This window comes from Rhinatrema bivittatum, chromosome 2 (assembly GCF_901001135.1).
Source record: "Rhinatrema bivittatum chromosome 2, aRhiBiv1.1, whole genome shotgun sequence".
NCBI lineage: Eukaryota > Metazoa > Chordata > Amphibia > Gymnophiona > Rhinatrematidae > Rhinatrema > Rhinatrema bivittatum.
In genome coordinates, this window is record NC_042616.1 from 525,476,624 (window position 1) to 525,548,464 (window position 71,841).

General features: G+C 46.7%; 1 protein-coding gene across 4 annotated transcripts; it reads left to right on the plus strand.

Annotated features, from left to right (window-relative positions):
- The first annotated feature begins 200 nt into the window (after positions 1-200).
- Positions 201-49,048, plus strand: ACOT13 (acyl-CoA thioesterase 13). Of its 4 annotated transcripts, XM_029590776.1 has the most exons (5): positions 201-515; positions 16,005-16,073; positions 18,159-18,266; positions 27,557-27,741; positions 48,677-49,048. In XM_029590776.1, exons 3-5 carry the CDS (start codon positions 18,183-18,185, stop codon positions 48,831-48,833), a joined length of 426 nt encoding a protein of 141 aa, XP_029446636.1. In that variant the 5' UTR covers positions 201-515; positions 16,005-16,073; positions 18,159-18,182; the 3' UTR covers positions 48,834-49,048. The 4 variants fall into 4 exon arrangements, with proteins under 4 accessions (XP_029446636.1, XP_029446634.1, XP_029446635.1 ...); XM_029590774.1 differs by lacking the exon at positions 16,005-16,073 and having other exon boundaries at positions 203-515; XM_029590775.1 differs by lacking the exons at positions 201-515; positions 16,005-16,073 and adding an exon at positions 1,139-1,171.
- The last annotated feature ends 22,793 nt before the right edge of the window (positions 49,049-71,841 follow it).

A 71,841-nucleotide genomic window follows, 5' to 3' on the forward strand; every position in this document is an offset into this window, starting at 1 on the left:
CCAGACCACAGGGAACAGCTGCTTCCACCCTCCCCTCGCAGTAATCCCGCGGGCGCAGGCGCAGAACGCCACCAGTCTCCTGCAGCAACATCGCATGGTATCCAAGGGATGTCTCCAGCGCACGCGCCAGCCCACCCCTAGAAACGCGCGCCGCTAGTGATTGGACGGCGGGATCCGCCTCCCGGCTTTTCCAATCAAACAGTCCTTCTCCACGAGCACGCGCTTCCTGCCCTTGGGACTGTTTTTGGCGTACAGGAGAGAATCTGAGAAGTAACTTAAGTGCGGTGGGAGGGGGAAAGCATTCAAAGGTGCTAGCGCGCAGCACTGGATGCAGAAGAAGATCGGTCCGAATTTAGCTTTAGGTGTCTGCAGGGTCCATAACAACAGGACCTGCTTTTGTTCTTCAAACAACCAAATCTTCTTTTAGGCTCTATTACATGCTGTGTTTGGTTTAACTCTTGGCTTTTTGGGCGTTGATATATGCTGGATGTTTTAGCACCACTGGAGAATAAAAGGTGGGTGCACCTGTTTTAATAATAACTCCAGTTTTTAAGAAACTCTTGTGGGATGCCTGCGATTTATATTAGATATGTCAGTTCATACGTTTATCTACCTGAAATGGTAGAGGTCTAGAAAGAGAAAACGATAGCGTCGATTTGCATAGAGCAGTGGTAGGGCTTCATCAAGTTTCCAAAGAGATGAGATAAGATCAGTGTATATACAGTAGGATTTTGGAACCTTCACAGGTATAATACGGCAGAGGTGCTCACCCAGTCTTGAATTCAGGATGTAAATATGCATGGGGCAGATTTGAATGTACTTGATCTCTACTGTATGTAGGTTCCAACTTAAGACTGTAAGTGATAGGGCAGGGACCTAAGTACTGTACATGAATTGCAAGAATTGTAGAGAGGGAGGCGTGGAGAAAGAGGGGATCTGGGAGAGAAGGAATATAAAAATAAAAATGAGAAAAATAATGTAACCATTAGCAGGGTTGTTAGTTCCAAGGGCACACAAGCTAATGTATTTCTTTTCAGGGCTAACAATTCTATTCCACGCTTGATTGTCACTCCCTGGGAGGGGCAGGTTTCTTTTTATGGGCTCGCTTGTGCCCCAGATGATGTTAAAAGGTTCTCCGTCTGCATAATACTGTATTGGTGCTTCCCATGAGGTGAGTGGCTGTAATGAATAGACAGGACTAGATCTGGGTGTTAATAACAGTTTACTGATTAATACTCATAGATTAAAGGCCATCCATTCGTAATATTGAAGTTACATCTGAATGTTGGTACATATGTAGTTCTGGATAGGTAGGTGTCCTCTTGTCAGGCATCTGGGTAGCACCATGGCGATTTTTAATATGTGCAGTGTATCCAGCGGCTGTGAGGGAAACCTAGTGAAGGGGCCCTAACTTTACTGCCAGAATCCTATCTTTGATCGTCATCTCTTTGGACACCCAGCCCGTCCTAGTCCCTTGTTATGTGGAGATCCGATTGGGTCTCCTGCTCTTGTTCTTCCTTTCTTAGTGGTTCTTTCATCCTTTATCACTGCTATTTTTGGGGAACTTCCCTTGGGGGGGAAGTCAACAGGATCAGGCCACATCTCAGCTCTGCAGTCCCACTGGGGAAGGGGGATCTATAACCAAGATCCTCTACCCACTCTGCTAATAATAAGAACAAATATACAACAATGAAAATGAGTAAAATTAGACAAAGTAAAAGCAAAAACCTTTTACCCTGGCTTCCAAAAGAATTTTGTCTGGTTCCCAAATTGTCAGAAAGGTTTTTTACACCTGATGATAACAATATTCTCAATACAATCACGAATCTCAAGATCTTCAGCAATGACCCAAGGAGCCTAAGAAATGTCTCCGGCGCACATACCAGTCCACCCCCTAGAAGCGCGTGCCATTTGTGATTGGCTGGTGGAATCTGCCTCTCGGCTTTTCCAACCAAAAGATAATCCACAGATAACCCAGTTAATAATAGGCTTTATATTACAATTTAGATTGCCTATCCCTAAAAGTGGATAACATTCACATAGAATATTGATTGCATCAAGGGCCGTCTTCAGGGATTGAACAGTTTGTCTACAACTCACTTGCCAAGGCCCTCCACCTCATTCCCCCCCCCCAAAAAAATGTATTTTCCCATTGCCATAAATCTTTCCATGTTCCTTGACCTCTTCTTCCAATAATTGACATCACAGAGATTTGGTGGAAGGAGGATAACCAATGGGGCAGTGCTATATCAGGGTACAAATTATATTGCAATGATAGGGAGGATCAACTTGGTGTGGGTGTGGCACTTTATGTCCGGGGGGTATAGAGTCCAACAGGATAAAGATCATACAAGAGACTAAATGCTCAGTGGAATCTATATGGATAGAAATCCCATGTGTGTTGGGTAAGAGTATAGTGATAGGAGTATACTACCATCCACCTGGACAAAATGGTCAGGCAGATGATGAAATGGTAAGAGAAATCAGGGAAGCTAACCAATTTGGCAGTGCAATAATAATGGGAGTTTCCAAGCGTATAGCAGATGGACTCAGGACCAATGGGTATAGTGTACTCCTGATAGCAGTTGGAGACGGATCAGATTTCAATCTGACGTCAGCCCCTAGTACATATACCCCTGCAGGAAGTGCAGCTCTTCAGTATTTTCTGTCTCCATAGCAGTTAGGGACTATCTGCACGCTCTCGCAGCGTTAGAACCAAATTCAACGAAGAAAACCCAAATTTGAAGAAAAACCTACCTCTGAAGACGAGCCCCGCTCTCCTGCAGTGATACCCTTGGGTCCCTCCCCCAGTTGAGATTTCCCAAGGTGATTTCCGTGGTCCCTCGGAGGTGAGCCTCGGTCCGGCGGCCGATTCGCGGCGAGGACCTAGCCTCCGATCCTGGGCGTGGCTGAGAGGCAGCGGGTGCACCCTCGAGCGCGGCGGTGAAGGTATTTGCCCTCTCCCCCCGCAAGCGGAGACCGCCCAGAACGAAACCAGGAAGCGCCGAAGACAAGGTAAGGTAGAAACCTTCAGCGTTGACTCCGGTCTCCGAGGTTCGAGGAGTCGCACAGGTCGCCGGCCGGGACCAGTGCCGCCGGGTTGATCCGCCCTAGCAGGGCCAGGCCCCAGTTAGATCCAAGGGTCTACCCATGTGGAGACCCTCTGAGGTGGTCGCCATATTGCTCGCGTGGTCGCCGTCGCCATCTTGGCCCTATTCGCCGCTCCGCTCGTAGTCTCGGTCCGGGCGCACAAGTTTCATTAGATGCACAAATTATATATGTGCATAAAGTTACACACACATAATCCTTGTGTGCATAAATTACACGCACAAGGGCTGCGAGCACAAGATATACGCGCGCCGCACGCCTACCGGGCTAAGCGCATAATCACGACTTGGGCGCACAACTGCACGCACAACCCACACGCACACCTTAGACGCACTGGAGCGCATAAGGGTTTACGCGCCGACAACCATGGCACCACCAGAAACGGAGATAAAGGCTCAAGGTCTCTGCCCAGCATGCCATATCAGAGCCGCACAAAGCGAGGAGGCCAACACCCTGTGCGTTCAGTGCGAGGACGCCCTGGAAGATCCAGCCCAGGGCCAGTCCCACCCAGAGCCAAGTAATAGCTCCTCAGTGGGTACCCCGGACCTAGCAAATCCCAGCGGGACACCCCCGCAGACAGGGACCCCCAGGGAACCAAAGCCCCTCAGCTTGGATCCAGCGTCTATCTCATGGGTGGAGTTCTTCAAAGGGCTACACACCTTTGTTCACATGCAAACGGAACCCCTGGCTGACCAGCCACACCCTCTGCCAGAGGACCTTTATGCCCCAGGCCCCTCGAGGCCTAGACAAAGGTTTCCACCGCCCAGGAGCCCCACCTATGGGGACATGGACAACTCTGAAGAGGAAGGAGATCCCCTAGAAGAAGGGGAACTCCCCCTGGGGACAGAGCCTCACCAAACTATGAGATGCTTCTTCACCAAGGACGAGCTCCCTGACCTGGTCGCCCACAGCCTGAAGGAGCTTGCTATCCCAGGCCCAGATACTTCGGGGGGGCCCAAGCTGAATCCCCTACTGAAGGGCCTCCGCCAGACCTCCCGCCATTTCCCGCTGTTACAAGCCGTCCAGCAGCTAATCGACCTGGAATGGAGCACCCCAGAGTCCACACGAGCTATGGCAGCCATGTACCCACTGGACCCAGCGGCCAAAGACCTCACATGCCCAAGAGTTGATGCCATGGTCTGCGCGGTCTCGAAGCGCACTACTGTCCCAGTGGAGGGAGGAGCAGCGCTCAAAGATGCACATGACCGGCGTCTGGAAACCATCCTTAAACAGTCTTTTAATGTAGCCGCTATGTCCCTACAAATAACGGCCTGCTGCACTGTAGTGACTCGTGCCTGCTTATCTCAGACCAGGAGCAACACCCCTGGAGAAGTCATGGAACCAGTAGTATCATTCCTTGCGGACGCTGCTTCCGATCTGGTGCGCACAGCGGTCAGAGGAGTGTCATCTGCAATGGCTGCCAGGAGGCAACTCTGGCTCCGAAGCTGGTCGGCCAACGCATCTTCCAAAACTCGCCTCACAAGGATGCCCTTCAAAGGATCCCTCCTGTTTGGCAGCGAGTTAGAGAAACTGGCCAACAAATGGGGCGAGTCCCCATTGCCGTGCCTACCGGAGGACAGGATGAAGAGAAACCAGCAACCCTTCCCCTGGTCCTCCAGGGGCAGAAGTTCTCAGCGCTTCAACCCATACAGAAACAAATATCAAGCACCCTGCCCTACGGGCAGGAACCAGTCCTTTCGGAACAAGCACAACAAGAGGGGAACCAGCTCGGGTACAGGCCCCAGCCGTACCCCACAATGAGATTCAGCCGACCCGTCCAAGGGAAGAAGCCATAGGGGGCAGACTAGCCCTATTCTACCACAGATGGGTCGAGATAACTTCGGACAAGTGGGTCCTAGCCATCATTCGGGAGGGATACTACCTGGATTTTCTACGAAACCCTCCGGACAAGTTCGTGGAGTCCCCCTGCCACAACATTGCCAAGAGGGTGGCAGTGGAAGTTACACTAACCAGACTACTGGCCCTCGAGGCCATAACCCCAGTGCCTCCACAAGAAATAAATACTGGGCATTATTCCATTTATTTTATCGTCCCAAAGAAAGAGGGGATGTTCAGGCCTATCCTGGACCTCACGTCGGTCAACCGCCACCTGAGGATTCCCCACTTCTGCATGGAAACCCTACGCTCCGTAATAAGGGTGATACAACCGGAAGAGTTTCTCACATCCCTGGATCTTTCAGAGGCCTACCTACACATTCCAATTCATCAGGAACACCAGCACTACCTACGCTTCAAAATCCTGGACCGTCTCTACCAGTTCCGGGCACTACCCTTCGGGTTAGCCATGGCAACCCGGACGTTCACCAAGATCATAGTGGTGGTGGCGGCAACACTGAGGAAGGAAGGAACCCTCGTACATCCTTACCTAGACGATTGGCTGATCAGGGCGAAATCCCCAGAGGAAAGCCGCCAAGCAACCAACAGAGTCAAAACTCTACTGGAGAGCCTAGGATGGGTGGTCAACACAAATAAAAGTTGTCTGCAGCCCTCATGGTCTCTAGATTTCTAGAGTACCTAGGAGTCCGATTCGACATCAAAGAAGACAAGGGCAGCCTGACTTAAAACTGTGGAACCGGTTACAAACCCTGTTGAGGGAACCTCACCCCACAGCATGGGATTACCTACAAGTCCTCGGTCTGATGGCATCCACACTGGAAGTAGTACCATGGGTGCGAGCTCACACGAGACCCCTGCAGCGCTCACTTCTATCACTTAGTGTAGACAGATAGACTCAGCATCCCACCCTTGGCTGCCGTTATGCATGGAATTTCGAATGATTCAAGGGTAAGCCATGTTTTCATTCACCTAGGGCATCCACCCTACCGGGTGTCAACGCTTTCCGGTTGAGTACACTGGCGGTCTCCAGCTATAGCCAATTCAACCAGCTCAAGTTAATCAAGTTATAAAGTTTAACCAAGTTATGAAGTTATTCAAGTTAATCAAATTAGTCAGTCACACATATATCCACAATGCTTTTCGAGGAGAATACTGAAGAGCTGCACTTCCTGCAGGGGTATATGTACTAGGGGCTGACGTCAGATTGAAATCTGATCCGTCTCCAATTACTATCAGGAGTACACTCTACCCATTGGTCCTGAGTCCATCTGTCTACACTAAGGAAAACGAAATTATCAGGTAAGTAATTTCTCCAATTTCAGTTACCCCAATATTGACTGGGTAAATGTAACATCAATGGACTTGCTAGAGACATAAAGTTCCTGGATGTAATAAATGACTGCTTCATGGAGCAATTGGTTCAGGAACCAACAAGAGAGGGAGCTATTTTAGATTTAATTCTTAGTGGAACGCAGGATTTGGTGAGAGAGGTAATGGTGGTGGGGCCACTTGGCAACAGTGATCATAACATGATCAAATTTAAACTAATAACTGGAAGGGGGACATTAAGTAAATCTGCAGCTCTAACACTAAACTTTCAAAAGGGAAACTTTGATAAAATGAGGAAAATAGAAAAAAACTGAAAGGTGCAGCTGCAAAGGTTAAAAGTGTTCAACAGACATGGACATTGTTTAAAAATACAATCCTAGAGGCGCAGGCCAGATGTATTTCCCGCATTAAGAAAGGTGGAAGGAAGGCAAAACGATTACAGTCACGGTTAAAAGTTGAGATGAAAGAGGCTATTTTAGCCAAAAAAAATCTTTCAAAATTGGAAGTAGGATCCATCTGAAGCAAATAGGATAAAACATAAGCATTGTCAAGTTAAGTGTAAAACATTGATAAGACAGGCGAAGAGAGAATTTGAATTGAAGTTGGCCATAGAGGCAAAAACTCATAAAAACTTTTTAAAATATATCCAAAGCAAGAAACCTGTGAGGGAGTCGGTTGGACCATTATATGACCGAGGAGTTAAAGGGGCTCTTAGGGAAGATAAGGCCGTTGCAGAAAGACTAAATGAATTTTTGCTTCCGTGTTTACTAATGAGGATGTTGGGGAGATACCAGTTCCAGAGATGGTTTTCAAGGGTGATGAGTCAGACGAATTAAACCAAATCACTGTGAACCGGGAAGATGTAGTAGGCCAGATTGACAAACTAAAGAGTAGCAAAATCACCTGGACCGGATGGTATGCATCCTAGGGTACTAAAGGAACTAAAAAATGAAATTTCTGATCTATTAGTTAAAATGTGTAACTTATCTGTTGTGCTGGAGGTGGACCCTTGGCCTGGTGCAGGATTGGTACGGCCTTCTGAGGAATCCCAGAGGGTACCTGCTGCCTGGAGGCAGAGCACACAAGGAGACAGAGGCTGACAGGAACTTCACCAACTTCGCGGGTTGAGTCCTTGGTTTCCCCGACCCCCTGGTCTTAGGTGGGCCTCTGGGGGTCTCCTGGAGAGATAACGGAGAGGTTTGCCCACCAAGAGGAGAGGTGTGCGGCTGTCAGCAAACAGGCGAGCTAGACCGGAGTCGAGGGTACCGGAGACCACTACAGCAAGACAGGAAATAAAGGTCTTCTGGGAAGGATAGGCAGTGCCTAGTGGTCCAGCTCAAAGGTGGCCACTGGTGGTGTCGAGGCAGGCAGGTCTGGTGATCACAGGAGAAGCAAAGAGAGTGTCCGAATGGAGCGCAAGGGTCAGAGCCAGGGTATCCGTCCAAGAATAGTCAGCCAAAGCAAGGGTCAGTTCCAGGTATCAGTCCGAGCGTGGTGAAAGGCAAGCAGAGGTCAGGTCCAATAATCAGTCTGGGCATGGTCACAGGCAAACAGAGGTCAGTTCCAAGGGTCAGTCCGAGTGTGGTCAAGACAAGCAGAGGTCAGTACCGGGTATCAGTCCGAGAAATACTACCTGGGTAGCAAGACAAGGAACAGGACTCAGGAACGCAGGAACAGACGCTGGAACACCAGAAGGACCACGGCAGGAACACTGGAACAAGCACACAAACGAGGAACGCAGGAACACTGAAACAAGCACAGGAACGAGGACGGCAAATTAGCTCACATAGAGGTGATGACCCGATTGCCAAGGCGAGGGACTGAGGAGCAGGACCTTGCTTAAATACTGAGACTAGGTAATGTCATCAGGATGTGCCGCGGAAGAGTTTCCTGCCCTTGGCCCTTTAAAGGGCCGGGCGATCAGCGCGCGAGCGCCTAGATGTGGAGTCGAGGCAGCGGAGGACACTGAGCCCCTTCATGGGGCGAGGAGCGAGGCCTAGGACGCCGAAGCGCTGGAGGCAGCCAGGGATACCGCTGCCCTGAGCTGGGGGCGCAGCCGACTGGCTGCGGCAGCAAGGGAGGAAGGCACAGGACCCTCGGAGCTGGGAACAAGGTGAGCAGGCCTGGGCGTGACCTTAGCACGACCGGGACGCGCAACAGTATCTCCCCCTCTAGGTCTCCCCCTCATCGGTCGGGGCTTCTTGGGGTGAGAGCGATGGAACACCCGTAGGAGATCCTTGTCCAGGATGTGTTGTGATGGTTCCTAAGAGTTCTCCTCTGGTTCGAATCCCTCCCATGCGAAGAGATACTCCCATCAGCCCTGGCGGCGGCGGACGTCTAGGACCTCTTTTACTGCTAGGACGTTGTCAGGTTCAGTGGCCACTTGTGCAGGCGGAGGCGGCCGACAGGACGGCCAGGAAAGAGCAAGTGGTTTGAGGAGGGATACGTGGAATGTGTTGTGAATTCCCATACTTGCTGGTAAGCGTAACTGGTAAGTGACAGCCCCGATGCGGCGTAGGATAGGGAATGGACCCCCATACCTGGGTGCAAACCGTTGTGGTGGGAGTCTGAGCCGAATATGCGAGAGCTGAGCCAAACCTTTTGACCAGGCAGGAATGTGGGCGATGCACACTGATGGGCATCGGTGGTCTTCTTAGCCTGCTTGGCGAATGCATTGAGTCACCTGATCCCATACACATCGGATCTCCTGGGCCGTGGCTTGAGCCGCAGGGGAAGGAATCTGAAGTGTACAGGATATGGTAGACGGGGCTGTTGTCCAAAAACCACAGCAAATGGAGAGGTTCCAGTAGCTGCTGTTATGGGAAAATTTGGCCCACGAGAGTAGAGCGGCCCAATTATCTTCTTGGTCATTTACATATGACCTAAGGAATGTCTTTAATGACTGGTTGGTCCGTTCAGCCTGCCCGTTGACCTGAGGGTGGTAGGCCGAAATGAGGTTAAGCGAGATGTTGAACTTTTTGCATAAGGCTTTCCAATAGCGGGTGGCGAATTGTGGACCCTGGTCAGAGACTATCTCCTGAGGCAGGCCGTGGAGGCGGAAGACGTTTAACAGGAAGAGTCAGGCCAGTTCTGGTGCAGAGGGTAGACCTGGGTAGCGGGACAAAATGAGCCATTTTTGAGAAATGGTGAATGAAGACCCATATGACGGTGTTCCCCTTGGAAGGGGGCAGGTCCACTATGAAATCCGTGGCCAAATGGGACCACGGTCAGGTAGGAGCTAGTAAGGGTTGTAGAAGACCCCACGGACGCCCTGTGGGCAGCTTCTGTTGTGCACAGGTGGGACAGGAGTCGACGTAATCACGTGAATCTTTAACCATGGAAGGCCACCAGTAATGGCGATGGAGCATCTCTAGGGTCTGTGTCCGATCCGGATGGCTGGCGAATCTGGAGTCATGGGCCCAACACAATACTCGCTCTCAGAGGTGATGGGGCACCACGGTTTTACCGGGTGGCAGTGTAGTAATGGCTGCGAGGGAGATGCAGGCCGGGTCAATGATGTGGGTCAGACCTTCGGGAATATCCTCCGGCTCGAGTGAGCATGAAAGTGCATCGGCATGGAGATTTTTTTGTAGCAGGATGATAGCGCAGTTCAAAATGGAACCTCGCGAAGAAAAGGGCCCATCATGCCTGCCGTGCATTGAGTAGCTGGGCTTCTTTGAGATGTTCGAGGTTTTTATGGTCTGTATATATGGTAAACTTGTGTTGAGCCCCCTTAAGCCAGGGGCGCCACTCTTGGAGGGCCAGCTTCACGGCCAAGAGCTCACGATCTCCAATAGTGTAGTTGCGCTCCACAGGTGAGAACTTATGGGAGAAAAAGGAGCAGGGAACTAGAGCTCCTTTTGTGGAGTACTGGCTGAGGACCGCCCCTGCGCCAATGGCGGACACGTCAACCTCTACAATGAAGTGGCGATTCGGGTCCGGGTTGCGGAGACAAGGGCCAGTACGGAAGACTTCTTTAAGACTTGAAATGCAGACTAGGCTTTGGGAGTCCACTCCCGAAGATTGCATCCTATCCTAGTCATGGCGGTGAGTGGAGCGGCTCGTGTGGAGTAGTCTGCGATAAAGTGCCGGTAATAGTTCGTAAATCCCAAGAATCTTTGTAGAGCCCGCAGACCAACAGGTTGGGGCCAGTCATGAATACCTTGGTGTTTGTCGGGATCCATGGTTGGAGATGATGTAGCCCAGGAATGGGAGACTAGACTGCTCGAAAAGGCATTTTTTCAGTTTGGCGTAAAGATGGTGGGCCCTAAGCCGCTGAAGGACAGTTCGGACATGAGAGCTATGGAATTCCAGGTCCTTAGAGAAAATCAAGATGTCATCTAAATAGACCACAACAAAGGAGTATAGAAGGTCTCGGAAGATCTCATTCATCATTCTCTGCAAGATGGCCGGAGCGTTACAAAGCCCAAAGGGCATCACCACGTACTTGTAGTGTCCGTCACGCGTATTAAATGCTGTCTTCCATATATCCTCCGGCTGAATGCAGACTAGATTATAAGCCCCACGCAGGTCTAACGTGGTAAAGATCCGGGCCCCCTGGAGTCGGTCGAATAGCTCACTGATGAGTGGAAGCAGATACCGGTCTTTGCAGGTGACGGCGTTCAGGCCGCGATAGTCAATACATGGTCTTAAGGTACCGTCCTTCTTCTTTACAAAGAAGAATCCAGCACCTGCTGGGTACATGGAAGGCCTGATGAATCCTTTGGCCAAATTTTCTTTAATATAGGTGGACATGGCCTGAGTCTCGAGAAGCGAGAGTGGGTATGTTCTTCCCTTGGGAGGCATGGTACCGGGCAGTAGCTCGATAGGGCAGTTGAACTTCTGGAGAGGAGGTACGATGTCGGCTTGTTGCTTGGAGAAGACATCTTGGTAGTCATCGCAGGGCGTAGGAAGCCCTGGAAGAGTTGCGGATTTCAGCATGGGAACAGATGGGGACACCCGCCGTAAACAATGTGTCTGGCATCGAGAACCCCACTCAATGAGCTGGAGCGACTCCCAGTCAAAGTGGGGGGAGTGTAGTTATAGCCAGTGTAGACCGAGGACAATGGGATGTACTGCCCGTTTCAGGACCAAGAGCGGAATCTCTTCATCATGGAGAGTCCCTACGGTCAGTCGGATAGCAATGGTGCAATGAGTGATGTGATCTGGTAAAGGTTCTCCATGGGTGGTGGCAATTTGCAGTGGAACTTCCAGAGGTTGAACAGGAATCTGGAGTAACGTGGCTAGTTCTTCAAGAATAAAGTTCCCACCAGCCCCAGTATCCACAAGGGCGGTGGTAGAGAAGGATCATGTTTCCCTGGAGAGGGAGACAGGAAGCAGTAGTTGGGGCCCTGTAACTGTAGTGCCCAAGCTCTGGACCCCTGCCAGGCTTAGGCTCTGGAGTTTCCCAGATGCACGGGACAAGCCTGAATCTGGTGACCTGGAGCCCTGCAGTAAAGGCAGAGACCAGACGTCCGTCTTCGGAGGCGTTCCTCGGGAGTAAGATAACCATGGTTGATCTGCATCAGTTCTTCTTGTGGAGGAATGACTGCCAGTGGTGCCCTCGATTTGGGGCTAGTGGACCGAGGTGGTTCCAGGGCCGCTCTTAGTCCGATGCCAGGAACGGCATCGGACTAAGAGCGATGCCGTTCCTGGAAGCGGTGGTCAATCCGTCCAACCAAGGAGATAAGGTCCTCCAAAGACGCAAGAATTTCTCGGACTGCCGGTTCGTCTTTTAGGGCTGAAGACAGGCCATCCAGATAGAGTGCCCACAGGCAGTCCTCCTGCCATCCCAATTCCGTTGCCAGAGTTCAGAATTCCATGGTGTACTCTGTGAGGGAGCCCTGGCGGAGGTGGAGGAGATGGTGTCCGGCGACCGCCTGTCGGCCTGGATCATCAAAGGTATGTCGGAACGTGGAGATGAACTGGGGCAGCTGCTGAAGTAAGGAATCAGAATGCTCCCAAAGCGGGGAGGCCCATGCTAGAGCCTTTCCCTCCAAACAAGAGAGAATAAACGTAATCTTGGTGAATTCGTCTGGAAACAAGGAAGGTTGTAGCGCAAATTGCATGTAACACTGGTTAATGAAGCCACGGCAGAGATGAGGGTCCCCATTGAAGCAGGGAGTAGCTGGGAGGGCCAGTAATGCCCGTGAGGGCGATGAACCAGAGGAAGTGCTGTTAGGAAGAGTCCCAGGGTTGGCCATACCGGACTCTGCAAGTTGGGCTCGTATTTCTTCAACCGAGGTGGCCAATGCCTCGAGGTATTGCTGCTGCTCCCAGATATGTGTAGCCAGGCCTGGAATAGCCTGCACGGCGGAGGACTCTGCCGAGTCCATGGCCTTGGCAACCTGTTGTGCTGGAGGTGGACCCTTGGCCTGGCGCAGGATTGGTACGGCCTTCTGAGGGATCCCAGAGGGCGCCTGCCGCCAGGAGATGGAGCACACAAGGAGACAGAGGCTGACAGGAACTTCACCAATAACAGTCCGGGAGTTCCGCGGGTTGAGCCCTTTGTTTCCCGGAGTCTCCCGGAGAGGTGTGCCCACCAAGAGGAGAGGTGCGTGACTGTCAGCGAACAGGCGAGCTAGAACGGAACCAAGGGTACCGGAAACCACTGGAACAAGACAGGAATTGAAGGCCCTCCGGGAAGGATAGGCAGTGCCTAGTGGTCCAGCTCGAAGAAGGCCGCGGGTGGTGTCAAGGCAGGCAGGCCAATAATCACAGGAGGAGCAAAGAGCGTGTCTGAATGGAGCGCAAGGGTCAGAGCCAGGGTATCCATCTGAGAATGGTCAGCCAAAGCAAAGATCAGTTCCAGGTATCAGTCTGAGCATGGTCAAAGGCGAGCAGAGGTCAGTTCCAGGTGTCAGTCCGAGCGTAATCAAAAGCAAACAGAGGTCAGTTCCAAGGGTCAGTCCGAGCATGGTCAAGACAAGTCGAGGTCAGTACCGGGTATCAATCCGAGAAGGTACTACCTTGGTAGCAAGATGAGGAACAGGACTCAGGAATGCAGGAACTCAGGAACAGATGCAGGAACACTGGAATAGAAACAAGGTACACAGGAACACTGGAACAAGCACAGGAACAAGGAACGCAGGAACACTGGAACAAGGTACACAGGAATGAGGATGGCAAACTAGCTCACACAGAGGTGATGACCCGAAAGCCAAGGGACTGAGGAGCAGGACCTTGCTTAAATACTGAGACTAGGTAATATCATCGGGACGCACTGCGGAGGAGTTTCCTGACCTTGGTCCTTTAAAGGGCTGGGCAATCCGTGCATGCCTAGGGGTGGAGTCGAGGCAGCGGAGGTCGCCAAGCCCCTGCCTGAGGCGAGGAGCAAGGCCTGGGACACCGAAGCGCTGGAGGCAGCCAGGGATGCCACTGTCCTGAGCCGGGGGCTCAGCCGACTGGCTGCGGCAGCAAGGGAGGAAGGCCCGGGACTTGCGGAGCTGGGAACAAGGTGAGCAGGACTGGGCGCAGCCTTAGCGCGACTTGGACACGCAAGACTATCATTAATATCATCCATTGTACCTGAAGAATGGAAGGTGGCCAATGTAACCCCAATATTTAAAAAGGGCTCCAGGGGTGATCCGGGTAACTATAGACCAGTGAGCCTGACTTCAGTGCCGGGGAAAAATAGTGGAAACTATTCTAAAGATCAAAATCGTAGAGCATATAGAAAGACATGGTTTAATGGAACACAGTCAACATTGATTTACCCAAGGGAAGTCTTGCCTAACAAATCTGCTTCATTTTTTTGAAGGGGTTAATAAACATGTGGATAAAGGTGAACCAATAGATGTAGTGTATTTGGATTTTCAGAAGGCGTTTGACAAAGTCCCTCATGAGAAGCTTGTAAGAAAACTAAAAAGTCATGGGAAATGAGGCGATGTCCTTTCGTGGATTACAAACTGGTTAAAAGATAGGAAACAGAGAGTAGGATTAAATGGTCAATTTTCTCAGTGGAAAAGGGTAAACAGTGGAGGGCCTTAGGGATCTGTACTTTGACCGGTGCTTTTCAATATATATATAAATGATCTGGAAAGGAATACGACGAGTGAGGTTATCAAATTTTCGGACGATACAAAATTATTAAGAGTAGTTAAATCACAAGCGGATTGTGATACATTACAGGAGGACCTTGCAAGACTGGAAGATTGGGCATCCAAATGGCAGATGAAATTTAATGTGGACAAATGCAAGGTGTTGCACATAGGGAAAAATAACCCTTGCTATAGTTACATGATGTTAGGTTCCATATTAGGAACTATCACCCAGGAAAAAGATCTAGGCATCATAGTGGATAATACTTTAAAATCATCGGCTCAGTGTGCTGCAGCAGTCAGAAAAGCAAACAGAATGTTAGGAATTATTAGGAAGGGAATGGTTAATAAAACGGAAAATGTCATAATGCCTCTGTATCGCTCCATGGTGAGACTGCACCTAACCTTGAATACTGTGTACAGTTCTGGTCGCCGCATCTCAAAAAGGATATAGTTGCGATGGAGAAGGTACAGAGAAGAGCAACCAAAATGATAAAGGGGATGGAACAGCTCCCCTATGAGGAAAGGCTGAAGAGGTTAGGGCGGTTCAGCTTGGAGAAGAGATGGCTGAGGGGGGATATGATAGAGGTCTTTAAGATCATGAGAGGTCTTGAACGAGTAGATGTGAATCGGTTATTTACACTTTTGGATAATAGAAGGACTAGGGGGCATTCCATGAAGTTAGCAAGTAGCACATTTAAGACTAATCAGAGAAAATTCTTTTTCACTCAACGCACAATAAAGCTCTGGAATTTGTTGCCAGAAGATGTGGTTAGTGCAGTTAGTGTAGCTGGGTTCAAAAAAGGTTTGGATAAGTTCTTGGAAGAGAAGTCCATTAACTGCTATTAATCAAGTTTACTTAGGGAATAGCCACTGCTATTAATTGCATCAGTAGCATGGAATCTTCTTGGTGTTTGGGTAATTGCCAAGTTCTTGTGGCCTGGTTTGGCTTCTGTTGGAAACAGGATGCTGGTCTTGATGGTCCCTTGGTCTGACCCAGCATGGCAATTTCTTATGTTCTTTATTTATTTATTTATTATTTTTCTTATACCGAATTTCATGACAAGAATCACATCAACCCGCTTTACAATTAATTAATTTATTTATTTAACACTTTTCTATACCGACCTTCATGGTAGAGACCATATCAGATCGGTTTACATCGAATTGGGGAACTGAACCAAGAACAGTAACCAAAAACAATAGGTTGAACATGAAAAACAAAGTTACATTTAACAGGGAAATTAAACTTGGAAGCATAGACTGCTGGAAGGAAGGAAAGGCTTGAGACAGAAGAAAAATTATTAGTATAAACAATTATAACAATTATAACAATGTGTGTAAAGCAGAGGGTAACATAGTAATCAATATTCCAACATCAAACACAGCAAACAATAGGATGGAAGTGAGAAAGTTACAATAAAACAGGGAGAATTAACTTGGATCTGGAAAAGGGGGAGATAACTGAACAGTATAGTCCTTACATTGCAGACAATTGCATAGTTGTATAGTAAGAATGAATCTATATGATACAGTTGTGTAACGTGATAAAAGGGTGCTGAGTATGAGTGTGGTTTCTTTTTTCTTATATGTTTTTCAATCACTATTGTCTAACAGTATTGGGTGAGGGAGATCTGAAAGCTTTTATATACCGACTAAATTCCCTTATAGTTTAGACACTTTAACGGAGACTCCAGACCCTGCTGCTGTCCCGCCTGAAGCCTGTTGGGGAGATACTGGGTAAGAAATTGGCAAATGATCAACATTGCCTGGACAGCAGAGAAGGGCAGCGCGGACCAAGGCACGGCCCTTGCTTTTCTCCTGCTGCCTGATTAGTGAGGGAGAGAGAGGGGAGGGATTGGGCTGGGGGTTTGCCATGTGAATGAAGAGGTGGAGGTTTGGGTGGAATTATGGAAGAGGAGCTGGGACCAGAAGATTGTTTGTGGAAGTGGGACTAGAGGATGGGAAAATGTGCATGTATATGTGAAGAAGGCCCTGGGTATGGCTGTGTGAAAGCAGCTGAGGGAATTGAGATAGTGTAAAAGAGGAGCTAGGAGGAGAATGGGGTTGTGCACGTATTTGGGGGGAGAGGGCACCTGGGATAGGGAGAGAATGGACTGGGGCAGGAGAGAGAGAGAGAACTGGAGTGGGGATATGAGGGGGAGCAGAGTGGGAGCTGAGAGAGGGATGCTTCTATCTCCCTCTTCTGGATACCTATCCCAGATCTCATAATATCCCTGTTCCCTTCTGGCTCCTCCCTCCTCAAGATCCCCAAACCCCCCTGCCCTCTCTTCCTCTCCCCATCCCTGATTTTCTTTCCTTCTGAATCCTCAAACCTTAATCCTCCCTCACTCTTCTCTCCCCATCCTTGAGATCTTTCTCTCTTCTTCCATATCTATAACCAAGATCCTCTACCCATAAAACTCCCAAAAGGACAAATAAATTACACGGATTCCAGTCAAGTTTGAAAAATTACTTTGTTTTTATTATGCAAATATAAATATCTAATATGCCAAATGATTCAAATTCATGCAAATATGCTGCAGAATTGCCACAGAATTTCCTAACACTTACGGGCCGATACAGTAAAAATCGCGGGAGAGCGGGCAAGCGCACAGGCCACTCTCCTGTGCGTGCAATTCAGTAAATTAATTTATTTAAAATAGAGCCCGCGGTAAAAAGAATGGCGGCTGGCAGTGAGTTTGACAGCCGACGCTCAGTTTTGCCGGCATCGGTTCTCAAACCCGCTGACAGCCACGGGTTCAGAAACCGGACACCGACAAAATTGAGCATCCGGTTTTCAATCCGCGAGCCGCGGGCCTGTTTTAATTTTTTTTTTTTTTTATTTTTAACTATTTTTAACTTTTTGGACCTCCGACTTGATAGTGCCATGATATTAAGTCGGAGGGTGTACAGAAAAGCAGTTTTTACTGCTTTTCTGTGCACTTTCCCAGTGCCGGCAGAAATTAATGCTTATCTTTGGGTCGGCGCTAATTTCTTAAAGTAAAATGTGCGGCTTGGCTGCACATTTTACTTTCTGAATCGCGCGGGAATAACTAATAGGGCCATCAACATGCATTTGTATATTGCGGGCACTATTAGTTTCGGGGGGGGGGGGGGGATTGGACGCGCGTTTTCGGCACGCTATTACCCCTTACTGAATAAGGGGTAAAGCTAGCGCGTCGAAAACGCGCGTCCAAATGTGGGTTAACTGTGCGCTCTGCTGGAGTGCACTTTACTGTATCGGCCTGTTAGTGCAGAATTTACTCCTGAATTGCTGCAGGAAAGAAGGGACTTTGCCTTTACTGTTACTCCTTTCTCCTCTCCTCTGTTTTGTGATTTTTTTTTTCCTTTCTCTTATTTTCTTGTTTTTCCCCCTCCATTCTCTTTTTTCCATATTCTCTTCAATTTTTTCTTCTTTTTCTCTCTATTCCCAATCTCGCTCTCTTTTTGCCATTCATCCTCTCTGTCCCACAATTCTCAAGTATTTCTCCCCTCCTGTTCCTCTTCCAGCTCAGACATTTTATGTGTCCAGCCTCCCCTCCACTGTGGCCCTGCTCCTCCACACAACTAATTCCTGTCAGGGTTAACGTGTTGGAGGGAGAAGGCATTGCTGCCCACATCCACCTCCTCCTCTATGCTATTTCCTGCTCTGCTGCTGCTGCTTGTGAGCCCCATGGTGGGGTGTTTACCAGGTTTCTGCTCCTACCTCAGCCGTTCTCCGCAGCAGTGAAAATAAATTCATCTGAGGTGAGCAGGAGAGCATATTTTTCTATCCCTGACCATCTTTAATTCACCCCTTGGCTCCTCTGCTTTCTGTTCCAGGATAATCCAGCTGTCAAGAGCACCATGTGCCCGCTGTCCATAAACAACCTGCGCCAATTGTTCAGAGCGATGAGTGAGCGTAATGGCTTTGATACAATCATGAGAAAGGTATGCATCAAGGGAAAGGAAAAGTCAAATGTAAGATTCTGAGTGGCATCACAGGAGTCTTTTCGTTGAGTCTAGCACATGAAAAGCTCAGGCTTTGTTATAGAAGAAACTCATTGTACTTGAACCTCATTTGTGGCCAGGTCAGGAACACCCATTGAAATATAGGATTATAATTAGCTTCGGTCTTGTGTGACATTAAAAAAGAAAACTTGTGTAGCTCTAGTGCAGTAGCTTGTGTTACGCATAATTTTTGATGTTCTGTAGAGTCTCATGCATAGCTTTATGCAATGACTTAATTATGGTAATGTGCACATTCCTTTCATCTTTATTTTCTACTTCATGTTTGGCTAGCTATAGATCGGAGGAGTAGCCTAGTGGATAGAGCAGAGGGCTACAAATCGGGGAACTGAGAGTTCAAATCCTGCTCTGTTTGATCTTGGGCAAATTATAAACAATATTGCCATGATAGTGGCCCCTCCTCCGAAAAAAACATTGCAGTTTCTTAGCATCCAGTCAGATGAATCCAGAACAAGTGGGTTATGCACCTCTTCCAGCAGATGAAGACAGAGCAAGCTGATGTCACAGTACATATACTCCTGAAGTGACATCAGCCCAACAGTATTCTCCGTCTCCAGCAGATGGTGAGCATGAATCTTCCTACTGGGGATTGCTTCATTTAAAAAAAAAAGGAGAATTCAGGAAATAAATTCACTCTGCTCTCCTGCAGTGATACCAAATGGTCCCTCCTACAGTTGAGAATTCCTGAGCTAATTTCCATGGTCCCTCAGATGAGTGCCTTGTTTCAGTCGGCATGGACTTAGCTGCTGGAGAATCTGAAAGGCAGTGGGTACAGGAAGCCGAGCGCGGCGGTGAAGGCCCATGCCCTCTCCCCCCACAGCCGGAGCCCGTCTCCATACGCAGCCAGGTAAAGCCAAGCTCCAGTAAGTTTAAAAAATTTTTTTTTAATTATACAGAAACTTACAGGGACTTAGAAGGAAGGGCTTCCTCCTCCCTCGGTCTACATGCTTGGTGCGCCACTCCAACGTTCATCCTGCTCCGTGGGAGGTCGAGAGACATGGGCAGCCTGGCAAGTTGAGCAGCCTCCTGAGGCTAGGCCCCACCACGAGGCTTTTCTGTGCTCACCGTGTGGTAGGCCGCAATGGCTTTTCGTGCGCTTACTAAGGCTGCCCTCCTCAGGATTGTTGATCCGGCGTATGCGTCTAGCTGTGCGTCCAGTTGTGCACTGTTTTTGGGTGCACAGTTGGGCCTTGTAGTCTGTGAACCCACATTAAGCATCGTTTCCTTCTGCGCTCAAGTAGTATTGTGTGCTTAATTTTTTTGGCCGCCTAGGTGTGCGCGCTTAAGTGTTGGACGCATAATTTTTGTACGCCTAGTTGAGCGTTCGGCACATTATCGGCCATAATAGCACCTGTACCTAAAAAGTCTAAGGGGTAGATTTTCAAAATCTACGCGCACGCGCTACCCGGTGCTCGCACATGGACGCGCAATTTTATAACACTCATGTGCTGGTGCGCGCATGTTATAAAATGCCAGGTCGGCGCACACAAGGGGGGGGTGTCTACTTTTGCAGTTGTGCACGGCGACGCATCGGGGCCTTCCCCAGTTCCCTCCCAGTCCGCTCTAATTAAGGAGCGGACTGTGAGGGAACTTCCCAACCCCCTAGCCTAACCTCCCTTCCCTTTTCCCTATCCTGCCCTCCCCCTAACCCTATCCTAACTAGCCCTAATTTTTCTATTTTACCTTTTGCTCCTGCCAAGGAGCAGGAGCAAGTTGCGTGCGCCGGCATAGCGGCAAATGGCTGCTGGGCCGGGCACCTCTAGTCCCGCCTCACCCCCCCCGGACCACCCCTTTTTCAATCTCCGGGATTTACACGCATGGCCGAACCGTTTGAAAATTGGCCCGATATGCGTAAGGCCCGGCCACGTGAGTAAACCCAAGGATTTACACGTGCCGCGGTTTGAAAATCTACCCCTAAGTGTCTTTCTCTTCGCACTGACTGGAATGCCTCCTAGTCCTAGAAGGACTAGGAGGCATTCCATGAAGTTACCAAATAGCACAGGCCACAAGAACCTGGCAATTACCCAAACACTAAGAAGATCCCATGCTACTGATGCAATTAATAGCAGTGGCTATTCCCTAAGAATAATTGATTAATAGCCATTAATGGACTTCTCCTCCAAGAACTTATCCAAACCTTTTTTGAACCCAGCTACACTAACTGCACTAACCACATCCTCTGGCAACAAATTCCAGAGCTTTATTGTGCGTTGAGTGAAAAAGAATTTTCTCCGATTAGTCTTAAATATGCTACTTGCTAACTTCATGGAATGCCCCCTAGTCCTTCTATTATTCGAAAGTGTAAATAACCGAGTCACATCTACTCGTTCAAGACCTCTCATGATCTTAAAGACCTCTATCATATCCCCCCTCAGCCGTCTCTTCTCTAAGCTGAACAGCCCAAACCTCTTCAGCCTTTCCTCATAGGGGAGCTGTTCCATCCCCTTTATCATTTTGGTTGCCCTTCTCTGTACCTTCTCCATCACAACTATATCTTTTTTGAGATGCGGCAATCAGAATTGTACACAGTATTCAAGGTGTGGTCTCACCATGGAGCGATATTAGAGGCATTATGACATTTTCCGTTCTATTAACCATTCCCTTCCTAATAATTCCTAACATTCTGTTTGCTTTTTTGACTGCAGCAGCACACTGAGCCGACGATTTTAAAGTATTATCCACTATGATGCCTAGATCTTTTTCCTGGGTGGTAGCTCCTAATATGGAATCTAACATAGTGTAACTACAGCAAGGGTTATTTTTCCCTATATGCAACACCTTGCACTTGTCCACATTAAATTTCATCTGCCATTTGGATGTCCAATCTTCCAGTCTTGCAAGGTCCTCCTGTAATGTATCACAGTCTGCTTGTGATTTAACTACTCTGAATAATTTTGTATCATCCGCAAATTTGATAACCTCACTCGTCTTATTCCTTTCCAGATCATTTATATATATATTGAAAAGCAGCGGTCCAAGTACAGATCCCTGAGGCACTCCACTGTTTACCCTTTTCCACTGAGAAAATCGACCATTTAATCCTACTCTCTGTTTCCTATCTTTTAACCAGTTTGTAATCCACGAAAGGACATCGCCTCCTATCCCATGACTTTTTAGTTTTAGTAGAAGCCTCTCATGAGGGACTTTGTCAAACGCCTTCTGAAAATCCAAATACACTACATCTACCAGTTCACCTTTATCCACCTGTTTATTAACCCCTTCAAAAAAATGAAGCAGATTTGTTAGGCAAGACTTCCCTTGGGTAAATCCATGTTGACTGTGTTCCATTAAATCATGTCTTTCTATATGCTCTACGATTTTGATCTTGAGAATAGTTTCCACTATTTTTCCCAGCACTGAAGTTAGGCTCTCTGATCTATATTTACCCGTATCGCCCCTGGAGCCTTTTTTAAATACTGGTTACATTGGCCACCCTCCAGTCTTCAGGTACAATGGATGATTTTAATGATAGGTTACAAATTTTAACTAATAGATCATAAATTTCATTTCTGAGTTCCTTCAGTACCCTAGAATGCATACCATCCGGTCCAGGTGATTTGCTACTCTTTAGTTTGTCAATCTGGCCTACTACATCTTCCAGTTTCACAGTGATTTTGTTCAGTTCGTCTGACTCATCACCCCTGAAAACCATCTCCGGAACTGGTATCTCCCCAACATCCTCATTAGTAAACATGGAAGCAAAGAATTCATTTAGTCTTTCTGCAATGGCCTTATCTTCCCTAAGAGCCCCTTTAACCCCTCGGTCATCTAATGGTCCAACAGACTCCCTCACAGGTTTTTGGTTTGGATATATTTTAAAAGTTTTTATTGTGAGTTTTTGCCTCTATGGCCAACTTCATTTCAAATTCTCTCTTCGCCTGTCTTATCAGTGTTTTACACCTAACTTGACAATGCTTATGTTTTATCCTATTTTCTTCAGATGGATACTTCTTCCAATTTTTGAAGGATTTTTTTTTGGCTAAAGTAGCCTCTTTCACCTCACCTTTTAACCATGACGGTAATCGTTTTGCCTTCTTAATGTATGGAATACATATGGACTGCGCCTCTAGGATTGTATTTTTAAACAATGTCCAAGCCTGTTGAACACTTTTAATCTTTGCAGCTGCACCTTTCAGTTTTTTTCTAACTATTTCCTCATTTTATCAAAGTTTCCCTTTTTAAAAGTTTAGTATTAGAGCTGCAGATTTACTTATTGTCCCCCCTTCCAGTTATTAGATTAAATTTGATCATGTTATGATCCCTGTTGCCAAGTGGCCCCACCACCATTACCTCTCTCACCAAATCCTGCGTTCCACTAAGAATTAAATCTAAAATAGGTCCCTCTCTTGTTGGTTCCTGAACCAATTGCTCCATGAAGCAATCATTTATTAGATTTATCACTCCACTGTGTTACTAGATGTTCTAAATGAGGATCTGGTAATTTAGATTTTAAATGCTCAGCTCAAATCACGATTTTATTAAATTTAGGAATAGTTTCCAGAAATGTTCCTTGTTCTCTGAGAGAGACAGATTCCCCTTAGAGAGTTGTAGACAATAGTGTCTTCCCTGTAAATACGCAAATAATTGCCTATGCGATATCCCCCATGACTCTTGTAATTGCTGAAAAGAATAAATGGACACTAATTCGGTATCAATCCATTGTGACATGGAGTGGAATCCTTTACTAGCTCAGTCTCTGAATACCTTACAATCTCTCCCAGGCAAAAAAAGTCATAGTTGCCTTCTAAAGTTATGAATGGGGAGGGAGAGGAATTGCATCCAGTGATTTCTCTCCACCATAACCATGCTTGTGCAAGGCTGTCAACCAAAAAGGTGGCCTAAATAATGAAGCCAGTTTGGTCCCTGGCTTATGAAGTAAGTTAATGGGATGATATGGTGAGGACCAACCTTTCATCAGCTCCTCAACATCAAATGTATTCCAATTAGAAACCCAATCTTGAATGTGACATAGTAGACTTGAAACGTTAAAAACATGCACATCTGGTATGGTTAATCCACGTTGCGATTTCCCCAGCCTGAGCATATGAAATTAGATGCACACACGTTTATGCCCCCCCCCCCCCCCAAATGAAAGAGCCTATAGCTGACTTAAAGGCCAGAATATCTTTGTTTTTAACCCAAAGTGGTATCATCTGTAAACAATAATAGGAATTTAGGGAGTATAACCATCTTTACCAAGATGCACCACCCCATAATCGACAAAGGCAGATCTTTCCATCTCTTCAGCTGCAGTTTGACTTTCTCTAGGAAAGGGGTGAAGTTATAATCATATATCTCCAAATCCCTTCATGCCAAATTGATCCCCAGGTGTGCAAAATTGGTAGAGACCTATCCCAAAAGACTCACAGCTTTAATTGCTGCTAAAGGTGCTTCCACCAAGTATTGACTTAGGGGAGTGAAGACTTATCCAATTATTGGATTTCAGGGGATTTTTTAAATATTTATATGCTTTGTCCCTCAATAAAACATTTTTTCTTCTGAAAGATGTGGAATATGGTTTGTTGATACATGCAAGTCAGAGGTGACAAGGTGTAATGAGAGGGTGAGGAGGTGTTTCTCGATCACTTAGGGCCCTAAGCTGTTAAAAGGTTTATCATAGCATTTTTTTTTTTTAATTTACTGACTTTAAAGTACTCCTAACCTGATTTAAAACCTCTGCTTTGCAAATCATAGCTGGATTGATATGTTTTTAAAGAAGAAAATGGCTATAAAAGTAGTTTGTTAAGACAGAGATAAAAGGAGAATGGTGGAGCAAAAGATCTGAGTGATCCTCCGTCTCCTTCACCTTCAGAATCAAGGGTGGGTTGAAGGCATGTCAGCGGTAGTCATTGAATTGGAAGAAACATTCAGAGAAAATTTACACCAAGTTCGATAAAGATATTAAGAGACAAGGCCAGAGGTTGAAACACATTGGGATAGATGACTGTAGGCAAATACTTCAGTAGCATGGGTTCTTCTTAGTGTTTGGGTAATTGCCAGGTTCTTGTGGCCTGGTTTTTGGCCTCTGTTGGAAACAGTATGCTGGGCTTGATGGACCCTTGGTCTGTCCCAGCATGGCAATTTCTTATGTTCTTATGTTCTTAGAAATAACATTAAAAGCTGCAAATGATAAATATGAAGCAAAAATTGAAGACCTGGAAATTAAATCGTGTAGAAGTAACCTGCATTTTATAGATCTTCTAAAATCAATTGCAGATATTGACTTCCTTGATCTGTTAGAATCGCGGCTGCCACATGCACTAGAGCTTGATGAATAATCTAGCAGACTTCAGAACAAAAGAGCACATCAGTTAGGCCAGTGGGTAACATACCGAAGCAGACTTTGACAAAGGGTCGCCTGAAATCTTAAACTTTGTTCATAAAGCAGAAATTGTATAGTCATAGCACCAGAAAAGAGATCTCCAATATGAAGGGAATAAGATATTAATCATCCAAGCTTACTGTGTGGCTGTTGCCACCAGTCATAGGACCTTCTTTCCCATATGTGCACAAATGGCATAAAATAAAATCAAGTTCACACACTATCTTCTGTTTATTAGCTACCTTACTGACTATTAAAAACACAAGCACACCAAATAATATACCCCAATAGCTTACTTCTCCCCAATAAAAAAAAAATAAAAATTTCCCAAGCAAAACTTACTGATTCCTTTCAGCCACCAGCAAGGTGATTGTCTCCTCTCAGTGCTCCCACTGGATTATGGGTTACTGAGCTTTTCCCTTGAAATATAGATTGTGCTTCTAAGGTAAATTAGTGTAAAACAATCCCTTTAGAGATTTACACTACAGTTAGTTGTCCTGAGTGATTCACTGCTGTTCTGATTAACAAATTATGGTACCTGATCAAATCAATAACACAACCATAACCCCTTTCCAAGGTGAGTAACTGAACTTTTTAACCTTTTTACTTAGGTATACACTGCTCCTAGCATATTTCTAGCTTCTGGCTACCTTTCTTTTTTTAATATACAAACTGTTACAATCCTGCTATCCGCGGCCGGGCCGCCATCATGCCACACTGGGTTTTCACACATGCGGCAGGAGCCGCCCCCGGACCGCCTGTCTTGCCCTCTTCACTGTGGCAGGAGCCGCGGACTTCGGCGTCCTCTTCGTTGCTCGGGCCACTGCCCATGCTGCCCCTCGACAGGCCTGGAGACCTGCTCTGCAGCGGCAGGGATGCCGCCTTGCTCCGCCTCCCATGTCAGGGCCTGAGCGGCCCAGCTCCGGCTCCTCTCTGCTTCAGCGTCTGCAGGGCCGCTGTCCAGGGTCCTGCAGACTTCCTCTTCCTGCTTCTCCTAAGGGGCAGGCCTGCAGCTCTCTTCCCTACTTATAGGGCCAGCCAGGTGTGGCCCCCCTGGAGACTCCTCCCTGGGTGTTGTTCTTCAAGCCCTACAAAAGGGCTCCTCGCTCGTTCTGTCTTGCTTCAGCAAGGGGCTTAGTCCTCCCAAGGACTCCTCGTCTCCATCTTCTGCCTGGCATCTTTAATCTTCATCCATGGATCTTCTTGTATGCTCCGTTCCAGTCCTGATATTCCATTTCAGTCTTGATGTTCTGATGTCTCGTCCCGGTCCAGGTTGCTCCAGGTCCTGAACTACCCATGCCTCCAGAGATTCCTTGCTTTTAATCCAAGTTCCTAGTTCCACGTTTTATCTGCTCCTGAATCCAGTCCTGACTCCGAAGGATCCAAGGGGTTGCTTCACTCCTGTGCTATGAGACCTCCCGAGCCTGTCCCGCTCCCCACATGGTCTGCAACCAGCCATTGGACTGTGTAAGGCGCCAGAGGGCCTTGCTTGCCCCCTCTGTGTCTATGTCCAAGTCCTTATGTCTGTTCCAAGTCTTCACGTCTACTCCAAGTCTTCAAGGACTTTCTTCGTCTCTTCCAAGTCTTCACGCCTGCTCCAAGTCTTTAAGGACTTTCCTTGCCTGTGCTAGCCTCCCAGACTTGGACTGGTTTCACCACAAGGGCACACACTCTCCTCATCCCGCGCTGGAGAGCTCCCAGTTGCGCTCCGTCCCATCGCAGCACAACACAAACACACTAACTTCTGCTTATTAGCTGTCTTACTGACTATGAAAAGCACAAACACACTAAATAATACACCCCAATAGTTTACTTCTCCCCAATTAAAAAAATAAAAAAATGTCCCAAGCAAAACTTTTTCTAGTTACTGATTCCTTTCAGCCACCAGCAAGGTGATCCTCTCCTCTCAGGGTATAGCACATAAAGTGGAAACTCTAGATTGGAGTTTTGTACACAAGAATAGTGTTTCAGTAGCATAGTAAAAGGATGTTTTTCATCTCGGGAATGCCTCAGAAATGAAGCAGAAGAGCAGAGACGTCTATATATGAGGAAGCTTTTTTGAATGAGATGAAGTTCTGCCTTTCCCTGCTTCCAGGAGGATGAAATGCTAGTGGTCTGAGCTATCTGTGGTGAGACTTTGAGAAACCCAATTAGCAACTAGGAACATTTTATATTGTGGTTCTAACAAACCAAAGTCATCTTCCTCATGTTAATATTACTTTAATAAAATATTTTACATTTCCTAATTCAATTGTTATATAGAAGAGCTACTCCTGCATAACTGGCTCAGAGGGTAATACTTTCAAGTTGTTATACACTCTCCTGTTAGTAATGCTGCATAACAGAACAACAAATTAATTCAGGTCTATGGTAACTTGGGCGATAGCAGCTTGGGAAACAGCCAGGAGGAATAAGAAAGCAGACTCTGGTAGTTTCCTTTAATTGCAGTTTATTTACAGAGCAAAGCAAATCAAAGCAAAAATACAGCTCATCTTAACTTCAGGTAACACACAGTTCTTAAAAGTTGCCGATCTTAGCGTAGGATAGGTCTCTGCCTGTTCCGCAGGGCCCATTTAAGCCTTCTAGGCTCAGAGTTCTAATCCTCTGGTGAAAGGCTTCTCCCTTCACCCAGGATTCCCTATGGGTCTGGATCTTCAGGAGGACTAGGAGAGACATCTGTGCCAAGGCCCTTAAGGTGGTCTGAGAGCATTTCTTGTAGATTCCCTCACAAGGGCCAATGAAAAGATCCATGTTCTGAATATTTGTGCAGGTCAGCATGGGCCCAGTACTGAATATGATGTTTCTGTATCTACAGTCTTTGTTTCCGGTGATGTATTGTAGAATATGTAAAGATGGGGGAAGGCTTTATTTTGCCCTCATGTTTTACTAGGTGAATATTATCTCTGCAAGCCCTGGGAAGATTGTATGTGAAATGAAAGTCGAAGAGGAGCACACAAATGTAAACGGCACATTGCACGGAGGTATGACAGCCTCTCTTGTCGATGTTGTGTCAACGGCTGCATTGCTGTACACGGAGAGAGGAAGCGCAGGAGTCAGCGTGGATATGAATATAACGTGAGTGTTGTCCACTGAGCAAGCCGTGAGACATTGTTAAGACGCTGTGAGCTGTTTGGGAAGGGGCAAGGAAGTACAATTTAACTCGTTGAAAATGTAAGATGTGAGGCAAAAATCCCTCTGTGTTCATCCATCTGCTAAGTGCAGTAATCAAGCAGGCCAGCGGCTTGCAGGGAGATGTTTGTTGTATGTAGAAGGCATTGTTAACAGCCTATTTTAGCAGACATAGTAAGCACTTTTACTGCACGCTGTAAGAAACATGCCATGTACTATCTCCCAACTGTGGGGGGAAATAGTGCTCTCTTTAGCACAGTTATGAGCATAGAAAGATTTACTACACCCACATGTATTAAACATGTAAATAGCATGGCAAGGACCTCATTAGTCATTAATAAGCTGGTAGTTTCAGGAGCAAACTTTAGCACAGCCTCTAATCAAAATTTAGCTCTATGTTAGTATTGTTAACCCATGTGCTAGCAATTAGCAGTAATATAACAAGGTAAATGACTGATCCATCCAGCCTGCCCATCTTGAGACTATTCTTGGTTTTCTACCAGGACCAATGTTAGAAAATATTTTTTGGCAAAATACAAGTAAGCTCACACCTCATGTACACAAAATAAAAAGGTTTCAGGCCAATAATACCAATGGACAAATAAATCTTTATATTCCCAAGGAACGGTACCAGAAAATAGTGTGTGCTGCAATAGTATAATCTGACCCACAAAGGGCCTCAAACAGTTGTCAGACACCAGTACAGTTGTTACATCATGTACTGAACTTTAAAGAATTTTTTTTTTTTTAAACTTAAAAAAAATAATTTCCTAAATGAAGAAACTAACAAATTGTACTTAGCTGATTGCCAGTGCCTAATATCCAGGCCGAGCGCACCGTTTAGCCCCCGTTTGGCCATGCGTTTTAGACGCGTTATTATTACCCCTTACACTGTAAGGGGTAATAGTACGTGGAAAACGCGCGGCCAGCCACCCCGAAGCTAATATTGCTCATCACATGCAAATGCATGTTGATGAGCCTATTAGTTAGTTATTTCCCTGGAATACTGAAAGTAAAATGTGCGGCCAAGCCGCACATTTTACTCTCAGAAGTTAACACCTGCCCAAAGGCAGGCATTAACCATAGATGGCACCGGATAAGTGTACAGAAAAACAGAAAAAACTGCTTTTCTGTACACCCTCCGAATTAATATCATAGCGATATTAAGTTGGAGGCCCCCAAAAAAAAAAAAAAAAACTTCTTAAAAAAAAAAAAAATCTGCCTCCGAACCCATGGCTGTCAGTGGGTTCGAAAACAGACGCCAGTAAAATTAAGTGTCGGTTGCTGGACCCACTGACAGCTTCCGCTAACAAGGAGGCGCTAGGGACACGCTATTGTCCCTAGCGCCTCCTTATTAGCACGTGCCTTAATTTAAATACAGAATTGCGTGCCCAGGAGAAGTGCCTGGGCGCGTGTCGGGAGAGCGGGCACTCAACACGGAGCACCGGCTCTCCCGTGGGTTTTTTGTTTTTTTTTTAATCGGCCTGATCCTTCATTATCCCTTTGTTTCATATGCCCAACACAGCCAATATTTTGACAGCACTATGCTCTCTTTATCAGGGGTCAAAATAAACCACTCTGAACAGGTGGTGTTTGAAAAATACAGGTACCAGAATTCAAAAAGTCATGGGACAAACACAAAAGATTCCCAGGAAGATACTAAAGCACTGTAGCATGCACGAAGCAGCACTTACAACCCTGAAAAACCTTGCTGGGTAGACTGGGTGGGCAATTTGTGCATTTTTCTGCTGTCATTTACTATGCTACTATGTTACCATTTCACAGGTTCATTGCTTAAACCTCAACCTTAAACCTCATATCCTCCACTTAACCTTGAAACCTCATATCCTCCACTTAACCTTGAAACCTTGAAATCTCAACCTTGAAATCCACAACCATATCAAGTAGAGATGTGCAGCGATACTGCACTTCGGTTCGGGCTTTTTTTTTTTTTTTCGGGGGATGCTGATTTTCGGGTTAGCATGCACTAACCCGAAATACAAATTTTTCCGAAATTTCAGAAAAATTGGGGATGTGCATTCGTTTTTCATGAATTAGACAATTTCAACGAAATTATCTAATTCGTCCTGGTTCGGGAGAACCGAAAAACGAATGCACATCCCTAATATCAAGTATATCTATAATCTTTCATAGCTCCACCCATTCTTCCCTTCCCCCACTAGCCCTTTACTATGATGATCTGTCCCTTTCCCAAGCAATTTTATATTCTCTAACAGTTTTGGTTGCCACTACTTGTACTCGTAGGCTGTTCCAGGTATTTACTACCCTCTCCGTAAAAACTTGTTTTCTCACATTTGTTTTGCCCCCTTCCTTCCTGCAACTTAACATCATGACCCCCTATCTTTGAATTTCCTTTTGTGATGAGCAACACAGTTGACAAAGCCTCACAGGCAAACCTATGAGGCCTATGCCAACAGTTGGCAATGCTCCCTGAAGAGGGACAGTCTAAAGTTCTATCTGTACCAGCCACCTCCCCTGCAGGTTGAAACCTTGAATTCTGCTGGCTGGTAGAACTTAGATGATAGAGAGAGCAAGAGTCTGAGGGCACACTGGGGTCAGGACAGACAGTAGACTGGAGATACCCGAGACAGGCCAAGGGTCGGGGCAGGCAGCAGATAAGCAGGGTCAGGTCCAATGCAAGAGATCATGTCCAGGAGATCAGGCCAGGGGTGGATGAAGACACCTGAAGAGACACTGGACAAGACTGAGTCGAGGTTGGAGGAGACAGGCTGGGCAAGGCAAGGTTGGACAAGGCAGGCACACGGGAACAGAGGAAGCGAAGCACAGGAACATGGGAACAGCTAAATGCAGGAGCAACATGCTCTGCATTAGGCAGGAGCCCCCTTGCTGAGGGATCATGGGATCATTTTTGGGCAGCCTTTTATAGGAAGAGCCAGTGCGCTTTCATCAAAGGGCGCCATGGGGCTTTTCTCACCACTGGCCCTTTAAGAAGAAGCAGGAAGATGGTGGCGTCCTAGTGCGCTGTGCCATGCTCGACCATATTCCTGCATTTATTTATTTATTTAAAGAATTTATATTTAAAGAATTTATATACCGGGGTTCCTGTATAGTATACATATCACCCCGGTTTACAAGGAACCATAACTATCGCATTGGTGGCATCCGTGCTGTGGAACAAGGCCAGTAATGTCTGGGGAGAATGCAGTGGCTTACAGAGCTGTCCCATGGGCTGCCAACTATAACATCTCTTCCCCTGGAAGGTTTCACTTTCCCATTCTTTACTGTCAAATATTTGAAAATTTTCTATTATGTCCCCATCCCATTCCTTCTGTCCTTTAGCGAGTATGGTTTAGGCATCTTGAGGCCAATATTCAAAGCCATTTAGACGGATAACTCACCAGTGATCATTGTAAAGGGCAAGTGTTGCAATATTTCAGCCACTTGTCCAGCTATAATTTAGCCAGATAAAAAAAAAAAGACGTGTTCTTATCTGTCTAATGTAGCTGAATTTCAGTTATTTCTGGCTAAGTTAGCTGGTCTTGTATGGCCAGATAACTAGCTAGCACCCTTTGATTGTTGTTGTTTTTTGTTTTTGTTTGTTTGTTTTAATCATGGGTCTACCAGCCAAATTTCGAACTCCTCTTCCCTACAAAAGTGCAAACTCACTGCTGGCCAGGAATCCCCCCCCCCCCCGAATGTAAAAATAAAGTAGGTATTGGCTCTGGCCAGAACCAGCCCTCCCCTTACACCCCTACTAAATACACAAAAATGTCTTGCCTCTTTGCTCACACCCCAGCCCTCCTCCCTCCCCCCCCCTACCTATTACTGCCCTCCCATCCACCCAGTACCTGCATGGGGGCTTTCCTTTTATACCAGGGATTGCAGTACATTGTAACCCCCGGGCACTTCCAGCATTACTCTAGTAATAGCCCTGGAAGCATACACTATCAGTGTTAATATTCAGTGCTGGCCTGAACATTTATGCTGGTAGCATACGTGTCCAGTGCTATTGCTAAAGTAACACTGGACACACTCGGGATCACAGTGTACTTTGATCCGTGGTATAAAAAGGGGGACCCACTTCAGGTACTGGGAATGGAGGGGGGGGGGGGGGGGAAGAGATAATATGTTTTTTGTTTATTTAGTGAGATGGGAGGGCCCGACCCTGCCTGTTGCAGATATCCACTTTAATTTTACATTTGGAGGGGTTAGGGCAGGGGTCAGGAACCTATGGCTCGGGAGCCAGATATGGCTCTTTTGATGGCTGCATCTGGCTCGCAGACAAATCTTTAATAAAAAAGTAAAAATCCCAACAAAATCCCCCACCCTCCTGATGCCCTTCAAGATCTCCAAAATTAATTTACAACAACCCCCACCCTCCTGACACCCCCCCCCCCCCAAGACCTGCCAAAAGCCCCTGGTGGTCCAGCAGGCGGTCCGGGAGCGATGTCCTGGACTTGGGCTGTCGGCTGCCAGTAGTCAAAATGGCGCCGATGGCCCTTTGCCCTCACTATGTCACTGGGGTCGACCAATGGTGGCGGTAGCCCCAGTGACATAGTGCGGGCAAAGGGCCGTCGGCGCCATTTTGACTACTGGCAGCCGACAGCCCAAGTCCAGGAGATTGCTCCCGGACCCCCGCTGGACCACCAGGGACTTTTGGCAGGTCTTAGGGGGGTCAGGAGGGTGGGGGTTGTAGTAAATTAATTTTGGAGGTCTTGGGGGGCGTCAGGAGGGTGGGGGGTTGTAGTAAATTAATTTTGGAGGTCTTGGGGGGCGTCAGGAGGGTGGGGGTTTTTGTTATATTTTTACTTTTTGATTAAAGATTTGTCTGCGAGCCCTGGATCACCAGGGACTTTTGGCAGGTCTTGGGGGGGGGGGGGGGTAGGAGGATGGGGGGGTGCAGTAAATTAATTTGGCAGGTCTTGGGGGCGTCAGGAGAGTAGGGGGTTGTAGTAAATTAATTTGGTGGGTCTTGGGGGAGTCAGGAGGGAGGGGGGTTGTAGTTAGTATGGCTCTCACGGAATTACATTTTAAAATATGTGGCGTTCATGGCTCTCTCAGCCAAAAAGGTTCCCGACCCCTGGGTTAGGGTGAGGGTCCTGGCCTGCAGGAAGGTTTGGACTTTATGGTGGAAGGTGGGAATCGGGCCGGAAGGCCCATAATTAATTGTAGGGGTTTTTTTGTTTGTTTTTGTTTTAGAAAGCTGTTTTCAGGATGTTTTCCCTTGGTGCAATAGCTCTAGGCACTGGAGGCTGTTAGTTGTAGCTTTGGCCTATCCTGTCGAGGTTCTTGTAAAAAAGAAAGACTTTGTCTCCTACAACGTTTCTTAGTAAAAGACATTTTCTCCATAATTAATAATCCATGCATCTGTATATGCCATTGCTCCAAGGTGGGGGGCATCCTGATGTATCCATTGTAACAGTATACATTTTGTAATTAAACGCGCTTTACGGATGTAAAATAAGATATTTATCAGTTATCACATAATCATCACAGACATCCAAGAGTCCCAGGGATGCATCTAAAGGTACGGCCCTCCCAGCCCATGTAGAGATAGCAAATGTTGCTTACCTGTAACAGGTGTTCTCACAGGACAGCAGGATGTTAGTCCTCACATATGGGTGACATCATCAGGATGGAGCCCAATCACAGAAAACTTCTGTCAAAGTTTCCAGAACTTTGACTGGCACCTACTGGGCATGCCCAGCATGGCACTAACCCTGCAGCCAGCAGGGGTCCCCCTTCAGTCTTATTTGATAGCTACAGGCAGTGCCGAAAAATAAAATAAAATGTTACGAACCCAACCCTGCGGGGCGGCGGGCGGGTTTCGTGAGGACTAACATCCTGCTGTCCTGTGAGAACACCTGTTACAGGTAAGCAACATTTGCTTTCTCACAGGACAAGCAGGATGGTAGTCCTCACATATGGGTGAGTACCGAGCTGAGGATGTCCGAACATGCACCAAATGTACCCAACAGCGTGCAACAGGCACAACAACTGGGGTGGAATTTGGTAGAGGGCATCCTGAACCCCACCGGGCAGACGGAAGGGTGTTGGTACGTCATGTTGGAAATAGGTTACGGAGGACAGATTGGCCGAAGATGGAATCTTGTCTTCCGGCTTTGTCTAAGCAATAATGGGCTGTAAAGGTATGGAGAGAACTCCAGGTGGCAGCCCTGCAAATGTCAGGAAGCGGCACCGATCGTAGGTGTGCTACTGAAGTCGCCATGGCCCTCATAGAGTGTGCTTTAACACGGTCTTGGAAAGGAATGCCTGCTTGCTGATAGCAAAAAGATATGCAGTCCGCCAACCAGGAGGAGAGAGTCTGCTTACCCACAGGTTGCCCTAATTTGTTGAGATGGAAAGAGACGAATAACTGAGTGCTCTTCCTGTGGGCAACTGTACTGTCTAGGTAGAACGCTAGAGCCCGTTTACAGTCGAGGGTATGCAGAGCCTGTTCCCCTGGGTTGGAGTGGGGCCTGGGAAAGAAGATAGGTAGTATGATGGACTGATTAATGTGAAACTCCGAAACTACCTTAGGCAAAAATTTAGGGTGAGTGCGGAGTACCGCCCGGTCCTGCAGGAGTTTAGTGTAGGAGGATAGGTAACTAGGCCCTGTAACTCACTAACCCTGCGAGCTGAAGTGATAGCCAAAAGGAAAATCACTTTCCATGTGAGATATTTTAGGTCACAGGAGTGAAGAGGTTCGAATGGTGGTTTCATGAGCCGCCCGAGAACCAGATTAAGGTCCCAAGAAGGGGCCGGCGGATGTAAAGGTGGCTTGATATGGAGCAAGCCCTTAAGAAAACGTGTTACGAGGGGTTGTACCGATATAGGGACATCCCCGACACCTTTATGGAAGGCGGCTACCGCAATGACATGCATTCTGATGGAAGAGGTCTTTAGACCTGATTCCGATAAATGCCAGAGATAGTCCAAAAACCTTGGGATTGGACAGGAAAAGGGATCAAGGGACTGTGAAGAACACCATTTATTTATTTATTTATTTATTTATTTAAGGCTTTTATATACCGACTTTCTTGATACAAATCAAATCAACTCTGTTTACATTGAACTAAGCAGAAACTATAACCAACCAATCAACAAGTGACAATTTAAAGGAGCATAAAGTTACATTATAACAAGGATGCCTTAACTGGGAGAAGGAAAAAAAAGAGTGGGAGAACGAAGATAAATTACTATATACAATGGAATATGGGAGGGAGGCAAGGAGCCAACCTCATGATGACGTGTGAGCATGATTAGTGTTTGTTTATTTACATAAGCAATATGAAAGTTCTAAATCAGGCTGTTGGGCTAGTAATGGGGAAGGCTCGGCAGAATAGCCATGTCTTTAGTTTCTTTTTGAAAGTTAGTAGACAGGTTTCCTGCCTGAGGTCCGGGGGCATAGAATTCCAGATGGAGGGTCCTGTGATAGAGAAAGTCCTGTCTCTGATATTTGCAAGGTGTGCAATTTTGATTGGGGGAACATGTAAGGATCCCTTGTAGGCATCTCTTAAGGGTCTTGTTGTCGAGTGCAGTTTGAGAGGGTGTGAAAGATCTAATGGGGTCTGATGGTGAATATATTTGTGGATAATTGTCAGTGATTTATGAAGGATCCTGAAGTTTACTGGGAGCCAATGAAGATCTTTTAGAATGGGGGAGATGTGCGCTCTCCGATTAGTATTTGTTAAAATTCTCGCGGCTGCATTTTGGAGCAACTGGAGAGGTTTTATAGTAGAAGCCGGTAGACCTTGCAAGATGGAATTGCAGTAGTCTATCTTGGAGAAAAGAATGGCTTGGAGGACAGATCTGAAATCGTAATGGAATAGGAGTGGTTTGAGTTTTTTGAGAACTTGAAGCTTGTAGAAGCACTCCTGTGTGGTATGTTTTATACATTGCTTTAAATTCAAGTGACTATCTATTATGACTCCAAGATCTCGGGCGTGGGATATTTGAACATTAGAATGCAGTTGGTTATGAAAGGGACTGCCTTCTGGGGTGATTAGCAATAGTTCAGTCTTGGAAGTGTTGAGCACCAGGTTAATGCTAGAAAGATGATGGTTGATTGATTGTAAATGAGAATTCCATAATTTGAGTGTTGAGTCCAGTGACTTGGATATGGGGATTAAAATTTGTACATCATCTGCATATATATAGAAATTAAGCTTTAGATTTGAGAGTACATGGCAGAGAGGGAGTATGTAGATGTTAAACAAGGTGGGCGATAAGGAGGAGCCCTGGGGAACTCCGAATGGGGCGTTAGTGTGTGAGGATTCCTTGTTATGGATTTTAACCTTATAGCCTCTGCTGCTAAGGAAGGAGTCAAACCATCTAAGAGCTGATCCTGCAATACCTATATCTGATAGCCAGTTTAGTAGGGTATTGTGATTTACAGTATCGAAAGCTGCAGAGATGTCAAGAAGGGCAAGGAGGAATGATTGTCCTTTGTCAAAACCGATGTAAATTTGTTCGAGGAGTGAGATAAGGAGGGTTTCGGTATTGTGTTCTTTTCGGAAACCGTATTGTGACGGGTGTAGAATATTATGGTCTTCCAAGTAATCTGAGAGCTGCTTATTTACAATTTTCTCCATGATTTTGGCTACAAACGGGAGATTTGAAATGGGGCGGTAATTGTTGAGGTCATCCGAATCCAAGTTTGGTTTTTTGAGTATGGGTTTAAGGGTGGCCGATTTGAGAGCTTCTGGGAATATTCCTTGTGAGAGGGAGCAGTTGATAATATCAGCTAGATATTTGGAGATGTATTCTGGTATGAGAATCAGAAATTTAGATGGAATTTGGTCCAGAGGGTGGGTCGAAGGTTTCAATCTTTTTATCAGATTTTCTACTTCAATAGTGTGGGTAGGGTCAAAGGATTCCAATCTTATGTCTGTGTTTGGTCGGTAGAGGGTATCCAGAGACAGTGAGTTTGGGCTGGTAGCTAATTTAGCTAGGGTGTTTGAGATTTTGTTTTGAAAGAATAAGGCCAGATCATTGGCTTTCGATTGGGCTGTGTCGTCTGGAATAGTAGAAGGAGCAGTTTTGGTGAGTTCCGATACGTATGAGAAAAGAGCCTTCGCGTCTAATATCATATCGTGGATACGGTGGGCATAGAAATCTCTTTTTGTTCGCAGTGTTGTTGTTCTGTAGTGGTGGAGCGCTGCTTTGTACATGTTTAGAGAGTGGGGGTTGGGGTTCTTCCTCCATTCTTTTTCTTTCCGTCTCAGGTTTTGCTTCAGGGTACGGAGCTCCTTAGAAAACCATGGCTGATTATTTTTTCGGGATGGATCAATAGTTTTTTTAGACAGTGGGCATAGGTCATTGGCTATCATTTCAGTAATAGTTTGCCAAGAGGTAATAGCAGAATTGGGGTTGGATAGATCCAGGTTAGGAAGTTCTTTGATTAGAAAGTTGCCGAGGTCTTCTGAAGGACATGGTTTCCTGTAGTACAAAGTGGTCACCTGAGGGGGAACAGAAGATCCTGTCAATGACTTGATGGTGGAGGTGATCATGAAATGGTCTGACCAAAGAACCGGGAGGCATAGAGGTGGTGAAAGTGGAATGAGGTTGGAATTTGTGAAGATGAGGTCAAGGGTATGACCTGCTTTATGTGTGGGTTGGTTGATGTGTTTGAAGCCCATGTCTGAAAGGGCTGATAGGAAGGCTTCGCAATTAGAAGATCGAGGATTGGCATCGATGTGAAGATTAAAATCTCCAAGGATTATGGCTGGAGAATCTAGTTTTACGTATTTGGCTATGATTTCTACCATGGGGGAGGCGTCTTGTTCTAAAAGTCCGGGGGGAGCGTAAGTGAGGAGGATTTGGAGCGACTTAGATTTGAAAAACCCTATCTCCAGTTTGGGAATTATATTGATAGATTGAAGAGTGAGGTTGAGAGATTTTTTGGCGGCTATGAGGAGACCTCCCCCTTTTTTCTTTTTCCTGGGTAAGGAGAAGATATCATATATCTGTGTAGGAAGTTGATTTATTAAGACTGTATCTGATGGCTTTAGCCAGGTCTCCGTGATGTCACAGATGTCTGGTTTAGTTTCGAGCAGATAGTCGTGAAGGATGTGAGTTTTTTTGGTAATTGACTGGGCATTGAAAAGTGTTAAAGTGAAGAGGGCCAGCCCCAGTAATTGCGTCAAGGGGGAGATCATCACCGGAGTTAGATTTCTGCGAGTTATGGGTTGATATCGTAGCAAAGGCTTAGTCTTGTAGCAGAAGTTGTGGTGCAATGTGTGTATCGGGTATGTAAGCATCATGATGGGACTAAAGAGAACACTTTGATGGGATTTGCCCGTAGATGATATTCTGAGACGTAAAGGAGGTGAAGACTTGTGGAAGTATTCTTTGAGGGAGAAATGATTACTGTAGTGTTGTGGTACTGATCCTTAGCTGAATGAATGGTGAGGTTAGATGCATGCTGAGTTATTTATTTATTTAACATTTTTCTATACCGACCTTCAAGGTTGAATACCATATCAGGTCGGTTTACATCGAACAGGGGTAGATCAGTACAACATAACATAAGGAACAACTTTTATGGTTAGAGACGAAAGCAGAGAAGCAAAAAGTTACATAACAAGGACCTTGAACTTGGAAGCTGGTTCAGCTGGAAAAAGAGAAGAGTTCAGCTGGAAAAAGAGAAGAGTTGGGAAAAGAGAAGAGTTGGAAGCTGGTTCAGCTGGAAAAAGAGAAGAGTTGGCTGATTGATAGCGTGGGATGGCTGGATGAATGCTGAAGGTGGCTGGATGAATGCTGAATGAATGCTGAAGTGTCTAGATGAATGCTGAGGGTAGCTGGATGAATGATGAGAGTGGCTGGATGAAAGCTGGATGAGTGCTGAGGATCCTGGATGAATGCTGAGGGTGGCTGGATGAATGCTGGATGAATGCTGAGGGTGGCTGGATGAATGCTGGATGAGTGCTGAGGATCCTGGATGAGTGCTGAGGATCCTGGATGAGTGCTGAGGATCCTGGAAGAATGCTGAGGTGTCTAGATGAATGCTGAGGATCCTGGGTGAATGTTGATGGTTGCTGGATGAGTGCTGAAGATGGCTGGAAGAATGCTAGGGAGGACCTGTATTAGGAGTGTGTAGGATTTTTTTTTTTTTTTCTTCAAAGTGGAGGGTGGATAGTGGCTGCCACTTCTAGGTTCTGGTGCGCACGAAGGGGCGCACAAAGGGGCTGGCCCCTTTGTCGCGCTCCTTCGGCGCCCGACACCTGGAGCCGGCTCTGCCCTTTAAAAGGCTCGGTATCGCCGATCGTGACGTTGGGGTTTAGAGGGCGGGCTTACCCTTAGCGGCTCCCTTCTGCCTGTTTCTTTTTTTTTTATTTTTTGCGTTGATTTTTTAAAGAGACGGGCCTTCCCCAGTGACCACGTGGGTGGTGGTCCGTCGCGAGTCCACCTCCCTTGGCCCCGATGGGCCGACGTAGACCACGCAGGGAGGGCAGACCCGGGACGAGGAGGAAGCGCAGGGCAGGCACGCCGGGTGAGAGAGTGCGCCTGGAGCCGGCTCTGCCCTTTAAAGGTATACCTTTACCATTTGATAAGGCCTCTCCCTTGAGGTATACCTTTTCCATTTATAGGAATAAGACTTTCTTGTGGAAGGCTTCCGTGAAGCAATCAGGACACGAGAAACTGAATCTGAAAGGTTAAGTGGTTGAAGGATTAACCTTTCAACATCCATGCCGTCAGGGACAAGGCCTGAAGATTGGGATGGCGTAGACATCCGTCGTTCTGAGTGATCAGAAGCGGGTGCGTTCCCAAGGGAATGTGCCTGCGGATGGAGAGATCTTGGAGTATGGTTCCCTTGTCCTGACGGAGCTTCACGAGAGTCTTCGAGAGAAGAGGAAGTGGAGGGAATGCATAATGCAGACCAGCTGTCCACGAGAGGGAAAATGCATCTCTGGGCTGAGAGCGCTCGCTTCGAATGAGGGAGCAGTAATTGTCCACTTTGTGGTTCTGAGGGGACGCAAAGAGGTCTATTTGGGGATAACCCCATTGCTGGAAGAGAGAGGTTGCTACCGAGGGGTTGAGAGACCACTCGTGTGGTTGGAAGACACGACTCAGTTTGTCTGCCAAGACATTGTGCACTCCCGGCAAGTAGGTGGCTCTGAGGTACATTGAGCGGGAGAGCGCTTCCGCCCAAATCTGCGCAGCTTCCTGACACAGAAGGAAGGAGCCTGTGCCTCCCTGCTTGTTGATGTACCACATGGCCACCTGGTTGTCCGTTTGAATCAGGATGACGTGATTTGATAGGCAATCCTGAAAAGCTCTGAGAGCATATCTGATTGCTCGAAGCTCCAGGGAATTTATCTGGTGTTTGGCTTCCTCTGGAGACCAAGATCCTTGTGTCTGTAGATTGTTCACATGAGCTCCCCAGCCAAGGTTGGAAGCATCAGTGGTGAGAATGAGTTGAGGATCTGGTAGGTGAAAAGGCAGTCCCTGGAGGAGATTGTTCTGATCTTTCCACCAGGCGAGGGACAGACTGAGTGCGTCGGTGATGTGGACAATGGTTGACAGAGGCTGAGTTGCTTGAATCCATTGTGACCTCAGAGTCCAATGTATGATTCTCATGGCCAGGCGGGCCATTGGTGTGAGATGGACTGAGGACGCCATGTGTCTGAGAAGGACAAGGAATTGCCGAGCTGTTGCTGTATACTGAGATTGCAACTGATGAGCGAGAGACACAAGGGTTTGCACTCGTTGCTGAGGTAGAAAGGCTTTTGCCTGTAAGGTGTCCAAGTCTGCCCCAATGAAGGACAAGGTTTGAGATGGGACTAAATAGGATTTCTCGTAATTGACGAGAAATCCTAGAGAAATTAGAGTGTGTAGGGTCAAATCCAGGGACGATTGAGCAGCTTGCTGGGTTGGGGCCCTGATTAACCAGTCATCTAAATAAGGGTAGACGTGAACACGTTCTTTCCTGAGAAAGGCTGCGACAACTACGAGACATTTGGTAAAGACTCGTGGTGCCGAAGCTAGGCCGAATGGAAGCACCCGGTATTGATAGTGCCTTGGGCCTACTAAAAACAGGAGGTACTTGCGATGAGCTGGGGCTATCGCAATGTGGGTGTATGTGTCCTGGAGGTCCAGAGAGCAGAGCCAGTCTCCTCTTTGTAGAAGAGGTAGAAGCGAGCCCAAGGTTACCATCTTGATCTTTTCCCGCTGGAGGTACTTGTTGAGGGCATGTAGGTCCAGGATTGGACGAAGCCCCCCGAACCTTTGGGGATCAAAAAGTACCGGGAATAGAACCCTAGGCCTTGTTGCGAAAGAGGGACGGGTTCTATTGCCCTTAACTGGAGAAGAAGGGAAACCTCCTGTTCCAGAAGGACAGAGTGGTCGGTTACTCTCCACGCTTGTAGAGGTGGGGAGTCCGGTGGAAGAGCAAGAAAGTTCAGGTGGTAACCCTGGGCAATGATTGCTAGCACCCATTGGTCGGTTGTGATTGATTGCCACATTCCATGAAAGTGGCATAATCGACCTCCCACTGGTATGCCTGGCAGAGGGATCAGGCTGCTGCTCTCCAAGTGAAAGTCAAAAACCTGAAGCAGGCCCCGGGCTGGGGAGGTGCTTGTGGCTTTTGCTTCCGGGGCTGGCGAGGCTGAGATTTTTGATAAGGCCTCGTAGCTCGGGACCTTGTTGATGGGGGATAGTACTTCCTTGGGCGGAAGAATGACTTCTTAGAGTCCTTCTTGAAGGGCTGTCTAGAAGGGAAGTCAGAAGGCATCGATGAGAGCTGTTTGAGGGTCTCATGATGGTCCTTTAACTCAGCCACTATTTGCTGAATCTGTTCACCGAATAGATTATCTCCTATACAGGGCAGGTTAGAGAGCCTGTCTTGTACCTCTGGGCGAAGGTCAGAAGACTTGAGCCAGGCGCAGCATCTTGCCGAAATGGCAGTTGCAGACACTCTAGTGGAGGTATGGAAGATATTGTAAGCTGTTCTTATCTCATGCTTTCCTGCCTCAAACCTCTTGTTGAAAAGGGTTTGAAGATGTTCTTGGAATTGGTCAGGCAGGGTTTCAGAGAAATCCTGTATTTTCTTGAAAATGACCCTATTGTATTGGGTCATATAAGCTGGTAAGAAGCAATTCTGGAGATGAGCATGGCCCCTTGGAGCACTCGTCGACCAATATTGTCTAGGAACTTGTGTTCCTTGACCGGAGGGGTAGAGGAGTGTGGTTTCATCCTTTTTGCTTTCTTTTGAGCTGATTCTACCACAACTGAGTGGTGGTCAAGCTGAGATTTTTGAAAGCCAGGGGCTGACTCTACCAGATAAGTAGTGTCAGCCTTTCTGTGTACTGGGGCAATGGATCCAGGGTTTTCCCAGTTCTTTTTGAGGAGGTCAAGAAGAACTTGATGAATGGGAATAGAAGTGATCACTTTAGGGGCATCCAGGAATTGGAGAAGCTCCATCATCTGGTGCCTATCATCTTGCTCCTTCTGAAGCTGAAAAGGGACCAATTCTGACATTTCCTTCACAAAATTAATGAAAGAGAGGTCCTCTGGAGAACGCTTTCTACTTTCAGTAGGAGAAGGAGGTGAAGGTAAATCATCAGTGTCCGTGGAAGTATCATCACCTCAGGTGTCATAAGGATCAGCAGGCTGACCTGTAGGACGAGAAGGGGATTGGATACCCGAAGGGCCCGGCTGAGGCTCCGAAAAAATCAAAGGAATCACAGAGGGCACCGTGGACGCCCTGGGGGGCATCGGTGCTGGCATCGAAGGCGCTGATGTGCGTATCGTTCCCGATGAATGAATCGGTGGTGAGGGAAGACATGGCATAGATGGCTGAGGCAATACCCCCGAAGGAGGAATGAGAAATGGTGTTTCTCCTCCCAATGAAGCTGTCATCGGGGAGCGTACCGGAGCCATCGGAGACCCGGGAATCACCGGAAGGGCAGTCATGAGTGCCTCCATCCAGGATAGCAGCGGTGCCAGCGCTGCTGGAATCGGGTCAGTGACCAGTTCCACTCTCGGTGCCGGTGTCGGTGTCGGTGCCGGAGGAACCTGGAGTCGTTGCATCGCCTTGTCGATGGCCTCCTGGACCAGCCGGTCCAGTTCTTCCCGGAGACCTGGGGCAATCAGCTCCGGCTCCGTGACGGAAGAGGGAGGCTGAGGCACAGTCAGAGGGACCACCTTTACAGGCGGAATCGCGACTCCCAAACCCCGATCGGGTGAGGGTGGCCTTGATGTCCCGGTTGCAGGAGTGGTCGGTGCCACTCCTGGACGGGGCTTCTTCGATGGTGGCTCAGACGGTGGCTAGGTCGATGATTTCGCTCCCTCGACGATCCGAGACTTACGATGCCGATGGCGGTGTTTCTCCCTTTGATCCCCTCGATCTTGAGGGGGAGAAACGGGAGTCGATGGCCGTGAAGACATCGATGGCGGGCGGTCACCTGACTGTTGTCGATGGTGGTGCGACTTCGACGGTGCCGGTTCCGATGACGTCGATGCGATGGACGGCGTCGGGGTGTGAGCACGGAAAAGGAGTCCCATCTTCTCCATTCTGGCTTTGCGACCTTTTGGTGTCATAAGGGCACATTTGGTGCAAGTCAGGACATCATGCTCACGGCCTAAACACATTACACAGACTCTATGAGGGTCTGTGATAGACATGGTGCGAGTACAGTCTGGGCACAGACGAAAACCCGACACCATGGCCATAGAAAAAATCGAGCCGCGGTACGGTCGACAGCCAGTAGGCCGCGAGTGCCAAACTAGACGGTAATCGATGAAAAATGGTGAAAAACTTACAGGAGTACTGCGGCCTGAGAAAAGTTAGAGGAGGGACCCCTGTGGGGTAAAATAATTTTAAATAAGTCCGTGAGGAAAATTCCTGTCAGGAATCTCTTCAGAGCTCCTAAACCGCAAGGCTACTGCTGCGTGGAAAAAAAAGACCAAAGGGGGACCCCTGCTGGCTGCAGGGTTAGTGCTATGCTGGGCATGCCCAGTAGGGGCCAGTCAAAGTTCTGGAAACTTTGACAGAAGTTTTCCGTGATTGGGCTCCATCCTGATGATGTCACCCATATGTGAGGACTACCATCCTGCTTGTCCTGTGAGAACTGTTGAAACACAATAACCCAAAAACTTGTATTACTAGCACAAGACAAAAGCAATGAAAAAAATGTGCCCTCTGCCGCTTCACATTTCAAACAGGAATGACTCTGAAATGCCTGGGAGGGGGAAAAAAGAGCCTGTGAACCACCTTAAATTGTGTTTCACAAAGATTGGCACTTTCTACAAGTTGTCCCAACCCAGCCAGTGAAAAGCTGATATCATCTTCTTCCAAAGCTAATCCTAAATCCCTGGCCCACCTCACAGTAACAGATGAAAGGGGATCAGTCGCCCAATAATCCATTAAACCCATGTATAATTTGGAAATTAACCAAGATTGAGATGTTAATTTAATAACTGTCCCTTCAAATTTCCCTGCCTTGAAAATCTCCTGATTGCCATGCAACAGATATTCACATAATGGCACATTTGCAAATAGCCATAAAAGTCTCTATTCTCCAAGCCATATTTGTCTTTTAAAGTTTGAAAGGTTAACACCCCCTGTCGAGATTCCATTAACAGTTGACCTATCTTGGTAAGACCAGCTGCCTCCCATTTATGGAAAATAATATGGTCCATTCCTGGCAAAAAATTGCCATTCCCCCAAAGTGGCAAAAAGATTGATATTGTAGGAGAGAGCCCATATTTAACCCTCACCCATTTCCATACTTGGAGGACAGATGAAAACAGATTTAACCTTAGCCCTTGGAGTAGTACCCGAGTCCCTCCATGTAAAAGATAAGACACCCCTAAAGGTTTCACTAACCCCCTAGCTAACAAAATATCCATGATAGGCTCAGGAAGGGGAACACTATTTCGGACCACCCGAAGAAGGCAAGCCACATTATAAACTCATAAGTTCAGCAATTTGAGGCTGTCATACCGAAATCCAAGCTGTAAATTTGCCAGTTTCATTCACGGCTGCTTCTTATTCCAAATAAATTGTGAGATGAGAGTATTCTACAGCATGACATCCTTTTTTAGGAGCCATATCGGCAGCGTTTGCAGTACAGGCATTTTGGCAGAATGATCATTTTAACCAATTGAACCCTGCCATACCAAGATGGTGGAAGAAACCACCAACTATCTAACAAATGCCTTGTAATTAATATTTATCTGATAAATCCTAGAGAGATCCCTAGGGATCCGCAGCCCCAGAAAGATAATCTCATCCTCTGGCCAACCCAAAGGAAATTCCCCTTGCCAGGCATGACGCAATTCACCAGACAGATCTAACACCAAGGATTTATTCATGTTGATTTTCATACCAGAAAATTCAGCAAACTCGTGCAATAAAAGCACCAACCTTGGTAATGAATTTAGGGGGGTCTTCCAATGCCACTAAAAGGTCATCAGCAAACAAAGCTAGTTTCACCTCCCGCTTGCCACATATATACCTTTAATAAAAGGAGCTTGCAACAAACAATGAGCTAAAGGTTCCATGCACAAAATAAATAAAAAGGGGGAGAGGGGAAACCCTTGCCAAGTACCCCATTCCAGAGAAAAATAATCTGACAACACTCCATTGGCCATAACTACAGCCATCAGAGCTTTGTATAAAATGTGCAACATATTTAAAAAACTTGACTGGAAAGCCATATTTGGCTAATACTGTAAAAAAAAAAAAAAAAAACCCAAGATAAGTGATCAAATGCCTTCACAATGTCATAGCTAATCAAGATAGGCTTAGTAACCAAACCGCCTGCTACTAACTATAGCAGTGGTTCTCAACCTTTTTTCGGCTGGGACACAGCTGACAGATGGTTCTCAAGTGCGTGACACACTGAACATGTGACCGTCACGGGACAAAATGTAAATATACATTCTGCATCCTCAGGATCCACATCGACCCCCAAAAATGGGTGCAGAGCAGAACTAGGGCATTATCCGTACAGCTCACCATACAAAAAAGATATTCTGGATCTGATGACATCTCAGTAAAAGCAAAGCAAACTCTTTATACTGGCAGGCATAATACCCCTCCTTATGAAAAGACAGTAATTTACCACTACAAATATTTAACCAGGCCCTAAACACTAATACACCTCCTATTGGGAAAACAGAGCAAGCCAAGCTGCTATAGATCCCCACTCAGAAATAATTGTAAAACTTTTCTAATAAATGTTACAAAACAGCTGATGAACAGAATAACATCCAACAATTAAAAACTCATAAAAATTAATAAAAATTGTCTAAATATCAAAATATTTCAAAACAGCAGACATCACATAATACCCAATAATTAAAATGGCAGTCAATCAAGAAAAATAAACTTAAAAAGCTGCCTTTACTTACCCTCTCCAGCAACTCTCCTACTCCTTTCCCTTGAAGATCAATAGCACTCACTAGAAGCAGCAGTGGCTGCTGAAGCTATGTCCTCACAGTCCTCTTCCTTAAGGCCCACAACCAGTCTCACACAGACTAGTAACTTCTCTAACTAGTATCTCTTCCTCACACACACACACACACACACACCAGTCAGCTCCCTGACCAGTCTCTCTCTCACACACATACCAGTCACCTCCCTGACCAGTCTTTGTCTCACACACACAACAGTCACCTCCCTGACTAGTCTCTCAATCACACACATGCTCTGTCACTTACAACCGCACACACTGCCACTCATGCACCCATTGTATCACACACACACACAAGCTCTCATTCATGCACCCAGGCACCCATTCTACTACACACACACACAAAGCTGCCACTCACCACCCAGGCACCCATTCTACCACACACGCACACAAAGCTCCCACTCACGCACCCAGGCACCCATTCTACCACACACGCACACAAAGCTCCCATTCACGCACCCAGGCACCCATTCCACCACACACGCACACAAGCTCTCACTCACGCACCCATTCCACCACACACGCACACAGGCACCCATTCCACCACACATGCACACAAGCTCTCACTCACGAACCCAGGCACCCATTCTACCACACACGCACACACGCTCTCACTCATGCACCCATTCTACAACAGACGCACACAAGCTCTCACTCATGCACCCATTCTACAACAGGCACACAAGCTCTCACTCATGCACCCATTCTACAACAGGCACACAAGCTCTCACTCATGCACCCATTCTACAACAGGCACACAAGCTCACATGGAGGCTCTTCTCATTGTTTGGCCCAATAAGCCTGGCCTCCACTTCTCAGCCACCTCTGGCCTGACCTCCCGCGGTGCGCAACGTCTCTCCAGCCACCTCCCACGGTGTGCAGGGTCTCTCAGTCTTCAGCCGCCGGCAGCGGCGCACAGCGTCTCTACGTTCTTCGGCCCCGCTGGCATCGGCGCACAGGTCTCTCCGTTCTTCAGCCGCTGCCGGCGGTGCGCAGATCTCTTCATTCTTTGGCCCTGCTGCCGGCGGCGCGCAGGTCTCTCCGCTCTTCGGCCCCGCTGGCCTCGGCGAGCAGCATCTCTTCATTCTTTGGCCCCGCTGGTGTCAGCGCGCAGGTCTCTCCGCTCTTCAGCCGCTGCTGGCGGCGCGCAGGTCTCTTCATTTTTCGACCCCGCTGGCATCGGGGCGCAGGTCTCTCCGCTCTTCAGCTGCCGGTAGCGGCACGCAGCATCTCTTCTTTCTTCTGCCCTGCCGGGCTGGGCTCCAGCGGTGGCATGCAGTGTTTCTCCATTCTTCAGCCCCGCCCCTGGGGAGAAGGGAAGCACAAGCGGGGCAGTGGAACACCGGGAGCCGCGACACACCTGCTGGTGCTTGGCGACACACCGGTTGAGAACCACTGAACTATAGTGGCCAACATACGCCTAACATTCATTGCAGCCATGCTATTAGTCATCAACATGCATCTTATTCAATGCCATTATAGACTAAGCTCTGATTTGCGTCGTGGCTAGACGCTTTATCCGACACTTTGATGTGCATTGTATCCACTCTCTCCTGACACTTAAGTGTGCGTCGAGGCCATATGTGTAGACGCCATTAAAGATTTTAGCTGTATAGATGGGTGAGATGTCTTTTGTCGACTCATTCGACGCAATGTGCATCAACGATAATGCTTTAGAAGTTTTTGCGGCCTGTCTTTGCTTCCCCTTGGATCCCACCGATGAGGCTCACCTTACCCAGTCTGGGTGGTCAATCTTTGGGCCTGGAGAGGACTGAGTGGATCTTCCCTCCCCGGAAGATTTTTTCCCCTCAGCCTCTGAATCTTTGCTGCTTGCTGGCATTGGGCCCTGGGAGACATTCTCCTGCAATGTCAACAGGCCGCTTGGTCATGTCTCAGGACTGAGGCACAGATAACAATAATTGTGCCCGTCACCAAAATGATTTTCCCACATTGACAATACTTGAAAATGGCATGATAGCACTGAGAAGTGTTTTTGTTTTCTTCTCTCTTTTTTTTTTTTTTTGAGAAACATGCCACATGTCCGTGCAGAGCATGGAAAAAATGAAACTGAGGAGAAATGCTTGATTCGCACGGGAAGGAGCCGTGCAGCCGCAAAGGATAACTTTTTTTCGAGCTTAGAGAGACAGCTCTGCCCCGTGACGCCCGGATGATGTCTCCCAGTCAGCGTGGCTAAATAAGCCAGCTTATCGATGGAAAAACAGGACTTCTGTTTGAATGCAAAAAGTCCTGAATCAGAGAACATTTTTAAATTGTAGTGATTTTTTTCCCATCTAAGAATATAGAGTGCAATATTTTTCTACTAAATCCTTGGGAAACTTTTCAACTTTGTTGGCTTTTTGAGATGATATTGCTTGTTCATAAACACTGTATAATGTATTGCTGTTGAAGAATGATAGCTTTGTGGTAATTTGAAGTGTACAAATATTTATACGTTTCAACTGTCTTATGTTTTTAAGGTACATGAATGCTGCTAAACTCGGGGAGTCTATATTGATCACTGCCCAGATTTTGAAGCAAGGACGAAGTCTTGGATTTGCAACTGTTGATTTGATAAACAAAGACACAGGGAAAATTATAGCACAAGGCAGACATACCAAGCACCTGGGAAATTAACAATTTTTTATTTTTTAAAGCTTTCCTGTCAGACTGATGCAACTAAGATGTTTAAATTGTATTTGGTGCTACAGCTGGAGGATGACTTCCTATAAACTAATGAAAAATCTGAAGCATGCCCCAAGAGTTTTAAAAATTAGAAATGATTCTGTATTTTGGCATTTTTATATCAGAATTGTTCTGAAATATAAAATATTTGTGACCTCAATGGATAACCTGCCCATTTCTTATTTTTCTGCTTGTTTTTCTCTACCAATTATACTGTTAGAACCAAGGTGCTTTTGATATAAGGGATCAAAACAGCAGCGCCTTCTAGAAACATAACCCAAAAATTATGAAAATGTTTTTCCTCGACACCCAGATATTGGATGTAGACTTTAAATATATTTTTTTTCATTATGAATTTGAGCATTTTTTTTCTTGTCAGTCCATTCTGTTTCTTTCTTGGATATTCCATCTAATAATCCAGATCACTGAGTTATTTATTTATTAAAATGTATATACTACTACATTCATGTGAAATGCTCAACACAATTTACAGTAAACAATAAGAATAACACTATACACAAAAACTAACAAAATGATAGCCATACTCTTCTCCAAGCCACCCTTCTCCCTGCCACTTCCTCGATGGACACAGCTCATGCACTGTTTTTAACATAGCCAACACAAAATGATAACTTATTTCCTTCAGCGACCTACGCCCTCCTGGTCACCCATCATCTCTACAGATCCCCCAGTAGAGATCAGTAACCCACAATCCAGTGGGAGCACTGAGAGGAGAGGATCACCTTGCTGGTGGCTGAAGGGAATCATTTAGGTTTGCTTGGGACTTTTTTTTTTTTTTTTAAAGTATTGGGGTGAAGTTAACTATTGGGGAATATTATTTAGTGTGTTTGTGCTTTTAATAGTCAGTAAGGAGGCAAATAAACAGAAGCTAGACTATTTTTAAATAGTCAATAAGGCAGTTAACAAGCATTCCTGTACATAACCAGATTAGTCCAGACCAGTGGGTTATGCACTCCCACCAGCAGATAGAGTCAGAGAGCAAAGCTTCGAGGCACTGGTATCCCAAGTGTGCCACCTGCAGCTCATAAGTATTTCTCTGACTCCAGCAGATGGTGGTCTTGTATACCTGCAGCTCTGTGTGAGATGGCTTTTTCTTGCTCCCTGAGGTGCTAGGTTCAGTGTTTGGGCCATCCCTCAGGTAGGTTTGCCCCTGGAAGTGCTAGTCCGTGTGATTCCGGGGACTGGCTCCCTCAGTGACCCGAAGGCTCCCTCTCAGTGTTTGCAGTAAAGCGAAGTAGCCCCTTTGGGGATATTTTTCTATTATTCTTAGCTTAGGCTTTATTTTTTTTTTTTTCTGTTACTAGAAGTTAATGTTTTTGTGTAAAAAAAACCCAAACACCCCCCCCCCCCCCCCAAAAAAAAAAACAGCTCCCTGTTCACTGTGGCTCCCAGGGTAAATCACTCTGCCCAGTGGTGCAGAGCCAGGCAGACCCCTGCAGAGGAGGGAGAGTGTTTCAGCTCTGGTAAGAAGCTCCGAGGACATTTTTAGGCTCTCTGCCTCATTTTTACCATGGCAGCCATTTTGGTTTTTTCTTTTTTGATCTCCCATGCGGCTCCCCCACTATTCCTGGGGCCCATTTTCATGGCGGTTCTGGTGGGGGTCAGCAGGGCTGGGTGGCAGACCTGTTTTCTTCTAGGGGAGGGGAGTTATATGCCCCTTTTTGCAGGAGGAACATGGCAGAAACTCCTCTGGTGGAACCCTGTAAGGCTTGCGGGATATGGTCAGCTTCCAAAATGATAAGGGGAATGGAACAGCTCTCCTATGAGGAAAGACTAAAGAGGTTAGGACTTTTCAGCTTGGAGAAGAGATGGCTGAGGGGGGATATGATAGAGATGTTTAAAATTATGAGAGGTCTAGAACGGGTAGATGTGAATCGGTTATTTACTCTTTCGGATAATAGAAAGATTAGGGGGCACTCCATGAAGTTAGCATGGGGCACATTTAAAATTAATCGGAGAAAGTTCTTTTTTACTCAACGCACAATTAAACTCTGGAATTTGTTGCCAGAGGATGTGGTTAGTGCAGTTAGTATAGCTGTGTTTAAAAAAGGATTGGATAATTTCTTGGAGGAGAAGTCCATTACCTGCTATTAAGTTCATTTAGAGAATAGCCACTGCCATTAGCAATGGTAACATGGAATAGACTTAGTTTTTGGGTACTTGCCAGGTTCTTATGGCCTGGATTGGCCACTATTGGAAACAGGATGCTGGGCTTGATGGACCCTTGGTCTGACCCAGTATGGCATGTTCTTATGTTCTTATTTAGACCCCCTGTCATTGTGCATGGACTGTGCAGTGGGTGGGGAAGGGGCCTCAGACAAGAGGACCAAACCTAAAAAAAATTCTGCACGCAGGTCAGGCTCAGTGGCTGGGTCTAACAGAAGGAGCCCAACCCCCACTGCACACCCTGAGGAAAAGATCTCCCAAGATGACCCTCCTCTGCTGTCCCCCACTATGCGGGCTCCGAGACAGGAGGAATCGAGAGACACGGACACTGATTCTAGCAGTGACGAGACAGTATCGGGGATTTTCACTGGAATTTGTGCTGCTCAAGTATGAAGCATTTCTAGCTCAGAAGCTTGCAAAGCGCAGAGCTCAGGATGGGAGGGTGGGAGTTCCCAAGCGTCCCCCATCTGTGAACTGACGGTTGTCTGACCCGGGCAACTTTGGCTCGGGAGGATCTAGCAGGTGCAGTCGACCAGCAGGGGAACGACTCCACTCCACCTCCGAGGGACACCGCTGCAGATCAGGGTGAGGTCCCTCCAGACATAGATACAGGCGATGATGATCAGGATCTGGTAGAACCTAGTGCGGAGGGGGACAACCCCCGCGTAGTCCAGCTGTTTAAGAGGGATGAATTGCACCCCCTTATTCCCCAGGTGTGTGAGGAATTGGGGGCAAGACCTTTGCTGGAAGATTCCGACAGCGAGAGAGTGAACCCAGTCCTGGACGGTCTTCAGGGTCTGCCTAGTGCTTTTCCCATCCCGAAGAAGATTCAAAAGCTCATGAGCCGGGAGTGGGAATCCCCAGAGGCGGGGCTTAAGGTCAGCCAGGCGATACAAAAACTCTACCCGCTAATGGAGGAACATTTAGAACGGCTCAGGGTACCTAAGGTGGATACGGCTGTATCAGTGGTGACCAAGAAGACTACCATTCCAGTGGCAGGAGCGGCTGCTTTCAGAGATGTGCAGGACCGCAAGCTGGAGCTGCATTTGAAGCAGGTGATCGAGGTCTCCTCCTTAGGACTTCGGGTGGCGGTGTATGCCAGCATGATACAAAGAGCGTGTTTATGTTGGATTCAAAAACCGCAGGACCCATTGTCTTCTGGGACTTTGTCAGCTTCTCAGGCGGCTTGTCTGGAGGCGGCAGCAGCATATGTGGTAGATGCCTTATATGACTTGGTGCGTTCGGTGGCCCGGACTATGGTCGCCTCGGTGGTGGCTCAGCGACTCCTATGGCTCTGCAATTGGGCAGCGGATGCTTCCTCCAAGTCGCAACTGTGCTGTCTGCCTTTTTGAGGGAAGTTGCTGTTTGGAGAGGATTTGGATCAGCTGATGAAATCTCTGGGGGATTCCAAGGGCAATAAACTGCTGGAAGATAGAAAGCCCTACTGGACATCATTCGGTCCTCAATCCCGTTTTCGAGATTTCTGAAAAAGCAGGTCAGGGAGGAGTATTTCCACCCCCTGGTTCCAGACAGACCTCTTCCCATACCCAGTCCTTTCGCAGCTCCAGTCGTCCTGCCAGAGGTGGTTTCGGTCAGGGAACTGGAACTGGGAAGCCTGCCGAATGAAATCGGACCCGCCCACTCCTCAGCCGGATGATCAGGGGCAGGTTGTCCCAATTTTACGAGGATTGGACCAAGATCACCTCCGATCGCTGGGTGTTGGAGGTGGTAAAAGAAGGTTATGCCTTAGAATTTTCTCAGCCTCTCATGCCGGCCTTTGTGGAATCGCGATGCGTTTCCTGTAACAAGCAAGCCACGGTAGAAGACACTCTACAAAGATTGCTGGCCCTGAAGGCGATCGTCCCCGTGCTGTTGGAGTACCGTCCCCTCCCCCGTTCCTCTATTTATTTGGTGGTTCCCAAAAAGGAGGGCACTTTCCAACCCAAGCTGGACCTACAGAAAGTGAATCGCTACTTAAAGGTACCCAGTTATCAAATGGAAACACTTCGAACAGTCATTGCAGCGGTTCGAAACGGAGAGTTTCTCGCCTCCTTAGATCTCACTGAGGCTTATCTACACATCCCAATTTGCAGCGCTCACCAGAGATTCCTATGATTCAGGATCCTGGGTCAGCATTTTCGGTTCTGGGTGCTGCCATTCGGATTGGCAACGGCCTCGTGCCCCTTTACCAAGGTGAAGGTCATGGTGGCGGTGACCCTCCGGAAGGAAGGGATAATGGTCCATCCTTACATCGAAAATTAGCTGATTCGACTCAAGTTGGAAGAGAAAGGTGAGCGGATGGTTCTTCGTGTGATCCATTGTCTTCAGTCCCTAGGCTGGGTAATAAACGAAGCGAAAAGTCATCTGACTGTCACAGTGTCTGGAGTATTTGTGAGCTCGTTTCGACACCCTCCAGGGCAGGGTGTTTCTCACGAATGACAGGATATACAAATTGCAGCAACAAGTGCATCTCTTGTACAGCTTCCAATCCCCAGAGTGTGGGATTATCTGCAAGTTCTGGGGTTCATGGCTTAGATGTTGGAATTGGTGCCTTGGACCTTCACTCACCTGAGACCATTGCAGAGAGGTCTACTGTCGCAGTGGGACCCAATGTCGGAGCAATACCAGTTGCCCCTGCCTTTGTCGCAGCAAATCAGGTCCAGCTTGAAAGGTTGGTTGTTGGAAGACAACTTACGGAAGGGGATGCCCCTCGAAGTCCCAGATTGGGTGATCATGACCACGGATGCAAGCCTTCAAGGCTGGGGAGTAGTATGCCTCGGTCATGCGGTGCAGGGAACCTGATCCTTACCCGAACAGTTGTGGTCTATCAATCGCCTAGAGACAAGGGCAGTCTGCAAAGCGTTGTTGGCATTCTAGTCCCTGGTGCAGGGGAGAATGGTTTGAGTCTTCTTGGACGCCGCCACCATGGTGGCATATCTCAATCACCAGGGAGGAACCAGGAGTCCAGCCGGGGCACAGGAAGCACACCTCCTCTTTGCTTGGGCTGAGCGTCATCTGGAAGGCATCGCAGCCTCTCACGTGGCAGCCGTGGACAATGTGCAGGCGGACTTCCTCAGTAGTCAACAGCTGGATCGTGGGAAGTGGGAACGATCCCGGGAGAGTTGGAATCACATTTGTGCCCAATGGGGAGTTCCCCAACTGGACCTCATGGCAACCCGTGTCAACGCCAAGACGGACCGGTTCTTCAGCCGAAAAAAGGAAAATCGGGTCAGTAGGAGTAGACGCCCTAGTCTGCAAGTGTCCAACCGGAATCCTTCTGTATGCCTTTCCTCCATGGCCCCTGATTGGGCGCATTCTCTGGTGCATAGAGGGTCATCCTGGTTCGGTAATTCTGGTGGCACTGGAGTGGCCGCAGCAGGTGTGGTTTATGGACCTGGTATGGTTGGCAACGGACGGCCTGTTACGCCTAGCTCATCTGCCGAACCTCCTGCAACAAGGGCCCATTTTTTCGGATCAGGAGGATCAGCCTGGTGTTTGAGAGGCGGTGGTTACAGATGAAAAGTTATTCGGAACAGGTGCTTTCTACCCTGCTTCAGTCCAGGCGGCCCTCGATGTCTATGGCATACACTCGAGTGTGGAAGGTGTTTGAAGTTTTTGCAGCAGGGATTATTTAAAGGTTTGGCTTATAGTTCCCTGCATGTTCAGGTTTCAGCCCTGGGATATCTCCTAGGGCAGGTAGGTGGCAGGCCTCTAGCCAGCCACTCAGATATTGTCCATTTCCTGAAAGGGGTGAAAGCACCTTCGTCCTCCTCTTCGTAAATTATGCCCGGAGTGGAATCTCTAGCTGATGTTGAAGGCGCCTCGTGATCCCCATTTTGAGTCTCTGGGACACACTTCCTTAAAGGACTTCACCTTGAAAACTGTGGTCTTGGTGGCCATCTGTTCTGCGAGGCGTATTTCAGAATTGCAGGCTCCTTCCTGTAGGGATCCCTTCCTTCGCATCTCAGCTGATAGGGTGTCCCTGCCCATGGTACCTTCCTTTTTTCCGAAAGTGGTGTCTGCCTTTCATGTTAATCAGTCCGTGGAGTTACCCGGATTCCCTGATTGGCTCGTGACCCCACTATGGGAAGAGATCTTCATCTGTTAGATGCCTGCCGGGTTCTCCTTCGGTATTTGAAGGTCACCAACTTTTTGAAAATCGTATCACCTTTTTGTGCTCTTTGGAGGTCCAAAGAAGGGTGAAAAGGCAACTAAGGCATCCTTGGCTCACTGGATGAATGAAACAATTTGCTTGGCCTACGGCAGGTAGGGTCACCCCATCCCGACTGGTTTGAAAGCTCACTCAACGAGAGTGCAAGCGGCTTCTTGGGCAGAGTGTCAGTTGTCACCTGAGGAAATTTGTAGAGCCGCAGTCTGGTCTTCCTGCATACCTTCACAAGGCATTATTGTCTGGATGTTAGGGATCCAGACCAAGCGCTTTTTGGGGAGAGCATCTTGCGAGCGAGTCTTGCGGGTCCCCGCCCGGTGTAATATGGCTTTAGTACATCCCACTGATCTGGACATGTACAGGAAAGGAAAATTGGTTCGTACCTGCTAATTTTCATTCCTATAATACCACGGATCAGTCCAGGATCCCGCCCGGGTGCTACTGCCAAAAGACTGATTTACCTATCGGTTAGCTGCTGTACATGGGTAATCTATCAGAATGATTCTATAATATTTTTGGTGTTATGAACCGTGGTTCAAACCTGATTTTCAGGTATTGGGGTTGTTTGTTTTAGACCCTTGAGGGAGTATTTTTCCTGTTTGCCCTTGTTTTGGGAATTAGATGTTTTTTTTGTCAATTATATTTTGCTTGGGTATCTATAAATACTGATGAGCTGCAGGTGGCACAATTGGGATACCAGTTCCTCAAAGCTATGCTCTCTACCTCCATCTGCTGCTGGGAGTGCATAGCCCACTTGTCTGAACTGAACTGTGGTATTACAGGAACAAAAATTAGCAGGTAAGAACCAATTTTCCTATAGTTAGTGTGTTTATGGCATTATGTAGATCCTTAGTCGCAGTGGAGATGACTCCTCCCACAGGGAGGGGCCCCACGGGGAAGCACAGCAATTGGCTAGACTCAGAGAGCAGACACTTGTAGGTGGAAAGCTTTATTGTACTGCTGTAGATAGATGGTATGAGGCAGGAAGGAAAGGCACTGTAGTCCAGTAAGGTGCCAATACGTTCAGACAGTCTCAGCTATAGAGTCTCATCCAGATGTTCAAGGCAGATAGGAAACCGCAGTGCAGGAAAAGCCAAGCCTGATGGGTGGAGTTGGAGAACCGAATCATAGAAGCAATCACAGGAACATAGTGCAGGTGTCTTCCTGGTAATGATGATGGTGGAACCAGAGGTCTCTAGTGCAGGAATATACTGGACTGATAGGCCCTCAAGGAGTGAGTACCTGATAGTCCAGAGATCCTGAAAAAGATAAAGAGAGACCCCCAAGGAGCGGTTGTCTAGTTTGTAGAAATCCCGAAGGGTTGGTGGAAGTGAGAGGCCCCAGAGGAGCAGGTGCCTAGAGCTTCGTCAGGAGTGAGATTCCCCGGAGGGTAGCGAGGCATCTAAGAGAGCAACTTAGAGCAGTCAGAGTAGCTAAACAGAAGTCCTTACTAACTAAAAGTAGGTAGCGTAGTGGAGGCTTAAATACCCGGCGGTATTGATGTCATGCAGTGGGGATGGCCCCAAGGTTGCCACCCTGACATGAACTTAAGCATAGGCAATGTGCACGCGGGCACCCTAGGAGGCCATGGGACGGAGCATGGTGGACTGGGATGCCCATGCTAAGTTGGAGACACCGAGGGTTTTGGCACTCAGCACCAGAGGCAGCCATCTTGCCCAAGGAGGAGGAAAAGGGTAGAAAAGAGGTAAGGCAGAGCAGTCGCAGCCATCTGAGACAGATGGATGCAACAGTACCCCCTTCAAAGGGCCCCCCTCTAAGACCTCTTCCAGGTGGTCTGGGTTGCTGTGGGTGTGCCAGGTAGAATAGACGTACCATGTCCTTATCTGTGATGTTGGCCAGAAGTTCCCATGAGCTCTCCTCTAGTCCACAGTTCTCCCAGGAGATGAGATACTCCCAGGTCTTGCCTCTCTTACGGACATCCAAGTGTCATCCATGGCATATTCAATGTGATCCTCAGTGTCTAGACTGGTTGGTTCTGGGGTCTTTTTGGAGAACTCTGAGAGCATCAATGGTTTTAACAGAGAGATATGGAATGCATTGTGTATCTTCATTGATGGAGGTAGTTTCAAACTGTACATCAGATTCCCTAATCACTGAAGGATAGCAAAGGGTCCAACATAGCGAGGAGCAAAACATGCCGAAGGAAGTTTTAGGCGAAGATACTTGTTGCTTAACCAGACTTTTGTCTCCAGGCTGAAACTGTGGTGCCTTTCAGTGATGGGCATCATAGGTTCTTTTGGCCTTCTGTCCTGCTTTGAGGAGTAACTCCTTTGTTTGCTTCCAAAGTTGAGATAGCTCTGCTGCAGTAGTCTGTGGGGCAGGAGAAGCCACTGGTAATGGAATTGGGAGAGGAAGCAGTGGTTGTCATCCATAGACAAGCTGGAAGGGAGAAGACCCCATAGAAGTAGCAGGATGCGAGTTGATGGTAAATTCTGCCCAAGGCAGTAATTCAACCCAATCGTTCTACCTGGAATTGACATAGGAACGCAGAAATTGGTTCAGCATCCTATTCATTCTCTGTCTGACCGTTAACCTCCGCTTACCATCCCCAGTCTAAGTCCAAGGCGATGTCAAATTTTTTACATAAAGCTCTCCAAAACTTCGCAGTAAATTGTACTCCTCTGTCGGATAGGATATGCTTAGGCATCGCATGAAGGCGGAAGATGTGTTTAATAAAGAGTTTTGCTAATTCTGTAGCAGAAAGTAATCCTGGTAACACTACAAAATGTGTTACCAAGATTACCAGGAACACCATTTGGACGGTAGACCTGCCACCGTCCAAATGCTGTTTCCATTGGACGGTGGCAGGTCTACCACGAAATCGGTTGCTATATGGGTCCAGGGTTCATCCGACAATGGTAGAGGTAACAAACCCCAAGGACATGCAGATGGAGGTTTCTACTTGGTACAGACAGCACAGGACCCCACATAAGCTTGTATGTCCTTTTTCATGTTTGGCCACCAATAGTACCATTGTAACATAGCTAGGGTACGACTCTGTCCTGGCTGGCCAGCCAAACGGGAATCTGCACCCACTTCAGCAGCTTCTTCCTTAGATTTCTAGTCACCACCATCTTCCCGGCAGGTACCGCATGAGTGGCTGCGGGGATCACTCTTTCGGGATCAATGATGTGACAGGATTCATCTGGCACATCATGAGGGGAGAAGGATCGTGACAAGGCACCATCCCAAGTATTGTTCTCTCCCGCACGATACTTCAGAAGGAAGTAAAATCTGTTAAAGAACAGAGACCATCTTGCTTGATGGTGATTGAGGCGTTCAGCATGTCTGAGGTATTCCAAATTCTTGTGATTGGTATACACTATTTCGTGTTGTGCACCTTCCAGCCAAGGACACCACTCTTCAAAGGCCAGCTTGATTGTGAGTAACTAAGATTCCATAATTTCTTTCAGCAGGTGAGAACCGCCTTGAGAAGAAGGAGCAAGGATGGAGCCCATTAAATTCGGTATACTGGCTTAAAACTGCTCCCACACCAACATCTGATGCATCGACCTTGACGCTGAGGGTCAGGATGGCGGAGGCATGGCTTCTTTTGAAAAGCCTCTGAGCGTAGGAAAGGCTGATATGGCTTCTGGAGACCAATTGGTGGGATTGGCTCCCTTCTTGGTCATAGCAGTTAGAGGGACTCTCAATGAGTAGTTTTTAAATGAAGGATCGATAGTAATTGGTGAAGCCCAAGAAGCGGTGCAGAGACTTCAGGCACGTAGGCTGGGGCCAGTGCCAGATACTTTCTAATTTCTTGGGGTTCATCTGAAACCCGTTCTTATAAACAATGTACCCCAGGAAGGGTACCGACTCCTTGTGGAATTTGCACTTTTCAAGCTTTGCGTATAGGTGGTAGTCACACAGGCGTCTTAAAACTTTGACATCCTCCTGATGAGTTTGCAGATCTTGAGAGAAGATCAATATATCATCGAGATATACTACTACACATTGATAAAGTCAGTCCCGTAAGATGTCATTCATCATATTTTGAAAGATTGCAGGTGCATTACTCAAACTGAAGCGCATGAAGAGATATTCGAAGTGTCCATCACGGGTGTTAAAAGCATTCTTCCATTAGTCTCCTTCACGAATATGCACCAAGTTGTAAGCTCCTTTAAGGTCCAATTTAGAGAATATCTTGGCTTCTTGGAACTTGTTGAACAGTTCAGATATTAAGGGTAGAGAGTACCTGTCTTTGATGGTGATCTCATTTAGACCCTGTAATCGATGCAGGGGCGTAAGGTGCCATCTTTCGTCCCTACGAAAAAGAAGCCTGCACCAGCAGGAGATTTGGTGGGTCTGATGAATCCCTTCTGCAGGTTCTCCTGTATGTAAGAACATAAGAACATAAGAAAATGCCATACTGGGTCAGACCAAGGGTCCATCAAGCCCAGCATCCTGTTTCCAACAGTGGCCAATCCAGGCAATAAGAACCTGGCAAGTACCCAAAAACTAAGTCTATTCCATGTTACCATTGCTAATGGCAGTGGCTATTCTCTAAGTGAACTTAATAGCAGGTAATGGACTTCTCCTCCAAGAACTTATCCAATCCTTTTTTTAAACACAGCTATACTAACTGCACTAACCACATCCTCTGGCAACAAATTCCAGAGTTTAATTGTGCGTTGAGTAAAAAAGGACTTTCTCCGATTAGTTTTAAATGTGCCCCATGCTAACTTCATGGCGTGCCCCCTAGTCTATTATCCAAAAGAGTAAATAACCGATTCACATCTACCCATTCTAGACCTCTCATGATTTTAAACATCTCTATCATATCCCCCCTCAGTCGTCTCTTCTCCAAGCTGAAAAGTCCTAACCTCTTTAGTCTTTCCTCATAGGGGAGCTGTTCCATTCCCCTTATCATTTTGGTAGCCCTTCTCTGTACCTTCTCCATCGCAATTATATCTTTTTTGAGATGCGGCGACCAGAATTGTACACAGTATTCAAGGTGCGGTCTCACCATGGAGAGATACAGAGGCATTATGACATTTTCCGTTTTATTCACCGACGATTTCAATGTTTTATCCACTATGACACCTAGATCTCTTTCTTGGGTTGTAGCACCTAATATGGAACCCAACATTGTGTAATTATAGCATGGGTTATTTTTCCCTATATGCATCACCTTGCACTTATCCACATTAAATTTCATCTGCCATTTGTATGCCCAATTTTCCAGTCTCACAAGTTCTTCCTGCAATTTATCACAATCTGCTTGTGATTTAACTACTCTGAACAATTTTGTGTCATCTGCAAATTTGATTATCTCACTTGTCGTATTTCTTTCCAGATCATTTATAAATACATTGAAAAGTAAGGGTCCTAATACAGATCCCTGAGGCACTCCACTGTCCACTCCCTTCCACTGAGAAAATTGTCCATTTAATCCTACTCTGTTTCCTGTCTTTTAGCCAGTTTGCAATCCATGAAAGGACATCGCCACCTATCCCATGACTTTTTACTTTTCCTAGAAGCCTCTCATGAGGAACTTTGTCAAATGCCTTCTGAAAATCCAAGTATACTATATCTACCGGTTCACCTTTATCCACATGTTTATTAACTCCTTCAAAAAAGTGAAGCAGATTTGTGAGGCAAGACTTGCCCTGGGTAAAGCCATGCTGACTTTGTTCCATTAAACCATGTGTTCTGTGATTTTGATGTTTAATACACTTTCCACTATTTTTCTTGGCACTGAAGTCAGGCTAACCGGTCTGTAGTTTCCCGGATCGCCCCTGGAACCCTTTTTAAATATTGGGGTTACATTTGCTATCCTCCAGTCTTCAGGTACAATGGATGATTTTAATGATAGGTTACAAATTTTTACTAATAGGTCTGAAATTTCATTTTTTAGTTCCATCAGAACTCTAGGGTATATACCCTCCAGTCCAGGTGATTTACTACTCTTCAGTTTGTCAATCAGGCCTACCACATCTTCTAGGTTCACTGTGATTTGATTCAGTCCATCTGACTCATTACCCATGAAAACCTTCTCCATTACGGGTACCTCTCCAACATCCTCTTCAGTAAACACCGAAGCAAAGAAATCATTTAATCTTTCTGCGATGGCCTAATCTTCTCTAAGTGCCCCTTTCACCCCTCGATCATCTAACGGTCCAACTGACTCCCTCACAGGCTTTCTGCTTCGGATATATTTTAAAAAGTTTTTACTGTGAGTTTTTGCCTCTACAGCTAACTTCTTTTCAAATTCTCTCTTAGCCTGTCTTATCAATGTCTTACATTTAACTTGCCAACATTTATGCTTTATCCTATTTTCTTCTGTTGGATCCTTCTTCCAATTTTTGAATGAAGATCTTTTGGACATGGCCCCCACCGGCACAGTTCCAACGTGGCCCAATTAAATTGAGGCATATGGTCTTGAAGCCAAGGCAGCCCAAGTACCACCAGATGCATGGCCTTTTCCAATACGAGAAATGAGATGGATTCAGAGCTCCGGTGCGCAGGCCAATAGCCTGGGTAGTCAGTGAAACTTCTCCAGGAAGTGGTTCTCCACAGATAGATGACAATAGCAAAGGTTTAGCTATTGGTGTGGTAGGAATCCGTAGATGTTCAACCAAAGCTTCAAAATAAAATTACCTCTGGCACTGGAGTCAATGAGAGCAAGAGTCTGAAATTCAAGGCCTCCGCAGAGCAGAGATACTGGTAATGATAATGGAGGAGTAGGAGATATGAGGCCCAGGAGAAGTTCTCCTGCAGATCCTAGGCCCATCAGTTTCCCGGACAGATGGAACAAGTTTGGACGGCGTGGCCCGATTGGCCACAATACATGTATAATCCCATGCGTTTGCGAAAATGTCTCTTCTTGGAAGTTAAATGGCTTCGACCTAATTGCATAGGCTCTTCCTTCTAAGGACGTTGACGGTAGACTGGAAGCAATAGGCACAGGTTTAGGATGGTTAGCCCCCACCGTGGATTTGTGTGGGCTCTTAGCCTCCTGAGTTCGGTCTCTGATACGGTGGTCAATTCTCCCAGCCAGTTCCATCAGGGACTCAAGGGTATCAGGCAAATCACGAGCCACTAATTTGTCCTTTAAGCGAGAGTTGAGGCCCTCCATGAATATGACATCCAGTGTCCCAATGTAGTTCGGATGCTAAAGTCTTAAACTCGATAGCAAAGTCTGTGAGCGGCTTATTACCTTGCTGGAGATTGAGCAAAGCAGATCCAGCGACAGTCTGGTGAGCCGGGTCATCAAAGAGACTAAAAAAGTTTAAGAAATTCTGATGGTCATTCAGGATAGGATCTTCACGTTCCCATAACAGTGAAGCCCAAGCCAAAGCTCGTCCCTCTAGAAACAATAGGATGTAGGTGGTCTTGGAAGCTTCAGTGGGAGAGAGGGTAGGCTGTAATGAAAAATGCATGCTGCATTGATTAACAAACCCTCTACACATCTTGGCTTCACCCGTAAAGCAGGTAGGTGTGGATAAGGGTACAGTGGTCTTGAGGGTCACCACTGGAGACAACACTGTAGATGACCCGCTGATTCCCGTGGTCCACTCGCATATGCTGTTTCATTGTTGGACTCATTTAAATGCGCTGAAAGATTAATTTACACCAATGAAAAGTTTCACTCTCTTCCAATTGATTTGTGCTTTTAATTCACTTAGATTAGAATGTTTCAGAGCACTGCAGAAAAAGAAAAAATATATAAACAAAAAATTCATGTGGACGGATGGCGGTAGTTAATGATTACATATACAGCAGATACATTGCCAAGGTGTAATGTACTAATATGAAACTATCCACCTCCTTCCTTAAATATTTATAACTTGCAGAAATGTTTTCATAAGTTTATGATTTTAAGCGGGTGAAATATACATGGCAGTGACGGTGTGCAAGCCAAGTAAGTTTGTTTAAACGTTTGGAGTTGTGGTGGGTGATTTTCTTTGTAGATTTGGAAGTATTCAACCTGGAAGAGGCAGGCAATGGCCTGATTCCAGCATCCCTGGAAGCCATCAATGCCGACTGAACAGACAGCCTCCCCAATGGTCATCAGTGCAGCTCCAAGGTCCCTCAATGTTGATGCCTCCAATGCAACAGTCTTGGCCAGCCCAAACAGTAGCTACATCTTGTTGAGCCAGATCTTTTGGGGTTATCCAGGCACACTTGCTGCAACCCCCTCCCCCCCCACCCCCACCACCACCACCACCACCATGCAATGTCCCCAGGTAGAGGACACATCTATCATGGGGATCTATGATAAACATGGTTCTCGTGCACTGCTTAAAACTGTACGAGGACAGATGGATAAGCATGCATAGTTGTATTTTCCTGATTTGAACTGTTTGTTGGTTCTTCTTACCTCGTTTCCTTGCTTATGGGGAAACAGAAGGACTGTGAGAAGGTTTTCCTCTACTCTGAACACGGCAGACAACTATGCCTGAACATGCACAAACCTTGTCTCCAATGACATTAGTATCTGACTTGGCTGGCACTGGGGCAGCCAGCCTGCCAGCAGCTGAGGTATTACTCAGCCTGGATGATAGTCCATAACCTTGACCCCCAGCACTCACTGCTGTAGCAGCAGAAGAGATATCGGATTACAGAGTTCCCATGCATTTGCTGTGTCTTCAGCTAGCGTCTCTCTCCTGCACCCAGTCATGCAGTGTAATGGTGCAGTTTCTCCATGCCTCCCAGGGCCTGGATGGATGTACTGGGACATCAGCCACAATGGTGGCTCCTTCAACAGAAGGCAGAGATGCAATTTGTTCAGAGGAGATCCAAGGCACCATTCTAAACACTCAACGTTAGACTTTAGTCAAACCACTTTCGGGGTCCATGGAAAACCTGTGGTCTGCTTTACCTACAATCAAGAAGTCTGTTTTATTGCTAGTTATATTGACTATAGACATTCATTCTAAGTTTCAGAAGCAAGAGCAGTGTTTGGTAAATTGTGATAGGAGATTGAAGTTGAAAAAACATGAGCACCTGAAGGAAGTCCAAGTAAATATTAAAGATGTGTGTCTTCCTGATTGGAAATTTTGGAGAACTTTTCCAGATACCTGAACTTGCATGAGCTAAATTTTCCTCAAACTAGGTTAATCTCCCTCTATGAGTTATTTAAATCTTATATGAAAGGTTTTGGAACTACAGAGGCTACTTTTCCACCATTATTTATTAATTCATTCTGCTCTTGTGGCACTTCAACACAGATTATATTCAGGTATTGCAACTATTTCCCTATCACCAGAGGGCTTACAATCTAAAAATTAGTATCTGTCAATTTCTAAGAATCAAATGTGGTGGAGCTAGTTTGTCTTTCTTTCTGGACAGTACTACGGTATTTCTTCAAGAGCAAATTTAGTGGTGATGCTTGTTTTTCCACAAGATTATGATACCATTCTTTGCCTTTTTTCCCCCCAATATCATGAAAGATTTTTGGGGGGTTTTTTAGGGTCAGAAAGTGTGGATATTACCTGATTTAGCTAAAGCTACGCAGGATCATAGGAAGAAATTTCTGGCCTTGAGGGCTGAGGTCTTGTTCTTAGGGGCAACCTGTGATATTTGGCATCTCTATAAATATTTTGTCAATTTGAATATTTATTTTTCGATCCTTCTCAGTTGGACTTCAAGGAAGCTAGCTGACAATACTATCTCCTAGCATACCCCGTTTTAGATGTGATTGTATAGAGTAAGGTATTGTTCTGAGCAGATGTGCTTGTTCTTCTATTTTACATTATGGTATTAGGCTTTTGCCCTCTGGTGTTTTTCTCCCTTCTATATATAGTGCACTAATCTGGCTTGTTTAAAATTATGTAAGAGTTTAAAAAAACTGGATGAAGACATGTTATGCAAGAAAACATACAATGTCATAATCACTGGCAGGCAAAGAGCACACTGCCACCCTCTTGGGATTGACTGCAAAATTAAGCTTAGCAAAACAGTCAAAAACCCTGCCCAAGACAGTAAGGGGAAAACTACCATAAAACAGCAAACACCACACCCAAATTTCTTTTAAGAAGCCAAGAGAGACTCAATTCGCTGAGAGACATTAAGCTTCACAGAAATCTGAGGGAATCCCACATGGACACAGGCTATATGGCATGCTGAGAGGCTCATTCAAAGTTCTAGAAACTTTGACATAAGTTTTCTGTGCTGGGCTCCATCGGCTGATGTCATGCTTGTGTGAGGACTGCCATCATGCTCGTCTTTGGATAAAGCTCATGTCTGCCCTTGCAACCGGCTATGCAGACACTGAGGGATACAGGGTGAAACAGGCCAGTTTAGGAGAGTGGGACTTACAGCAGAAAGACTCGGGTCAGCAGTGAGAGCATTTCTAATGGCTCCTGTTACTGAAGTAGGGTATGCCAGTGGCTCTTGTGAAAATGCCAGCAGGGGTATTATCCTAGAACAAAGCTTCCCAAATCTATCCTAGGGACCCCACACCCAGTCAGGTTTTCAGCATATCCACAATGAATATGCATGAGAAATTGAATATACTGAGTTTATGGTAAGCAAATTTTTCAGGCATATTTATTTTCGATATCCTGAAATCCTGACTGGGTGTGGGGGCCCCAGGAAAGGTTTGGGAAGCCTGGGCGAGTAGTTTGTTGAAAACAGGCTTATGGTATTGGTCTGGGAACCATTTCTCTATTTATATGATGGCTTCCTATTGGAAAATCAGTTTTGACTCAAGTCATTTCAACTTCAAACAATTTTCAGGACCAACTGTGACTTAAGTGCAAGGACTTCATGTACTTTAAGACACCTGGGAAGTAAGAAAGGTAGGGTAGGACATCCTCTGGTAGTGTAGTACACAGAGCTGGTTCTGGTGACATCAGATAACTAGTGACATATCAGAAGAATGGGAGGAGTAAGAATCATAGGACACATGGGAATCTGTGATTAGGAGGGGAGGCTCCCTTGCTGACTTTTTGAAAAGATGGAGAGATGAGATTTCTCTCTAATACTCTGCAAAGCTTTGATAGGGAGGAAAAGAAGATAGATATTTTACAGTGACAGAACATTTCCAAAATAAAATTCCAATCTACTTCTGTTGCTCATAGAATCTGTTTATAATTATATGAAAAAAAATCCTACCATGACTGCTGCATTAAAAGAATGGCATTCCAGTGCAGGTGTCCAAAATTAGTGAAGTGCAGTTTGCAGAAGGAGATGTAGGTATGGTATATCTGCACAGAGTTGATTTAGTTTCAGGAAAGATTCTGGGTGCTGAGGCACTCACTAACACCAGAGGGGGGATTGTGCTAATTTCCTTTGCTCTAATGGGCTTTTGGAGCTTCTTGGTTTCAATAGGTATCCCTTTTTGAATGCAGCAGATGAGATTGATGAAGTGCAGTTTTGTAGTTTAGGAGACTGAGATTTTCTTTGTTTTGCTCTAGTATAAAGGAATTTCTTTCCCTATCCTCTGACAGAGAAGATACCTGGTACTTCAGCATGAGCGCTCTCGAAGAGCACTTGAGAACATCCTACGACATGCAGTGCAATTACTTATGTCAGGTGAGGGACCTAAGCAGCAAAGACAGAGCTGATGAGGCTTGAGGCTGGATAGGTTATGCTTGCCTCCGGTGTATACAGTGGAAAGGTTCCACTCCTTGCTCACCATTAGAAAAAAAAATGTTTTTAATGGAAACTTGCACAAAAGGAAAAAACAAGAGGAAAGAAATTTTAAAAAGTTTGAATATGGCAAATAAGTAAAAGCAAAATTGTTCCTTTGCTTTAGCAGAAGAAGCTGGGGAATGTCCACACACACTTAAAAAGATTTCTAAATGTTTGAACTCAGAGCACCTGCCACATCAGCCCCATCTGCTGTCACGCACTTATGGGGCTGAATTTAGTGCTACTTGTCCAGTAGCAGGGAGGAGGGAAACAGTAACAATTCAAGAAAGCATAGAATGGGCACAGAGGATACCTATTTGCTAAGAAGTGAAGGGAAAGCAAGAGCAACTGTAGACTATGGCATTATGCCAGGAATATGCTGTGTTTCTCTCCTCTGAGCTTTTTGGTCTCTTGTCAGACATGAAGATTTGGTAGCAAGGAGAAATAACCCTTGTCTGGAGTGGTGGAGCAGGACAAAAAGGAAAGTGGTATTTTCACAGAAAAGTTTTAAAGCTGCCGACATGAGATGACTGGTTGTGGGGAGAACAACTATACTACTTTTCAGCAATAGTGAGCAGCTGCAAATGAAAGAACATGGTCAGCTGAAAATCTAGATTGTTACGGCTGGGGAAAATAGAGAAATTACTTACCTGAATTTCATTTTCCTTTCTGTATACAAATGGACTCAGGACCAGTCAAGTTTATGCTCCCCTACCAGCAGATGGAGATAGAGCAAGCTGACATCACAGTATACATTATCCTGCAGTGACCCAAAAGCCTGCCAGTATTCTCTTCAAAAGCAACTGTGGACAGACTAGCAAAACATGATTAAAAACAAGTAACCAAAACTGTACTCAACCAACCATAAAATACTGAACGCACAAGATTCCAGGTACCCCAAGCTAGGGACTGAATGAACACTTACTAGTAAGCCCTTGGGAACCAGAGCCCCACAGGAGGACAACGGACATACTCATGCAGCATCTATACTAAGGAAAACAAAATTAGGTAAGCCATTTCTCCACTTCCTAGCGTATAGACCAGGGGTCGGGAACCCATGGCTCGCGAGCCAGATGGGGCTCTTTTGAGGGCTGCATTTGGCTCGCAGACAAGTGTTGCCACACTTTCCAGTCCCCCGCTGACCCAGCTGCAACCCGGTCCTCCTCCGCCCGGGCTTAAAATGCTGTCAGCCCGGGCGGAACGCGGCAGGACAGCTGAAGTCAGCGGCACCGGCGTGCTCTCTTCTTCCCGCCGCCCCCCCCCCCCCCCCCGCGGCCTGGAAGAGGAAGTGGTGAGCATCGGGTGCGTGCGCGGGAAGCAGAGACCACGCTAGTGTGGTCTCTTCTTCCCGCCCCCCCCGGCGGCCCGGAAGAGGAAGTGGAGAGCATCGGGTGTGTGCGCGACGAAAAGAAGACTGCAGCGCGGCTCGGAGGAAAATGAAGAGCTTCAACCGCGGCCGATGGGACTCCGCCTCCGCGAGGGCTGAAAATGAAGGAGGTTAGTGTTGGGAGGAGGCTGCTGCTGCGAGTTCCCGGGGTGGGGGAGAGAGTGAATGAGCGAGCAAGCATGTGTGTTTGAGATCCTGTGTGTGTGAGTGAGAGATTGCATGTATGTGAATGATTGAGAGCCTGTATGTGAAAGAGAGTATGTCTGTGATTGAGAACCTGCCTGTGAGAGAGCATGAATGTAAGTTTACCATTGGGAACCTGTATGTGTAAGTTTGTGATTGAAAACCTGTTTGTGTGAAAGAGTATGTGTGTATGATTGAGATCCTTTGTGTGTGAGAGAAATCATGTGTATGTATGATTAAGAGCCTGTGTGTATAAGTAAGAGATCATGTGTGTCTGTGTGTGATTGAGAGCTGGTTTAGGTGATGGAGCATGTGAGTATGTGATTGAGAGCCTGTGTGTAAATGAGAGAAAGAGAGGACATGTTTGTAAGCATGTGAATGAGAGTCTGTGTGTGAGAGAAAAAGACAGCATGTATTTATGTGATTGAAAGCCTGTGTGTGTGTGTGTGTAAGCATGAAAAGATAGCATGTGTGTAAATGTGTAATTAAGAGCCTATCTAAGTGAGAGAAAAAGCATGTGTATATGTGAGTACTGAAAGCATGTGTGTATAGGTGTGTAATTGAGAGCCAGTGTGAGAGAGAGCGCTGGTATGTGACAGAGGAGAAAGTTCCAAGCAAACCACCCCGCCTCCTGCTAATTCAGAACAATCTCAGGACACCTGGATATCAAATGTTCCCAGGTATGCAGAGCAAAAAAATGTTTGTATCCTTATTATTTTTCATTACTGGGTCTTTGTGTCTGCTATTTTGAAATATTTTGTGGTATCTGGAAATTTTTTATATGAGTTTTTAATTATTGGATATTCCACTCATCAGCTGTTTCGAAATATGTTCTTTTTGTTAGTACAGTTTTACTGCTGATGATTTTATATTTCTTGATTTGTTTTATAAGGATGGGTGATGTTTCTTTTTTCCTTTGTTACACTGCATACAGAGACTCTGGCTTGTTGCAGTTTCCAATTCAGTTTTTTCTGCATGTTTCTTGTTATGCGTTTTGGTCTCTTTATTCTATGTTAGGTGAGGGACAGCACGTGATTCAGGTGAGGTTTTCTGCTGGCGTGTAGTTTCTGTGTAGGACTCTATAGCAGCCTGACTTGGTCTGTTTTCCTAATAGGAGATGTATTGGTGTCTTAAGGCCTGGTGTAATATTTTCAGAGACTTATTGTACTTTAAAAGTGTGATCTTACATAAAATGCACACATTTACTTGTATTTAGTTTTAAACATATTGTATGGCTCTCATGGAATTACATTTTAAAATATGTGGCGTTTATGGCTCTCAGCCAAAAAGGTTCCTGACCCCTGGTATAGACAGATGAACTCAGGACCAGTGGGATCTACCAAAGCTACTCCAACAGGGTGGGAGGCTGCCCGTGGTCCAGTCAACACTACATGTGCAAAGGCTGCAGCTTCCTGGGCCTGCACATCCAGTCAATAAAACCTGGAAAAAGTGTGTAAGGAGGACCACGTTGCAGCTCGGCAGATATTAACAGGAGACAACAGACTAACCTCCGCCTATGATGCTGCCTGAGCCCTAAGGGAATGAGCCCTAACTTGAGTAGGCAACGGTTTTCCAGCATACACATATGCGGCCAGGACCACCTCCTTAATCCAACAAGCTATGGTAGCAAGCAAAGGCGGAGCACCTTGCTTACTCCTGCCATGGAGAACAGGCAATCCATCTTTGAAAAAGACTCAGAGACCTCCAGATACTGCACAAGACAACATCCAAGGAGTGCAAATAGTGAAACTCCTCCACATCCCTGACCTTATCCAGGGATGGCAAGGAGCTGGACTGATTCAAATGAAGGTCCGAGATTACCTTGGGCAGAAGGATGGAAAGGTCTGCAGCTGTAATGCCCCCAGAGTCACCCAAAGGAACAGTTCCTGCCAAGACGATGCCTGCAGCTCAGAAATCTGACATGCTGAACATATAGCCACCAGGAACACAGTCAACCCAGTCAAGGTGCTTCACTCCCTTCAAAAAAAAACAAACAAAAAACAAAAAAAAACAAACCAAAACCCACAGGCCACATCAGGATGAGATAAGGAAACACCATTCATCAGGCCTCTGAAACATGCAAAAGCTGCAACCTGCATCATCAAGGAATTAAGGGCCAAGCCTTTATTCAACCGATCCTGCAAAAAATCCAAAATGAAAGAGATCTTAACTAAACAAGAAAGAACACCTCTGCTCCTCACACCAAGCCTCAAACTCTCCAAATCCGCACATCAGCCAAGGAAGTGGAAAACTTGTGAACGTGCAGAGGAATAACCACGCTTTAACAGATGAGTCCTATTAAGGGCCAAGCCATAAGACAGAAGAGAGTCAGATTCTCGTGAAGAACTGGTACCTGCTGGAAAAGATCCATGTGTGGTGGAAGACAAAGGGGTGCCTCCACTAGAAGTCATCGCAAATCCGCAAACCACAGATACCTGGGCCAGTCCGGCGCCACAAGGAGTACTAGGCCCCTGTGGCCTTCGATCTTGTGAATTATAGTGCCCAAAGGCCATGGAGGAAAGGCATAAAGCAATCTGTCTTCCAGCCAGACCTGTACAAGAGCATCTATTCCCAGGGATCACAGATCTTTCCTGTGACTGTAGAAGTGAGGAACCTTTGCATTTCAAGAAGTCACCAGCAGGTCGAGGAACAGAAGGCCCCAGCAATCCACAATCAGCTGAAATGCCTCAGCTGACAACACCCACTCTCTTGGGTCCAGACTCTCCCAGCTGAGAAAGTCCACTCTTATGTTGTCTTTTCCTGCAATGTGAGAAGCTGAGATCATCTGCAGATGACATTCTGTCCATTCCATCAGCTGGTCTATTTCCTGCAACACTTGCTGGCTCTTTGTTCCTCCCTGGCGATTGATATAGGTCACTGTCATCACATGAACCATTTGATTCTGCAGCCTGTGGCTGAACTGCAAGCATGCCAGCCATACTGCCCAGGCCTCCCGCAATTGATGTTCCGAGACTTCAGCATTCCAGCACCCCTGGGCCATTAACTCCAGACAGTGAGTCCCCCAACCGTGGAGACTTGCATCTGTCGTGAGTACCAACCAGGCCACAGAGGGAAAGGGAACTCCCTTTCTCAGATCCTCCTGCAACCACCACTGGAGGTGGAAGCAGATTTCCATCAGCAAGTGGAGCCAAACCACATAATCCTGAGAATGCGGGTTCCAATGAGATTAAGCACTGAAGGACACATATGCGCCCTTGCCCACAGCACCACTTCCAGGATAGCTGCCAAACAGAGTACCTGTAGGTAGGACCACACCATCTGGCGTATGGTGTTCATCAACTGACACACTTGAGACATCAATCTCTGGATCCAAACTTCCAATAGGGAAACTCTGTCCTGTCCCGTGTCGATCCGGACTCCCAGATACTCAGACTGGGATGGCTGAAGATTGCTCTTGGTCAGGTTCACCACCC

Excerpts from the sequence above, each read along its gene's own strand:
- ACOT13 (XM_029590776.1), top strand. The coding sequence starts at position 18,183 with ATGTGCCCGCTGTCCATAAACAACCTGCGCCAATTGTTCAGAGCGATG. Across the intron at positions 18,267-27,556 it reads TTGATACAATCATGAGAAAG|GTGAATATTATCTCTGCAAG; the intron begins GTATGCATCAAG and ends ATGTTTTACTAG. Across the intron at positions 27,742-48,676 it reads AGCGTGGATATGAATATAAC|GTACATGAATGCTGCTAAAC; the intron begins GTGAGTGTTGTC and ends TATGTTTTTAAG.